This window comes from Panicum hallii, chromosome 9 (assembly GCF_002211085.1).
Source record: "Panicum hallii strain FIL2 chromosome 9, PHallii_v3.1, whole genome shotgun sequence".
Classification (NCBI taxonomy): Eukaryota; Viridiplantae; Streptophyta; class Magnoliopsida; order Poales; family Poaceae; genus Panicum; species Panicum hallii.
In genome coordinates, this window is record NC_038050.1 from 49,399,657 (window position 1) to 49,471,251 (window position 71,595).

At 47.2% G+C, this 71,595-nt stretch overlaps 2 protein-coding genes and 1 long non-coding RNA gene across 26 annotated transcripts; 1 reads left to right on the forward strand and 2 right to left on the reverse strand.

Annotated features, from left to right (window-relative positions):
- Window positions 1-24,012: 24,012 nt before the first annotated feature.
- Window positions 24,013-25,809, reverse strand: LOC112874879. The gene is made up of 2 exons (XR_003225058.1): window positions 25,428-25,809; window positions 24,013-24,383 (listed from the first exon to the last, which is right to left on the reverse strand). It is a non-coding gene; the product is annotated as an uncharacterized LOC112874879 (long non-coding RNA).
- Window positions 25,810-27,901: 2,092 nt separating this feature from the next.
- Window positions 27,902-39,816, reverse strand: LOC112874419. Of its 18 annotated transcripts, none has more exons than XR_003224962.1 (7): window positions 39,610-39,816; window positions 39,140-39,195; window positions 37,810-39,021; window positions 31,821-32,756; window positions 30,533-31,729; window positions 29,912-30,013; window positions 27,902-28,177 (listed from the first exon to the last, which is right to left on the reverse strand). XR_003224962.1 is itself a non-coding variant. In XM_025937732.1 (4 exons), the coding sequence occupies exons 1-3, from the start codon at window positions 31,219-31,221 to the stop codon at window positions 29,955-29,957; spliced, it is 612 nt and encodes a 203-aa protein (XP_025793517.1). In that variant the 5' UTR covers window positions 31,222-31,603; the 3' UTR covers window positions 27,902-28,177; window positions 29,912-29,954. The 18 variants fall into 18 exon arrangements, 1 of the variants encoding a protein (XP_025793517.1); XR_003224969.1 differs by having other exon boundaries at window positions 31,821-32,315; window positions 37,810-37,880; window positions 39,610-39,814; XR_003224960.1 differs by having other exon boundaries at window positions 37,810-39,195.
- A 231-nt stretch (window positions 39,817-40,047) lies between these two features.
- LOC112874939 lies at window positions 40,048-43,741 on the forward strand. Of its 7 annotated transcripts, none has more exons than XR_003225066.1 (6): window positions 40,049-40,206; window positions 40,316-40,379; window positions 40,452-40,496; window positions 41,458-41,680; window positions 41,974-43,005; window positions 43,082-43,741. XR_003225066.1 is itself a non-coding variant. In XM_025938552.1 (4 exons), the coding sequence occupies exons 1-3, from the start codon at window positions 40,693-40,695 to the stop codon at window positions 41,988-41,990; spliced, it is 735 nt and encodes a 244-aa protein (XP_025794337.1). In that variant the 5' UTR covers window positions 40,503-40,692; the 3' UTR covers window positions 41,991-43,005; window positions 43,082-43,741. The 7 variants fall into 7 exon arrangements, 2 of the variants coding, with proteins under 2 accessions (XP_025794337.1, XP_025794336.1); XR_003225068.1 differs by having other exon boundaries at window positions 40,054-40,206; window positions 40,313-40,379; XR_003225065.1 differs by lacking the exon at window positions 40,452-40,496 and having other exon boundaries at window positions 40,048-40,206.
- The last annotated feature ends 27,854 nt before the right edge of the window (window positions 43,742-71,595 follow it).

Consider the following 71,595-nt stretch of genomic DNA (forward strand, 5'->3'; position numbering starts at 1 on the left):
GGGATGACCAGTGGGGCCGCTAGGTCAGAGAGAGGAAGCGAGGGAGTGGCGCGCGGGTGGGGAGGCCGAGCTGGCTGGCTGCTGGGCCGAGCTGAGTTCGAGCGTGGGAAGGGAATGGGCCGGCGCGGCCCACGCGGGAGAAAGGAAAGAGAAGGGGTGCTGGGCCTCGGGTGGCCCATGCGGGGAAAGGGAGAGAAGGGAGGGAAAAGTGCTGGGCTGGGCCAAAGGGTTTGGGCTGCTTCCTTTCCCTATTCTTTTCCTTTTTCCTTTTCCACACTCAAACCATTCAAACCTTTTCATTTGAATTCAAATAAATTTGAATTCAAACCCAACACAAATAAAACAATGCACCAGCATGAATGCACAAGCAAGTTGACCCTATAATTGAATTTATTTTCTTGTGTTATAGATTGCTTTAAATGCCACAGAAATTTCAGAAAAACATGGAACTTTCATTTGAGCCAAAAATAAATTCATTAAAATTTAAGGAAATTACCTTAGGGTGTTACACTAATGAGGAAAAGGTCAAAATAGAAGTTGTAGAACTTTTCAAACTCTATAACTTTGCTTTAGGGCTCAAGTTCAGAAACCTAAAGTACAAAGTTTTATTTCACCATTTTGCACTCAAATTAATCTTTACATAAATCTTGTCCTAGTAGTGCAAATCTTATGAACTTTTGGGGCTTATTTGCAAGCAATTAAGGCTGGTCATGATGACATTCACCTTTTTCACTTTGACCCTTGGTAATTTTTGGAAAGTTACTTTATACTTCAACTAAGTTACATAAAAGGACTTGTACTTTCATAAATTTACACAATTACCCTTATTATCATAACTTTATTAGATTTTCACACAATTTCACACACACCAAACATTATTTCTATTAGTTTGCTCTATTTGACACCTAGGGTGTCACATCCGGGTAACTGTTACTCATCTAAAGTTTCTCTGGGACCGGAGTCTCCGGACCCCTATGCCCGGAGTATCCAGACATATATCCGGAGTATCCGGGTATCCTTCTCCCAACGGCTAGTTTCTGTGAGAGGGGGTATAAATACCCCCCATATCCCTTCATTTACCTCTCTCTTGCTCATTTCAAAACAGAACAAGCCAGCAAACAAAAGGAGAGCTCTCTCACTTTCCCTCTTCCATTCTTGAGTGATTTTCTCAGGGGAATCAAGTGAGATAGTTGCAAGAGCAAAGATTCATGCTAGCAAGCTTCCATTCCATCTCTTGAGCACAAAACCCTTAGCCGGTGGACTCAAGTACATTACTCTTGGAGCTTCAAGCTCCTAGACGGCTAGGCGTCACTTGTGAGTGTTCAAGCAAGTTGTGAGCACCACAAGAAGTTTGTAATCTTCATTCCTCGTAGAGGAATTCATAGTAAGTATCGTCGGGTTTGAGCGTTGGTCTCACCTTTGGAAGAGGAGTATAGGGGTTCTGGAGCACCGTCTCTTGAATCCATCCTCAACGGAGACATAGCTCCTTTGGGAGTGAACTTCGGGAAACAAATTCTGTCTCCTTGTGCTTTTTACTAGTTTTATTATATATTTGCTTGTGACACTAGTCTTCTAGGGTTTGAGGTCGATCTGCATTTATATTAGTCTCTAGAGCAAGACAACTATTTAGAAATACTCCTAAGATACTGTCGGTGTTTAACCGGCTGCCCACCGTGGGATATACCCAAGGTGGTAAGTTTTGGGTTAAAGGACGCCGAGATCAGGAACTTGAAGGTGCAAGGAACACAAAGCTTAGACAGGTTCGGGCCGCAAGAAGCGTAACACCCTACGTCCTGTATGGCGGTTTGTATTGCCTTTGATGTAGAATGACCTAGTGATCTTCTATTTTGAGAGGGGTCCCTGACCTCCCTTATATACCCGAGAGGCCAGAGTTACAAAGATGCTAACCAACCTCCGCTGAGGGATCATACCAAAACATATCTTCGAGTAGATCCCCTCCGTGTTGGTTAGCTCTATCTCCTATTTAAACGGGATAAACAAGAGATAAACAAAATGAATAAGAGATAAGACGGACTTAATCTCTTAGACCTCTTTAAACTACGTTATGTGCCCAGCCCGGTGGCCCCGGGTCTGACAAGCCCCCGAGCTCTTCGTAGCTGAGTACTGCAGGCTTATCGAGTACTTTCGAAGCAGTCTTTGACTTCTTCTGAAGCTTCGTCTTGAAAACCTTCTTCGAGTACATGCCTGGCTGCATCGAAGCTATGAGGTGCTCATGCCCCGAATTTTATTTCTACTATGGTGTGCGTTTGAAAAATCGCACCCCATATGGAGTAACCCCCGAGCCTTAGGTTGAATCAGGGAATCAGGCTGAGGGTCCCATTAATCTGCAATCCTGCTTATCCTTCAAAAAATTTGAAAAATAAGTAGTCGATGCCACGTATCCCGCAGCCCCCGAGCCTTGAATCCAAATCCCACAAAATTTGGAGATAAGGATCCAACAACCGTGGCATGCAGACAAAAAAAATGACAACTTGCGAAATTACCAAAATGATGGTATAGATGATGGGTATTAGATTATTAATTCGAAAAACCCCTTTTTTGGGGCTAACTAACCCTGAAAAAATGGTTAATCGAATATTTAATTCAAACAATCCACCAAATGACCCCTCGACTTCGGAATATTCTTGGAAGTGACTCCTGAACTTCGAAACAGTAACTTTTCCCCACCCCGCTGGTTATTTAACCCCGTGACAAAAGTAAGGAAAAAACCACGCTTTCAATCCGCATTCCGCCAAAAGCCACCAAAATCCCCAATCTGAGCCAAGCGCCGCCGCCATCCCCCCAAGGAAATCCTCCCGCTCCAACCTCCCCGCCACTCTCCCCGCAGCCCCCGAGCATCTCGTGGCCAGCGAACTGGAGATGGCACCCAAGAAAGCAGAGATCGAAGAGAAGAAGACGGAGGAGGCGCAGCCTTCAACCGCAGAGTGGTCACACAGTAAGTGCTCCCTCAACCACCTTAAGAACCTAGTTTCCGAGGGGTTGCTGCAAGAAAAGATCCTTGTCAATTGGCACCCCTCTTACCGCAAACCTTTTCCCATGGAAAATGTTGACGAAATCGTCACATTTCTCCATTTTGCCGAAAGGGGGTTGGCCCTCCCCTCTTGCTCCTTCTTCCGAGGCCTTCTGTATTACTACGGGCTTGAGCTTCACCATCTCAACCCAAATTCTATTTGCCACATTTCAATTTTCATCTATTACTGCGAGGCTTTTCTTGGAATCGAACCCCACTGGGATCTTTTCCGCTTCCTCTTCCGTATCAAACCACAGCCCACCTCCAAGAACCTTTCCGTTGTAGGGGGCGCCGGCATCCAACTGCGTCAGTGGGCCGGCAACAAATACCTCACATACAAATTCCCCTCCAACCTTCCTGGATGGAAAAACCGTTGGTTTTACATCGAAAACCATGCTCCCCATCTGCCAACGAAGTCGAACAGACCACCTGTAATAAGGGGAGAATGGAACCTTGAACCCTCCGGCGGGGAGATGGACCAAGTCAAGGAGCTGCTGGGCGTCATTGAGGCACAGAAGAAGGAGGGAGTGACCGGCGCCTCCGTCATGTTCGCATTTTACAAACATCGCGTCCAACACATCCAGCAGCGACATCGCCTGGGATTCGAGTACACAGGACCCGCTGATCCTTCTCGCATGTGCGCAGAGGTTTTGCCAGATGAAGTCGCGCTGCAGTGAGTTCGGCGGGTGCTGCTAGACGTGGACGCCGTGCCATACGTGCCCACATTGTTTTCTGCACGGAATCCGCCCAAACCAGTAAGTATTCGACTTCTTTTTGCTGAAGATAACCGCTTTTGCTTCGTTAACTAAAGAGCTCTCTGCAGGGACACACGGAGGTGTACCGCAGCTACCCGCCGCGACCTGACGTCCCCCGACCGGACCACCTCCTCCCCTCTGCTGCAGCTAAAGCCAAGAGGGCTCGCCTTGCTGCAGCTCAAGGCAGCAGCGAGTCCACCGAAGGCGTGAGCTCGCAGGCGGGAGAAGGAACCGACGGAGAAACGCGCCGGGACAACTCCTCCGAACAGAGCATGGAGTTGACCGGTGCTTTGCCGCCGGTGCCGCAAGGCCATCGACTGGTGCGCAAGCGCAAGGCGCAGGAACTCGAGTCCACCGGGTAAGAGCCTACTTGTTTGTTGTAATGTGTTACCTTGATGCTGAGTTGTACTTATAACATCCACCTGTAGTCCTTCCGCATCCTCCGCCCGGGCCGAGCCCGAAGGAGAAAGGGCGAGCCCGGCGACTGCCGCCGCTGTCACCATCGCCGTGGCGGGGTCCGCGCCACAAGCCGGTGAAACCCCGCCGCCGGCAACGGAGACGCCGCGTCAGGCCGTGCGGATGAAGAGAGCCATTAAGAAAAAATCTGTACTGTAAGTCTGCCTCCTGTTGCACTACAAATGATTTGATCTTTCGGCTTATGTGTTGACTAACTTCGACTTCATTAGTGCTGCAAGTGCCGCGGACCTCCAGCTGACGCCAACTTCGACTGCCCCAGCCCCCGGGTCTTCAACCCGGGAGGGATCATCAAGTGCTGGGCCAGTCGCCGCTGCGTCAGCCCCCGAGGCAACGGCCCCCGAAGGGTCGACGCCCACGGAGCCAACCCCCGGGGCCGACACCGCGCTGCCCGACCTGCCGCCTCCCGAGCTCCAACAAGTCGAGGCCGGGGCCGGTGGTGAGAAACAGGTCGACGCCCCTGGCGCCGCTCCAAAAGATGGCGCAGGTGAGTGTCTGACCACCCCGGCTAGCTACCGGGATCCGCATGCTGTATGCTGAGAACACTTGTGATTGCAGGTGCCCAGCAGCTGACTACTGAAGAAGCCGTGGGAATCTCCGGGAGACCCGATGAGCTGCTGCTGGCCGGATCGGGCAGTCAGGAAGCCGTTGCCACCGACCTGACAGACGACCTGCTACTGACGGATGACAATGTCGATATCCTCAAGAAGGTGCATGACTTTACTATGGTAAGTCCTGAGAGCATTTTCTGACAGTGGCTAAGTCGAGTTGCTAATCTGGCTTTTCCCTTTTTATGCAGAGTGTGATTGCCCGCTCCCGGAAGCAGGCAGAGGAATTGAAGACCCTTGCCCGCGACCGTAAGTAACTCGATGCCCTGAGGAAGCGCCTTGATGATGAGAAGACGGAGAATGTACATCTTGAGAAAGTCAACGCCGAGCTCCAGCGACAACTCGAGAAACAAAAGAAGGAGCTCGAGGCGCATAAAGAGCAGCTCAGGGAGCAAAAGAAGGCGCACCAAGTTAAACCATTGCTTCCCTCGGGTATTTTGCTCTGTATGACTCACCCTGGGTTCTGAAAAGCTTTCCACCACAGAGCTTAGGAGAAATTTAATCAGTAAAGAAGAGCTACTTACTGACGTGAAGAACCTGCTCTATCGCTGTACAGATGACGTCGAGAGGCTGCGGAAGGTGATCGGCGACACTGAGCAACAGTTCGTCGACAGCCTTCGGCGAATCAAGACGCTGGGCGAAGAACTCGAGAGCATCAGGGGGGCCGCCCGGGAGCTGGTGGACGTGGTGGACCCACCAGAAGAAGGCAAAGCGAACCCCTGGCCCCTGCTAGAGCGTCTCCGTGAGGCCCCGAAGAAAGTGATGAAGTTCCTTTCCGAGGCACCTGTCACGTGCGTCAACAATGCCCTCGCAATCGTGAAGTCCTTCCTGCCGGGCGCGAAGCTAGAGATATTTGCTGAAGGCATGGCGGCGGACTGCACCGAGGAGCAATTTGACAAATACCTACTAGAGGCTCAACCTATATCAGAACACATAGTTCAAAGTGTAATGCAGGATTAGGGTACTGAAAACAAGTATTCACTCCCTTGTATATATGGTTTCCTTTGATGTCTCTACTTGTGTATGTGCCTGTGCTGAATTGATATCCAGGCTTACAAGGCATAAGTAGTAGACGCTACCTTGGGTGCAACGACCCTGAAGGTAGCCGTAGCTCCATGTAGAAACTTATCTAACAAGTTGTCCACAACCCGAACTCGTGGGTCTAAAACTGTTAGAAAAGAACGCGAGCATCGTCGCACAATTGCCAGGTTTTAAGGCAAAACTACTCCGAGTGCATTGACTCTGGACGTAGTCAGGGTCGCTCCTTATATGAGCGTGCTCCGCAAGTTAAGTGGGATCCGGACGGACGGATCGGACTTGTTGGGAGCAAATGCGGGCATCGCCGCTGTTGTGCCGTGCTCTTGGCAGAACCGAAACTACTCTGGTACACAGGATGTAGTCGAGGTAGCTCTTTATATGAGCTTATCCAACAACCTGGGTATGAACCAGTCGAACGGATCGATTGTGTTGGGAAAATGCGACTGCTGTCGCGTGCGACCATCCAGGGTCGCGGTGAAAACTGACATGGAGCAGATTTGATCGGGGCGGAGGTTTCCGTCGAGAGATGAAGTCGATAAGTTATGAATGTGGCCATAACCTTCGTATCATTCATGACAAGTAGTCGATTCACACAAATGTTTTCACGTGACAACGGCCATCGTGCGCCTGTGAAGGAGAGTATAACCCGAACGTTGTGGCATACAGCCTCCAAATTGTTTCGAGGAAAAGAGATCTTCCACGCCCCCGGGGATTGGGACATCACCGGGCATTTTCTTATGGGTAGAACTTACGCAGGTTCTAAATGTTCCAGGAATTCAGGATGTCATACCCCTCGGGACATTGTAGTCGATATGACCCTGGTCGGGTGACATGCTTGACGACGAATGGTCCTTCCCATCTTGAGTTGAGCTTGTGCAGGCCGGATTCATCCTGAACGCGACGCAAAACCAAATCACCAATGCTGAACGACCGCTCCCTGACGTTGCGATCGTGATATCGACGGATCCCCTGCAGGTATTGGGCTGACTGAACGAGAGCGGTGCAGCGGACTTCTTCCACAGAATCGAGCTCTAACTGCCTCGCCTCGTCCGCCTCGCCTTCGTTATACATTTCGAACCTGGGAGACTTCCACATGATGTCGGCTGGTAAAATAGCCTCAGATCCGTATACGAGGAAGAAAGGCGTTTGCCCTGTGGCTTTGGACGGTTGGGTCCGAAGCCCCCAGACGACATGCGGCAACTCATGTACCCACTTGCCTCCCTTTTTGCTGTTTTCATCATATAATCTCTTCTTGAGGCCGTCAATTATCAAGCCGTTCGCCCTTTCGACTTGTCCATTGGCCCTTGGGTGTGCGACTGAGACATATTTAACTTCGATGGAAGCATTCTCGCAGAACTCCCAGAACTGGTTCGCCGTGATGTTTGATCCCAAGTCCGTGATGATGGTGTTGGGGAAGCCGAAACCATGCAAAATATCTGAGATGAAGTCGACGACTCGATCTGGCGTGAGCTTGGCTATCGGCTTGTACTCGATCCACTTAATAAACTTGTCGATGGCCACCAGAACATGGGTGAAACCGCCTGGCGCCATCATGAAGGGCCCGATCATGTCAAGACTCCAATAGGCAAAAGGCCAGGATGGCGGTATGGTGATGAGGCTGTGAGCTGGAATATACGTCTGTTTGCCGAAGAATTGACAATTTTGGCACCTGCGCACGAGATCCTCCGCGTCGGTCACTGCGGTGGGCCACCAGAAACCGGCCCTGTATGCTTTCCCCACCAGCGTTCTTGAAGCCGTATGGTTGCCGCAGACGCCTTCGTGGATCTCCCGCAGTATGTCGTAACCATCTTCCTTTGTGACGCACTTCATGAGAACTCCTGACCGAGCGCCACGCCGATAGAGCTTGCTATCAACCAGGACGAAGCCCTTGCTTCTTCGTAAGACGCGTGCCGCCCACGCCGATAGAGCTTGCTGTCGACCAGGACGAAGCCCTTGCTTCTTCATAAGACGCGTGCCGCCTCTGTGCTCCTGGCGTCGATTCCCGCTGGTAGCCATTGATCTTGAATGAAGTCGATAAAAGCCTCTCGCCAGTCCTCTTCGAGCACCATAACCTCCTGATCGGGTTGTTTGGGACCCACGTCGATGGTTACCTGCGGAGAAGACTTGATGGATGGCTGCTTGAGCTCCTGGACGAAGACTCCCGACGGGACCTGGGCGCGCGTGGACCCCAGTTTGGATAGGATATCCGCGCCAACATTGTGCTCCCTCAATACATGATGAACCTCCAGGCTGGAAAAATTGCTTTCCACTTTGCGCACTTCCTGTACATAAGCCTCCATTGTCTCCTTGTTACAGTCCCATTCCTTGTTGACCTGCTGAACAACAAGAAGAGAGTCACCATATACAAGTAGGCGCTTGATCCCTAGTGATATCGCCAAACAAAGACCGTGAAGCAAGGCTTCATACTCGGCTTCATTGTTGGATACCGCCCACAGGATCTGAAGGACATATTTCAATTGTTCACCTCGTGGAGAAATAAGCAGAACACCGGCGCCGCCGCCGTCGAGCTTGAGGGACCCATCAAAATACATGGTCCAGTGCTCTGGTTGTCCACCGGGGTTGGGACTTGATTCTCTCTCCATTCAGCCATGAAGTTGACTAGAGCCTGTGACTTGATTGTAGTGCCTGGCTTGAAGTCTATTGACAAAGCCCCCAGTTCCACTGCCCACTTGGATATGTGCCCCGGGGCATCTTGATTATGAAGAATATCCACCAGCGGGAAGTCTGTGATCACAGTGATCTTGTACTCGTCGAAGTAATGGCGCAGCTTTCTTGATGTGATTAAGATTGCATACAAGAGCTTTTGAACAGCTGGATACCGTACCTTGGATTCCGTGAGGACTTCACTGATGAAGTAGATAGGCCTCTGCACTCCAAATGCATGGCCTTCCTCGCCTCACTCGACTGCAATAGCACTGCTGACAACATGAGATGTTGCCGTGATGTAAAGTAGTAGATCCTCCCCTGGCAACGGTGACGTAAGGATCGGAGGTGACTGAAGATGATGTTTCAGATCCTGCAAGGCCCGCTCAGCCTCCTCCGTCCATTTGAACTTATCCTGGCGTTTCAGGAGCTTGAAGAAAGGTAGTCCTCTCTCCCCGAGTCGGGAGATGAACCTGTTCAGGGCCGCCATACAACCTGTTAACTTCTGCACATCCTTGATTGTGGCCGGAGCCTCCATATCAGTGATGGCCGTGATCTTTACAGGGTTGGCTTCAATGCCCCGGTTGCTGATGATGAACCCGAGCAATTTCCCTGAAGGCACTCCAAAGACGCACTTGGTGGGATTGAGTTTCCACCAAAATCTGCGCAGACTGCTGAATGTTTCCTCCAAATCTGCAATTAAGTCGCTGGATGCCCTGGTCTTGATGACGACGTCATCCACATAAGCCTCAACATTCCGGTGCAGCTGATCCGTGAAACACATCTGGATCGCACGCTGATAGGTTGCTCCTACATTCTTCAACCCGAAGGACATTGTTTTGTAGGCGTAAGTCCCGTACGGGGTGATGAAAGCAGTCTTGATTTGATCCTCCTCCTTGAGCGCGATCTGATGATAACCTGAGTAACAATCAAGAAAACAAAGAAGGACACAACCAGCTGTCGAATCGACAACTTGGTCAATACGCGGCAGCCCAAAATGGTCTTTTGGGCAATGCTTGTTGAGATCAGTGTAGTCGACACACATTCTCCATTCATTGTTCTTTTTCTTTACAAGAACGAGATTCGCTACCCACTCTGGATGGATTACTTCTTTAATGAATCCAGCCGCGAGAAGTTTAGCGATCTCCCATTTAATAGCCTCACGCTTGTTGTGGGCAAACCTCCGCAGGCATTGCTTTTTAGGCGTAGCCTTCGGGTGTACATTCAAAGCATGCTCGATCAACTCCCTGGGCACCCCTGGCATGTCCGCTGGTTTCCATGCGAATATGTCTCGGTTAGCCCGAAGGAAGCTGACGAGCGCGAATTCCTATTTCTCACCTAAGCCGGCGCCGATGATAGCGGTCTTAGATTAATCTCCCTCCTGAAGCTGGATCGACTTGAGGGCCACGTCATCAGTCGACTGGATGCTCGACTTGCTGGCCTTCTTGGAAGGAATCTCCAGCCTGAATTGGGAAAGCTGCTGCGCGGCCGCGAGTACTTCTCCCGAAGCATCTGGCACGCGAGTAGTCGAAGCATATTGGATCGCCTCCTGATTACAGTCATATGACTTCTTCAGGTCGCCACGGAGGGTGAGTACCCCACTGAGTCCTGGCATCTTAAGAAGCAAATATACGTAATGCGGCACTGCCATAAACTTGGCGAGTGCCGGTCGACCCAATATAGCATGGTAAGAAGATTCGAAGTTAGCCACCTCGAACTTGATGAACTCGGTACGATAGTTCTCCCGCGTGCCAAAGGTGAGTGGGAGGACCACCGTACCCAGCGGGTGTGCCGCGTTACCTGGGACGATGCCGTAAAAGGGGGACTTGCTGGAAACCAGCATGTCCTTGAAGTCCAGGCCCATTTTCTTCAGAGTGATGACGAAGATGAGATTGAGCCCACTCCCGCCATCAATGAGGACCTTGGTGAGCTCGACCTCTGCCACCACAGGATCCAGGACTAAGGGGAACTTACCGGGCTCCGAAAAGCTCATCCACTGGTCGTCGCGGGAGAATGAGATGGGGACCTCCGACCAACGGAGTGGTCGTGGTACCGCCGGCTCGATGGACAAAATCTCCAGGAGAAGCAGCTTCTGGTCCCGCCTGGAACCAAAATCCTCGTCTCCCCCGAAGATGACGTTGACAACCTTCGAAGCGTCTTGAAACTTCGGGTTGCGCCCATGATCTTCTTGATCATCATCCTCGGGTTCTTTGTCAGCAGGCTTCTTGTTCTTCTTTCCGCCACCGGAGTTGCTGAACGTCCTCCGAAGGTGGTAGCAGTCGATGGCGGCGTGGTTGGCGCCCGGATGCCACGGGCACTTCTTCTGCAGGAGCTTCTCGAACTCCTCCTGCGTCGTCGACTTCTTGCCCCGCGAAGGACGATCGATAGCCGTGATGACATCATCTGGCTTTCGTTTCCGGGGTGGACCCGAAAAATCCCGCTGGCCTTTGTCGTTGCGGTTGTCGTTTGGATGCCTCAGATTGCTATCCTGACACCGTGGGAACCGCTCCCGCATCTTCTCCTCCTGTTCGGACCAATCGTGCATCATATCACGAAGGCCCGCAACAGTCTTTGGCCTGTTCCGCCCGAAATCCCTGTAGATGCCCGGGTCGGTGATGCCGTTGTAGAAGCAATCGATGATGTCATCCTCCGAGATGTTCACGATGGTAGCGCGGACGTCGAAGAAACGACGCGTGTAGGACCGCAGAAGCTCGTTACGTTCTTGCTTGCACTGGGAAAGATCGTGTCGAGTACCTGCACGGGCAATCGCTCCCTGGAAATTGTCGATGAAGACCTTCTTAAGTCGTTCCCAGGAGTCGATGGAGTTGCTGCCGAGGCTCTCCAGCCAAGTGAGCGGCGCGGGATCCAAAGCCATTGGGAAGTAGACGACTTTGGTAATGTTTGAACCCCTGCTACCTCGATGGCCGTGGAGTAACAACGGAGCCATTGTTGAGGAGCCTGCTTACCGTCGTACTTGGTAATGCCGATGGGTTTGAAGCCCTCTGGGTACTTGTAGCTGCTGAAACGTACAGAGAAAGCAGGAAACCGATCGCTACAGTCAGTACCTTCATTTTCGACTTCTTCGCGGGTCTTGCGCCTGGAAGAGATCACAGTCCGCGCGTCGCGGCTGTCATTGATGTGCTGGCGCAGATCCTCTGGAGGAAGTCGATGATTGGCTTGTCGCAGATGACCTCCTTGCGGTGGCTGCTACCTCCCGCCAGGGGCCTGACTCCCGCGAGCGTTGTCGTTGCTGAGATGGCTTCGAGGGCGGCCACCAGCCGTTCGGCTGTGAGCCTGACTTTGACTCTCACCCACGCGCTCCTCTCTGATGGTGGACGCCGGATTGTGTTGATCCAGCTGGATCCAAGCCTTCTGCGCGTAGAGAAGTGCTTGACGCACCTCCGGATCATGGCTGTGCTCGAGAATAGCCGTCACCCTGGCGATGTTGGCCACCGGAGTCCTGAAACCCCATTCACTTACGGCGGCAAACTCAGGATCAAGCTCGTGATGCATAGATCGCCTACGCTCGTTGGTTCTCCTCCGCCGGATTGCGCGGGCCCTGTTCCTGGCCCTCCGCGCCTCATGATCAGCGTCGTTCTCATCGCCAGCATTGGCCATGATCTCATCTTCGGAGATCGCTTCAAAGTTGACGATGGGAGGATCCCCATCATCCTCGCCTTCTTCGGCCATCAGCACCTGGCGGGAGGAAAGGTCATGAGAGCTTTCATCGACTAGTTCAGTCGACCCCTCCACCTCAGCGGCCAATGGCCTGCCCTCTTGGAAGGGCAATGGCTCGAGGTGAGCCACAAGCCGACCCTCTTCCTCGAGTAGATCGGAGAGCATCATGCTCCTCCAATGCACAATGCGCCCCTTCAGCAAAGAGGTGATCACCAAATCACCGGAACCAGAACAACCCGAAGCCCCCCGACACGCAGTGGCTCCAGGCTTGCCGTCCCGGAGCAGCAAGTCCAGATCCTTCTCTAACATGGAGAGGGACCCAGATACGTTGGCCTCCTGAAGATCAGTGGCCGGTTTGCATGAGCCGAGTTGAGATCGGCCATGCGGATCCCTAGATTGGAACAAGTCCAAACCAGGGGAAGTTGTCGCAACATCAGAAGAAGTCGAGCCTGGAGAAGACTCCATCTCGATCTGTGCTGCGGAAGTATGGAGCGGCAAGTTGTCGAGCTCGTTGACGAACTTGTCGAGGCCGCTGCGAGGATCCGCAGCGAAGGTTTTTGGCCTCATGTCGACGAGGAATCGCCGAAAGTTGCCCGCACCATCTGCGATGCAAACCCACGAGCAAAAAATGAATGTCGTACCCCGAGAGGGAACTGACCTGACGAAATTGAAAGATGCCATCGAGCTCGCTGGTGGATCTTCGACGCACTCCCCTACCTGGTGCGCCAGCTGTCGGTGTTTAACCAGCTGCCCACCGTGGGATATACCCAAGGTGGTAAGTTTTGGGTTAAGGGACGCCGAGATCAGGAACTCGAAGGTGCAAGGAACACAAAGCTTAGACAGGTTCGGGCCGCAAGAAGCGTAACACCCTACGTCCTGTATGGCGGTTTGTATTGCCTTTGATGTAGAATGACCTAGTGATCTTCTGTTTTGAGAGGGGTCCCTAACCTCCCTTATATACCCGAGAGGCCAGAGTTACAAAGATGCTAACCAACCTCCGCTGAGGGATCATACCAGAACATATCTTCGAGTAGATCCCCTCCGTGTTGGTTAGCTCTATCTCCTATTTAAACGGGATAAACAAGAGATAAACAAAATGAATAAGAGATAAGACGGACTTAATCTCTTAGACCTCTTTAAACTATGTTATGTGCCCAGTCCGATGGCCCCGGGTCTGACAGATACCACTAGCTTGCCTAAATTTACTCGACCTAAATTGCAGCATCAATATCTTATTAGTGCAAACATTATTTCATACCCGAACTCTCTGGACCATATTTACGAAAACTCCGGACACAAAACCCAGAGTATCCGGACATCTGTGTTACTGACATTGTTTGAAGTGCTTTAAGTTTCAGATTTGCCTATTCAACCCCCCCCCCTCTAGGCATCTTGGGATCCTTTCACTTCGGTACTGATGTCCTTTCACCAAGAAGCGTTTGTACCCAAGGTAAACTACCTTTCTAGAACCTTCCAGGAAAGATGATATGGTGTCATCCATGCAGATAGTGCATCCTGTCCTACCTTTGACTTATCCCTAAAGGACAAATAGAGCCTGGTAATTATGGATGGTGATAAAGATAATGGCTCTTAGATTAAAGGTCTACCGTGTAAAACCTTCAATGATATCGATACCCTCTTTCCGTAGAGTTTCCATCTCTTGCATCAGAGTCTCAAGGAAAATATCTATATCGATACTAGGATGCTTGGGTCCATGTATAAGGATGGATAGCAGAAGATACTTTCTCTTCTGGCACAGCCATGTAGACAGGTTGTACATCATCAAGATCACTAGTCATGTGCTGTGAGTGCTAGTCCTTTCACAAAACGGATTCATTCCATTTGTACTCAACGCAAACCGAACATTCCTTGGATCATTTCCAAATTCCAAATAATACCGCTTATCGAACTTCTTCCACTAGCAAGCGTCAGCTGGATGTCGAAGCTTTCCGTCGCCCTTCTTGCGCTTATCTGAATCCCACCGGCGCATCAATTCAGCATCCTTTGGGTTGAAGAAATGCCTCATACGATCGGCAACTGGGAGGTACCATATAACTATAGCAGAAATTCTGCTCTGCTTCTTAGAGATGCCTAAAGTACTATCTGTTGGCTTAATAGAGGCAACACTATTCGTTGCATCCTTCCTCTTCCTTTTGTTCCCATCTCCTGTACCTTGATTGTCACCACCACAATAATCTTCATTGTTTTTGAATTGACTTGCAGAACATACATGGCATTTATCAAAATCCTTGAAAGTATCCCCACGATACAAAATACAATGATTTGGGCATGCATGAATTCTTTCCACACGCATCGTGAACAGGCTGAAAAGCTTCTTTGCTCGATTGTTGGTAGGCACTTTATTGGGATTTGCAAGAAACCAAGCCAAGATACGCATGAGATAATTGAAACTACCGTCTGACCAGCTGTGCTTAGCCTTTCGGGTCAACAACTCAAGTATGAAACGAAGAACGGTCCAGTATTTTGCATATCCTCTAGATCGGTCATACATATTTTTCTCTGCTAATTTTTTCACCGTCTCAAAGTTTGCCAACCCCTTAGCACTACCAACCAATAGCTCCTCGTTGGTGTGACGCAACAACTGGCTCAGAAAATCACTGTCATCAAGTTCATCATCACTACTATCATCACTGCCACCATCGATGGGCCCCCGTCGACACCATCACCATAGCCTCCACCCACATCTTCATCGCTGCCAGCATCATCAAAATCATCATAAGCATCAAACAATCTATAAAACTCAACGTCTTATATGATTTCATCGAGTGGATTCTCGGTGGTGGTGCTTTCTCGATATAATACGTCCAGATCATGTAGTTATCTACAAAACCACCCACCAACATATACGATCTGATTGTAGTTGCATCGCTGAATACTCTCATATTCTTGCAGATTTTCCATAGGCACAGTATCCTCTGTGTCTTCTCAGTTCATACGTGTTTTTTCTGTACATTGAATGAATTTATTAAGTTCTCCAAGGAAATAGGCCTCCGTACTTCGTGCTTTGTACATCCATGTCCTAGAAACAAATAATTTAAATAGATTAAAATAATCTCTTCAATTATTTGATAAATAAATAGTAAATAAATATATACTTTTATATATGCTTAGATATTGGAAAAAGTCAAATTAACATGTACTAACTAAAAAAATCAAAACCCAACCTATTATTGCACCACCAAATCTTGGGGAAAAAGTATCTTGCATGTATGTAAATATAAAAAATCAAATCTTCTTCTCTCTCCTCCATGGATCTAGAAATTTATTTACTTAGTAATGAAGATTGGGCCTAAATGATGATTACATAATCTTGTTCTCCTACTAATATAAAATAACATAACTTCATCCAAAATTGAGGCAAATGGAGCCCCAAATAGCAAATCCACACCATGGAGATCTAACTACAGGTAAGAGAGCTCCATTTGAACCTTAAAACTACCTAAAAAGCTTAAAAAAGATATTGGATTAGCATCAACTTACCTCCTAGAGCCCCCAACTCGAAGGAAATTAATTTTAAAACCTCCCTTCCCCTTTTTTTTTAATTTTTGGGCAGCTCCCCTGAGCAACCAACGGGCTGTCGGGAGGAGGAAGAAGGCTTGCATCCAGATTTCTATGGGCTCATTTTCAGGGCGGATGCCGTCACCTGTTCCTAAAGATGCATTTTTATGGGCGGGTCAACTGCTATAGTAACCACGCTCCTTTTGTAGGAACGGGTTACATTTTGACCCGCTCTGGAAAAAATGGAGTGTTGCTACGAGATCGCTTTTGTAGTAGTGGTTTCAAAACGTAGTTCATTTTAGTTTTTTCTAGATTTACAGTGTTTGCTGTGCATATAGATATAACAGTAGAAATCTTACCGAGCAAAGCCGCACCTTTTGGTGATTGGGCCAGTGTTTTTTTTGTTTCAAAATAGTTTTAGTTGGTGGTAGGTGAGGTTCAAAGCTGAGTTACATGAAATTTTCGTTTGCTATCATCGCTAGAGGATAGTTTTGCAGGACCGTTTTTCTTCCTTTTGCAGCAGTTGTGCTTAATTTGTGGCTCTGAGTAATTCTGGACGGGTCATTTCATCGGTATATTTTTTCCTCAATGCAGTTATGAACCTGAGGTGTGCAACAAGGTTGCTTGTTTCAGGTTTGGCTGATGTGCTTGGGTCTCTGTCTGTTCGTGTTTAGTGATCGCTCGATCCTCCATCCAAAGTCTCTGTCGCCTGCTCGCTATTCTTTCTAGATATAACTTATATCTGATATAGGTTCAGGGATAAGTTACCAAAGGTGCATCTCTTTCGTTACAACTACAAATGTGAGAACTTTTCTATGTTGAAGCTATCAGAAAATTAAGTCTGCTCTGATCGAGTGGACCTGATTGAGGAGACACACAGTTGTACAAATAAGGTAGATAGGACTGTCGTTGAGATTGTTACATCGCCCAGGGCCCCTAAGCAAAGTGATGCTGCTAGATGGATAAGGTTTGTTCTAGTAGCAGGAAGACGTTTGTACCAGTTTAGAAGAGAGTTTAACCTCCGCAGGTCTTATCCTTTTGGTACAGGAGTCTCTCTTTTTCTTTTCTTATTTTTGCGAAACTGGTACAGCAGGAGCCTCTATGAGTCTATAAACCAAAACTCCACAGCATTGCGATTCCCTGGTGCTTAAACCATAGCCACCATCAACCAATCTCGATTTGTAACCATAATTTTATTATTCCAAATAACTGCAATTGCCAACTCAGCATTACTGTTGATAGGTGTCATTACATGTTTCCCTTCATCTCACATGCACATCCAAAAGTGAGATTTCAGTCTTACTAACAATTCGTGTTGACACAGCAAAAGTTGCAGTGCTCCTACCACTTCATTTCTTATGAGCATGTACCGTAAGCATATACCGGGAGAGTTCTCATGTTCCTCTTTCCAGAACATGGAGAAATAAAACGTCATGTTTTCTCTCAATGAATTTTTCCCAATGTCAAATGTAGCTATTGATCTGAATTTGGACAGTAATCTATACCAAACATCTCAAATTTAGTTGAAATTGAATATGTATTCACCAAGGCACGAGTGTCATCTTGTATCACATAGAAAATGCAAGATTGTTTGCGAAATGTATTATAAAGCTATGTAGTTGTCATATCTGAAGCATTGTATTTAATTGAATTCAACCATATAAGATCTTTACAGGCATATTCGAAACTAGAAAGTAAAGGCTTGGGATAGTGGAGCTGCAGATTTTCTAGGTGAAGTCTATTTTTTTGAGACAAATCAGAGTATTATAACTGCATGTTAAATCATTTTTTTTCTAAGCTGACATTTCATTAGGCGGAGCCCCCAAACCAAATGTCGTATTAACTTGTAATATAATTAAGAAATGGCGAATCAGTTCTTACAAGTAGCATTACAATATATGTCTATCTAGAGTGTACATCTAAATAAGTAACCTGTGAAATAAGCAACACTCGGACAAGGGAGTTCCTCGATCAACACGGGGCGCTGGGCTCGTAGTTCTGCCCCTTCTGCCCTACCGTGGCGGAAGACACTGACCACCTGCTCTTTTCGTCCCCTCGCGTCGCCATGTTCTGGGCCTCGATCTGCCTCGGTGCGCCGCCGCATGGTGTGCCGACCTGATGAGGGCCGTCCCCGTCTCGGCAGGCCCCCTCCGGCACACCGCCATCCTTCTCCTCCTCTGGATCGTATGGAAGAGTGTTAGTACCCCATCATCTCCAGCCAGGCCGGCAACACTCCGTCAAAGCTCCACGCCCAAGAAGCCCAATGCATGTGTCACTGGACCGGAATGGGTCCACTCGCTTGCATGCGAGCAACAGGGCTGAGCCCATGTACGAGAACTATATCTATGCGAGTGAAAGGAAGAGAGAGGGGGAAAAACAAATTGTACACGTATCTTCTTTCCTAAGCTGTCCTCTGCTCTTCCTTCCTAATCCTGTTCTTCCGATTCCCGAATTCGATTACCCCTTGTTTCCTACTCCCTGCTACCTTCTCGCTGCTAACAATTGGTATCAGATTAGTCGATCCTTGGGGTTCTTCAGTTCTGATCTTATTCTCTAATCCATCGATCGATTTCGCAAGGGATTTGGTAGAGCTCTGTCAGCACGATTCCAATCCGTGAATTGTGCTGAAATCTCGTAATTCCAGTCCATGCTTACTCGATCTGTGGCGAATAGATCACACTGGATTCCCATCCGCCGCACGATCATTTCACCAGGCTGCAGCGAAGCCAAGGCGCCATGAATCCCGAACACAAGCTCCTCCTCGACGAGATGTCCAAGCGTATCTCCGATGAGTTCTCCAAGCGTTTCTCTGAGAATGACTCGAAGTGGAACCAGCACCTCTCCGACTTCGAGTCCGATCTGGATCGCAAGATCTCGGACTTCACCACCACCCAGGACGCGCGCGTCGCCATTCTCGAGAGGGCGGCATCGGCGGTGGATGCGTGGCGCCCCGAGATTGACGCGTCCGTCAACGACATCCGCCTCGAGGTGAAGAAGCTGAACATCCACTGCGAGCGGGCGGCTCTCGAGCGCCGTTACCCGGCTCCAGCAATCCTTCCATCACCACTACCACCAGCTGCCGAGCGCCCATCTTCCGGATCCACAGCTGACAGGCCCAGCGGGCACCGCCTCGACTTGTTCCACCGGGAGGATGACCATGGGGTCGTCACGACCTTGGTCCATCCCCCGGTCAAGGGTACGTGCTCACCTCCACTTCCACTTCCTACACCTGTTACATCCGGTTCTCGCTACGGACTGTCCGGCTCAGGGAAATTGCCTAAGCTTTCATTTCCTCTGTTCACTGGCTCCCAACCTAAGCTATGGATTAGTCGCGCAGTAGATTATTTTGATCTGTGTGCTGTTGAGGAACATTTCTGGGTTCGTGTAGCTGCTATGCACTGCACAGATGCGGCAGCCAGATGGCTCCAATCTGTTTCCCTGAAACTGAAAAGTTGTTCCTGGTCCGATTTTTGCACTATGATACTAGATAGGTTTGGTTGCGACCACTATGAAATGCTCATCAGGCAGCTGTTTCACATTAAACAGACTGATAGTGTTTCCTCTTACATTGAGAATTTTGCTGAACTTGTTGATCAATTAGCAGCTTATTCAGGCTCTACTGATCCCCAATTCTATACACAACGTTTCATTGATGGCCTAAAAGATGATGTAAAATCTATTGTTCTGTTACAACGTCCTACTTCTTGGGATACTGCTTGTGTTCTCGCGCGTTTGCAGGAGGAGGTGTCGGATCCTTTCAAGAGAAGAGACACTAGAAGAGTGGATTCATCTTTCCAGCCCAGGCCAGCATTTAAACAACCTCACCCTCTTCCGGTTCCACCATTGAAGCTGGATAAACCTTCACCTGTCCAATCAGAGGATAGGCGAGTCGTTGAAGCTACCAGAGCTGTTACTATAGACGATAAATGGGCTGCGGTCAAAGCATATCGCAGAGCTCAGGGTTTATGCCAGAGGTGTGCCATGAAATGGTCTCGTGATCACAAGTGTGCACCGACAGTACAGCTGCATGTGCTGCAAGAGTTGTTGGATATTTTTCAGTTGGAAGATATTTCATCTCCTGATTCTCCTCGACCTGGCAGTTTTTCTGGTGAGCAACTTTTTATGACTCTGTCTGTTGCTGCTTTGTCTGGTACTCCAACTCCCAGAAACCATGAGTATGCTAGGCTCTATTCAAGGCCATCAGATAAATATTTTGGTCGACTCCGGTAGCTCCCATACCTTCCTGAGTCAGCAGATGGCTACTAAGTTACAAGGGGCTCAGTCTGTACCAATTCCATTGCAAGTACAAGTGGCTGATGGGAATGTGCTGCAATGCTGTCAACATTTTCCAGCAGCAGTTTGGTCTATTCAGGGATGTGATTTCCAGGCTGACCTCAAGGTTTTACCTCTATCCTCTTATGATATGATCTTGGGTTTAGATTGGTTGGAGCAATTTAGCCCAATGAAGGTCCATTGGCAGCACAAGTGGCTCACCATTCCATATCAGAATTCTTCTGTTACACTATTTGGCCAGTTACCTGAATTTCCTGACGGTTCAATGGTACAAGTCTGTGCTGTGACAGTTCCTGTTGGGGAGTAAGTGCAAGTATCCATCCCTCCAGAAATCCAGCAACTGATTGAATTATATGCAGAACTCTTTGAGGTTCCTAGTGAACTACCTCCTTCACGGCATTGTGACCATGCTATACCCCTGGTTCCTGGGGCTGCTCCATTCAGCATACGACCATACAGATTTGCTCCTCATCTTAAAGATGAAATAGAAAAGCAAGTCCAGGAGATGTTAGCTGCTGGTTTCATTCAGAAGAGCTCCAGTCCATTTTCTTCATCAGTTTTGTTGGTAAAGAAGAAAGACAACAGTTGGAGATTCTGTGTTGATTACAGGCACCTTAATGCTATTACTGTCAAGGGCAAGTTTCCGGTTCCTATTATTGATGAATTTTTGGATGAGTTGTCTCAGGCTAGCTGGTTTTCCAATTTAGATTTGAGATCTGGATTTCATCAAATCAGACTCAAGCCTGGAGAAGAATTCAAAACAGCCTTTCAGACACACTTTGGGCAATTTGAATTCAGAGTGGTGCCTTTTGGCCTCACTGGAGCTCCTGGTACCTTTCAAGATGCTATGAACACTACATTAGCCCCGTATTTGAGGAAATTTGTATTGGTATTCTTTGACGACATTCTTATCTACAGCAAGTCCTGGGCAGAACACCTCACCCACATCAAGCTGGTTTTTGATCTGTTGCTGAGGGATCAATGGAAGATAAAGTTGTCCAAATGTGCTTTTGCACAAAGACAAATTAGCTATTTGGGTCATATCATCAGTGAGCAAGGTGTAGGTACTGACCCTATCAAAATTTCAGCGATAGCTAATTGGCCAACTCCCTCTTCTGTTAAAGAATTAAGAAGTTTTTTGGGTTTGGCTGGATATTACAGAAAGTTTGTGAGGAACTTTGGGATTATCAGTAAACCACTCACTAAACTTCTCAAGAAAAATGTATTGTTTGTATGGACCCATCATCATGATCAGTCCTTTGAAGCATTGAAAACTGCTTTATGCAATTCGCCTGTGTTAGCACTTCCTGATTTTTCCAAGGTATTTTCTATAGAGACTGATGCGAGTGGCACTGGTATAGGGGCAGTTCTCCTTCAAGATGGTCTTCCACTTGCATTTTTGAGCAAGGCATTGGGTCCTAAATCTCAAGGGCTTTCAACCTATGAAAAGGAATATATGGCCATATTGCTAGCTGTACAGCAGTGGAGGCAGTATTTGCAGCATGCTGAATTTATTTTTTCCGCGGATCAAAGGAGTTTGACACAACTTAATGAGCAACGATTGCACACCCACTGGCAACAAAAGGTTTTTACCAAACTGCTGGGGCTTCAATATAAAGTGGTGTACAAAAAAGGGGCTGAAAACGGTGTCGCAGATGCCCTTTCTAGGAAAACGGACCATGAAGGCCATTGTGCTGCTATATCAATATGCACTCCACAGTGGGTTTTGGAGGTTCAATCTGGTTACCAAAGGGATGAACATGCTTCTTCTATCATAGCTAAGCTGTCCATTGACCCTGCGGCTGTTCCAAATTTTGCATTCGCCAATGGGTTACTGCGTTACAAGAATAGAATTTGGGTGGGCAAGAATCCTCAGTTGCAACTTAAGTTGTTACATGCTTATCATTCCATTGCCGTTGGCGGCCATTCCGGCGCTCCTGTTACATATATGAGATTAAAGCAGGCCTTTGCATGGGCCGGCATGAAAACTGCAGTCACCAGTTTCGTGAAAGCATGTTTAACTTGCCAGCAAGCGAAACCAGATAGGACTAAACTACCGGGACTACTCCAGCCTCTGCAAGTTCCATCGGGGGCATGGCAGCTCGTATCTCTTGATTTTGTGGAAGGCTTGCCTTTGTCAGGAAGTGTCAATTGTATTCTGGTGGTTGTCGATTCCTTCACAAAATATGGTCATTTTGTTCCATTGAAGCACCCATTCACTGCTGCTGTGGTGGCCAAAGCATTCATGAACCAGATTTATCGTCTGCATGGTATGCCGTCAGCCATAATATCTGATCGTGATCGGATTTTTACAAGTTCATTTTGGAAGGAGCTGTTCAGATTGGCCGGTGTCGAGCTACACATGAGCTCCAGTTATCACCCACAGTCCGATGGTCAAACTGAGCGCCTCAACCAATCCATGGAGACGTTCTTGCGTTGTTTTGTTAATGCTTGCCCTTCTAAATGGTCCCAATGGTTGGCAGCCGCCGAGTTCTAGTACAATGCTAGCCCACACTCCGCTATTGGACGTTCTCCGTTCGAGGCATTATATGGTTACCCTCCAAAGCATTTCGGTCTATCAGCTATTGATTCTGTTAAGACCCCAGATTTATCTGAATGGCTGCAGAATAGGGAAGTCATGAATAATCTCATCCACCATCACTTGCTTCGGGCCAAGCAAAGGATGAAGAAGCAGGCGGATAAAAACCGTTCAGAGCGTCAATTCTCAGTGGGCGATAAGGTTTTCCTCAAGCTCCAACCGTACGTACAGTCTTCTTTGGCTCCCCGATCCAACATGAAGTTGGCTTTCAAATATTTCGGGCCTTATGAGGTTCTTGAACGTGTTGGTTCCGTCGCTTACAAGTTGAAGCTTCCACCTCATTCAACTATCCACCCGGTTTTCCACGTCTCACAATTGAAACCATCGACAATGCCATCATCTGAGGTACTAGTTCCTTTGCCTGCCTCCATAGAACTGCCTCACGTCCCACAAAAGATTATGCAGGAACGAACAGTACATCTCGATACTCGTCCGGTGCGTCAGTGCGTCAGGTTCTTGTGAAGTGGTCGGGTTGGCCGAATTCGATGGCTACCTGGGAGGATGTCACTGCCCTGAAGCAGCGCTTCCCCAGGGCGCCCGCTTGGGGTCAAGCGGGTTCTCAAGAAGGGGGGAATGTTAGTACCCCATCATCTCCAGCCAGGCCGGCAACACTCCGTCAAAGCTCCAGGCCCAAGAAGCCCAATGCGTGTGTCACTGGACCGGAATGGGTCCACTCGCTTGCATGCGAGCAACAGGGCTGAGCCCATGTACGAGAACTATATCTATGCGAGTGAAAGGAAGAGAGAGGGGGGAAAAACAAATTGTACACGTATCTTCTTTCCTAAGCTGTCCTCTGCTCTTCCTTCCTAATCCTGTTCTTCCGATTCCCCAATTCAATTACCCCTTGTTTCCTACTCCCTGCTACCTTCTCGCTGCTAACAAAGAGCCGGAACCGCATGGTGTTCGACGGGGTGAATCAAGGGGCGGCTGCCATGTGCTCGGTGATCAACGAGCATGCTAGCCTGTGGATCGTCCGCGTGCCCCGCCGCCTCGACACTGAACCTCTTGAAGCCTGTTGTAACTCACTTTTGGATGTAACATGATCAACGTGGTAAACTCTCCCTCCCCTTGCTGTAACTCTGACGCGCTGAGCCGGCGTTGTAAACCACTTGGGCTTTGCCCTGTTAATCGAGTTCAGGTGGGCGATCTCCGCCCCCCGTTGCCGCCTTAAAAAATAAAATTAGAGAAAAAGTACGAGTTTTATTGAAGATAGCTAGTACTACAATTAATTCAGAAGTCATGAAAATTTCTAGTGTGAGTGTATAGTAAATCCATAATATCCATTGTACGTTGAAAATTTCCATCAACGTGTGATCTGCCTCGTGCTCAGTGTCTCAGTTAACAAAGCAAATGTATAAAAGCAATCTTATGAGAGTAAACATGAATCTGAAGAAAATGTAGCAGAGAAATGTGATTGTGAATTCTTTAAGATCATCAAAATCTTCATGTTCCTATGTAGAGCAAAGTAAACTATGGAAAAGCAGCAACCTTCTAAACACGACGAATCCTAGGCTCAAACCGGATAATTTTATGGTGCCACGTCGTCCGTTAACCTGCTAACCGTTGGATCTAGCGAGCTCGCAACATAGACCGTTCGATCAGGGTCAGGGCAGATCGGTCACCCGTTAATCCGCGAACCTTAGCGCTCGCGAATCCCCACGAACCCGCTCATCCCTCCGCCTCCGGCCGCTGCCTCTTCTCTGCCCCTGCTGCGGCACCTGACACTGGTGATGTAAACGAATCAGATACAGACGGATATCAATGATACTTATTTGTTTTCACATTTTCTATCGGATTCGGATTCGAACACGGATAGCCTCGGATACAATTATAAATACGGTTTATTTCGGTTACGAATACAAATATATATGTATCGAATATGGAGCGAGCCGGGTGCGGATAATGTCGGACACGGATGTTTCTTCGGATATCAAGTAAAACCAACATTCGTATATATCACACGTGTTGTAACCATTTCAACACCCTATGAGTCCAAATTCTAACTAGATTACACTTAACGAAGCAAAGTAACGCTTAATGAAGCAAAGTAACGTTTTATTTAACAAGTTTATGTACAAATGAAGTCAATTAATTATTTAACTAGCAAATGTCAACACAACTGACGTGAAATTTTATGATTCGTGTTGAACTAAAAGAATTATATTAAATTAATAGATACATTTATATTGGTATTAACCAATTTAACAGTAATTATGAAATAATTATGAAAACAGAGGGAGAACTCTAATTAGCTTTTAATTAGAAATACTAGTTTAAATAGATATTAATCAAATTAATTCTAAATTTAATTATAAACATGAACTATGGTAAAAAACGCTGCGAGACGATAGCTTACGCTAAAACAATGCAACAAGAACAGATCGAAACGGAGCTAAAATGGTCGATCAGTGAGCTATACAGGGTTATAGGGATCTAAACGCGATAAACCGCAGATTTCAGGGGCTAGCAGACGAATTTCGCATGGCACAGGCAACAGTGCCCGTGAAAAGATTAAAGGCTAGGGCCAGATCTGCAAAAGAGAATGGGCCGAACTGCAGAAACCTAATATTACTAGGGGGTTATCTGTAAAATACATACGACACGAGGAAATGATGGGAAATTACAGAGTTGCTTGAGAGTCTTATTGCAAAACCTTGAGAACTTGCTCCCATGACCGACCGGCGGCACTGGCCGCACAGCTCGTCGGCACGGCGGCGCGCTAGGGACCGCGTTGAGGAGGGGAATAGGAAGAGGAGGAGATGGGGAACCTGATGTGGCGCTCACCAGTGGCGAATCTCCTTCGCCTTGATCGGAATTTGAAGCATGGCGGCGGCGGTGGCTCTGCTTCCGCGGCGAGCCTGGTCCAGCGGCGGGGCGTCGACGAGGAAGGGTGGGCCAGGTGTAGTTCGGTGCAGGGAACGTCGAGGAGGCCTCGGATTCGCTCAACGAGTGACGGCCGCGACGAATCGGGCGGAGGAAGCGGTGGCGGTGTTCTGCTCGGTTGTAGCGAGCAGAGGCAGCGGCGGGGTGGAGCGACGCTGCGCAGGGGGCGACCGAGGCATCGGGCGTGCGGAGCTAGGGCTCGTGGGGCACGGTAAAAAGGGCGTGCGCGCCCGAGATCGCGCCGGTCTCGGCGGGAGAAAAGAAAGGAAGGAGACAGAAAGAAAAAATAAAGAAAAGAAAAATAATTCTTTTCTTCAGCTTGGAAAAAAGAAATAAGCTCTACAAATTGTGATTAGATTTGAGGAAAAATCTAGATAATTCTCAAAAAATTTAAAAGATTAAATAAAAATATTTGAAAAGATATTCACGTCCTAAAATTCTAACATAATAAAGAATTGAGACCCCCCGGATAAATACATAGTAGTCATAGCTCTAGGCAAGGCCGCCGGACGCGGCGGCGCGCAAGGACAAGAACGGCCGCAAGTGGCCGTGCTCCCGCCGGGACGACCCGGCAGTGAACACCACCGTATTCCATTTCCAGATCGAGAACCACCTCGCGACGGTGGTGCCAGCTCGTGTTCGAGCGTAGCAGGGAGGTGGTCCTCGTGACGACCACTAGGAGGAGGGTGCTTGGCGACGTCGCCATCAAGGAGTGCCGAGTCAGGTGCTCCACCGCCGTCAGGTCCCGCTGCTGGTGGTCTGCCGGCGCGCGCGCGTCCCGCTGGGGAAGCCGCCGCCTGCGTGCGTACCCGGGGCAGCCGCCGCCAGGTCCCGCTGCTGGGGCCGTCGCCGCTGCCGCCTGCGCAGGGAGGGCGTGGGATGGGGACGCGTGTGGAAGTTCCAGGGGTATGGTGGCACTTGTAGGGGTATTTTGGTTCAAAAACTTATATTTCTCACGTGCCACCGGAAATCCTAATGGAATGGTATCAGGGTATGATCAAGAAAGGATAAAAAGATAAAAATATGGCCAAAATAAGGGAGTTTGAAGTTTTGAGGGCAAAGAAAGACTATCAGGCCATACGAGAAATTTACTCTTCTATATTCGTATCCGTAGACATCAGTTCAACATCAGCAATTTGCAGGCAATAGTAAGGTACGTTAGAGCAGATAGTTGAAATTAGCAGATTTTCTTGCAGGTTCACTTCATAGTTTACAAATTATAGAAAAGGGAGAACATGTGCTCAGCCTTTTAATAAGTTTCTTATTTTTTTATTCCTTCTCACAACAAATTAAAGTCCAGTCAGTCTTGTACGGCAGAGCTCTGCCTCTTCCTTAATTTGCTATTTATATGATAAAATAAAGTGATTTAAACTGTGCTTACAAAATAAGAACAAAATGAAACAGCCAAATACTCACAATTTTCTCACTTCCAGATTCAAGGATTATGGAGCTAGTGATGACCAACTCCAAATAACCTTGAAGCTAGAGATGTGCGAAACAGACACTTCGATTCATTTAGAACAATTTCCCTTTTCAATGGTTCGATAGGAATGCAAAAAAAATTTCAAATGAACCTTCGTGTTCTTCAATTGTAACTGAAGGCATCATTTGTGTTTTCATTTTGACACAGGGTAAAGTGTACTAATTTAATATTCTTCTGGAAATTAGCAGGACTCTTTGTGTTAAATCGATCAGAGGAAAATGGAAATCATGTTTAGAAAAGGGTAAGAGAGGAAACTGAAACAAGACATCCTTTTGAGCCATAGACAGTAGACAACACACCTAGCACCCTAATGATCAAATCATAATGTGTTAATGAAAACAACATATTATCATCTAGGGAAAACCCCAGGATAAGTGGGGATAGCTGCCAAGAAAATTTTGGGGATTCTTCAATCCAGTGGCTGCAAAAATATGAAAATTTCTCGCCATATATATAATATGTAATCAGAGAGTTAGTTGTCCAAGCAAAGCACCTAGCTTGGAAAATCAAATGAATAAATATAGTGCTCCAACCATAATAGATATTCTCCTGGCAACGAATTTGGTGACAATTAAAAGTGGCAATGGCACAGTTAATGGTGACCATCTAGATTGTCAGTATTGCTTCATACATCTCAATGGCCGAGTCTACTCCAGATACAGTAATTAGTACCTTCAAATAGTTACTAATCTGGCAATGTCCTTTTTTCATTCCATCAAAAGGCTGTGAACAAATAGACACTCATCCTTTTGCCCCCTTCCATTCCATCAAAAGGCTGTGAGCAAATTTCTTGCCACAATAGAACCAATTAACGCACACCACGTTATAAAGAGCTGGGGTTAAAAGACACAACGGAAACTCCTTATAGCAGGTATGTAATGGTGATAAAAATGTTTCCATTTCTTCATTTTGAATTTGCATACAGATGCACCTGAGAACCAACACGATACATAGCCAAACAAACCAAAATGGATGTATAGACCGACCTCACATAATTTTACAGTAGATGTATCACAAATTGGGGAACTAACACCTGGATGTACACTCCACAGTTTTCCAGTACACGCACAGTATATTGGGTAAATTCCCACATGGGCAACAGCTTCAACACCAACAAGCCTTTTCTGTATCTGGGCAACCAAAACGAACTCACTGCGGCAAAAACCAAAAAGTTATTATCTTACAGAATTGCATGTGTAGTTCAACCAATGTTTTCATATCGTCTGATCGGCTGATCGTCCTGGCTGAGCGATCAGCCGACTAATCGCGATTAGGGCGACGATCAGGACGATTAGTCGCCCCTGATCGACCCTAATCGTCCACCTAGTCGTCCTGCATATTTCCAGGACATATATATAATATATACACACTTATATAGCACAATATAGTATATATTGATATATATATTGCTCACCAGCAGCTATTGACAACTATAGTGTTTTCATATATAATATATTGATATAGTGTTTTCATATATATTGAGAACTATATGACATCATCATCCAGCTTGAACTGATATTGATCATCAGCAGCTCCACATTCTTCTTCATCATCAATTGATGTTTCTGCAGCATCTTTCTCATTCGGAGTTGGCTCTTGAACTTGATGATAATCTTCGTTGTCACTGCCATCTCCTTGGTGCAAGTCCTTAGCTGCTGCAACTTTTTGGTGCTTCCGACTCCTAACATAAGTCTCAGAGTAGGTCCTCTCACCACTTGTAGCTGCTGCCCTAGGCAAGTTTCTGCCCCGGGTACTTTGAGTTGCCCCTAAAACATCATCCACGGCACTCCAAAGCTCATCACCTGCGTCTGTTGGTTGGCTTTCTATATTCCCTGCGTCTGTTGGTTGGCTTTCTATATTCCCTGCGCCTGTTGGCTTTCTATATTCCCTGCACCTGTTGGCTTTCTATATTTCCTGCACCTGTTGGACTTCCTGATCGGCTGATCGCCCTACTGGACGATTAATCGCCCCTGATCGCGACTAGTCGGACGATATGGACGATCAGTTGGCCTGATCGAATCGGTGGACCTTATCGAGCATCCAAAACCGACCAGGACAACTAATCGCGACTAATCGCGATTAGTCGGACGATATGAAAACAGAGAGTTCAACAATTCATAATGTGGAACTACTTTCTATGGTTGAATCATCCTGGATTATCAAACAAAAGCAAGATTACAGACAGAAAACAACATAGAAGCTAAGAGCAGTTCAGCTGCACCGGGTAAATATGATTTCAGTGTTAAGTAATAAAGTTAAGCTATTCAATGCCCAAATCAGGATAACTATTGAGCAGCTTCGATTTAAGCGGCAAGTACCAAAATCGGCATATTAGGAACATGCATGACCTTTTTTTTCACATGAGGGACACTAGGACAGAAAGCTGAAACCTCTGACTTTAATTATCATCAAACATTTTTGCAAATGGAAGAACAACCACTCAATTTTTAAACAAGCATAATAATGATTCTTCCACACACTAATTAGAAGCATGAATGAAGTATTTTGCAGGACCTTAGAATCTTATGCCAACCATTTCACTCAACGATGCTACATCATCTATATATAGTTTGATGCATACTTCAGTCCAACATAGATGTCATTTTCTGACTTCACATAGAAACAAACAAAACACTTCCCCTTCTCATTTTACATCAGAACAACACTTCCCCTGCTCAAATATCTATTACTGTTAATAATGAAGAAAATGGACTCCAGATAAATCTTGGCAACGTCTAATTCTGGCAGGGCAAGCTATATATGTAGAAAATACTAATACAAATAGTGGGTTTTTAATAAGAAGCACAGCAAGCACAGAACTTATTTTTTGAAAACAATATTGCTCAGATACCATAGATCACATTTTGAGGATAGATTTTGCATTACCTTTCAACCAATAAAGCACAGTAGAATGTTCTAGACAACCACTTTATGCTCGATCAAATATTTGAGCTTCAGCATCACGTCCAGCATTATTCACATGGGTACCTATGAGCATAAAAAGCTCAGCCAAATGAAGACATGATAAAGAGCAAAATAAACATGATAGAGCTACAGTAAGATATTAGATGAACTAAAACATGTAATTGAGGGGCAAAATGCATTTTTGGGATACAACATTAGGAACAAATATACAAAACCACATCTATTATATATCGGTGCAAAAGAGTATTCCATCCATCTATCTCTAAAGGACACAATACCACAAGTCGATCCAAATTATAGCAAAATGAATTAACGAACTTCAGAAACAAAAATTACTGTAGCTATCAAAATATGAATAAAGTTGACTACAAAAGATCAGGATATCACAATTTTTTATCTGGCACAAATGTATTTGCAAGGGTAAATATGCAGGACTCTTCATTAAGTACCAAAATTGTTTTGAATTTAAATTATAAAAATAACAGTCGTCACTAGAATATTGGATACTAATTAGCGCTCTGTCCACTTACATACGATAATTAAAGGAAAGCCAACCCATCAATAACTTCATTGTATGTGTACCTGGATTATAGAAACTTGAGAATGGAGCGCAAAAGATGTAGGGCATCTTTTGAGGAAGTTTCTTGAACTTCATTGACTCAAGATGAACCATGAGGACAGTATCACTATCTGTTAATTTAAACAAGACATTGTCATCTTCATCCAACCCTAGTATAAATAGGTGCTCCTGACCCACCGCTCGCTGAGCGTACGGGGGAAGAGTTGTACAGTTGAATTGTATTCCCAGGAATCCATGTAGCATTACCATCACCATGAGACGTCCTGTTCCATACATGGACACTGAGGCCTGCTAGAACAATGAAGCTGAGACCTCCACTGTCTCCACGTGTAATCAGGACCTGGTGCCAGCCACAGAAAATGGCACGGAAGTCATGTGCATCCAATGGTACATCTATTGTACCTAGGTTTTGCCTAGCCCAATCGAACTCAAGGACGACAGGCTTTCTCCCAATAAGCAACAAGCAGATGGAATTCCTGAACATGGAACCGGGGCAGGTAGGAGAAGGAATCAGACCACCCGGCGGCTCCCGAAGTAGTGACATGAGATTGCCCCATCCCCTGGTCTCCAATGTGTAAACACAGCCATAAAATCGTGCACTGTCTCCAAGTACCACGACCACCTGGAAGGGATCCGAGTGGCAGGCACCGGACGTGGCCTTGGTCGGTGGAAGTGCAAACGACCCCACCATCAAGTACGACGACCTTGCCTCCGTCCAACGCTGGGGGCAGGGCAAGGTGGCGCAGGTCGCCGGTGACGGGATCCCACACCAACAAGTGCTGCTCTTCCGGGCTGTAGATAAGGACACGGCCGTGGTGGCAGTGCAGGACCTTGCTGCCCCTGGCGACCTGCAAGGAGAAGTGCGAGGCAGGGATCTGATCCGGTGGATCCAGCACCGGAGTGAACTCCACGCTCCCCGATAAATCGCGGTCGCGGGAGAAGAAGCCCAGGAGAGGGGGCTTCCGGTGGTGGGCGCGGAATTCGCGGAGGAAAATGGGGTCCGAGACCACGCGGCACCAGCGCTTGCACACGAGAGGCTCGGAGGAGGGAGGACGGCAGCGCCGGCAGGCGGCGAAAGCTATCCTCCAGGAGGTCGTCGTTCTCCAGCTTGAGCTCCGGCGCCTCCGAGCTGTTGGTCTTGCCCCCCTCGTCTTGGCTCATGACCCTGCGTCCTGGGGGGAACTCTAGCTAGCTGGTTACTGAACGAGCACCCACATCTAGGGTTTAGGCATTGACGAGTACTGGAAATCATGAAACAATAGAAGAGGCGGAGTGGAGAGCAAATCGAACCTGTGCGTCCGGTGAAGGCCGGCTCTCCCCTTCCCCGAGGCTACGGCGGCGTCAGTCTGCTGGGAGTGACGGCAGAAGAGGAGGGGGTCGGCTCCGCAGATCGCGAGATGATGACGATGGTGCGACCGTACGAGGGTCGGACGGCCGGGTAGAAGCAAGACTCGAATGGTCGACCAGGGGCATCTTGGTCAAATCAGCGCTTGAAGGACTAGAGTTACTATATTTTATTAATTAACCAAATTTCTAACTTGCTGCATTAGTATTGTAAATAAGTGTCATGTGAAACTGTATTAAATAAGGACAGATCCTAGACTCAGTTGATCAGAATCAAATATGAGCCACCATGTTTTGGGTCATGGAATACAAAGGATTTTTTATATCCATGAAATTACACAGCAGCTCATACAGTATATGATTTTTCTGAAGAGAGCTCCCAGTTGAATTGATAGGTATGGTGCTCACTTGTTTCAGCACCAAGGCGTCCATTTAAATCTCCTGTAACATCATACCAGCATCGTCAGGCACCAACTGAGGAAATCATGGAAAGACAACCTTCTGCTATATCTCCAGCTGCCAAATCTTTTTCTACTACTGACAATTGTTTTAAGTTCAGAACAGAAATAGACAATTATTTTTCAGCAACCATTTTTGTCTTAGCTAGATTATGTCCAGAAAATAATTTGTTGTTGAGAGAGGAGCTCTAGAAACAGCTGAACATTAGAAGGAACAGCTAATCCTTCAGGTACCAGGAATGAAAAAAGGTTTCACAGCATAGAGGGATGGGCAGAGTAGAGATACTGGACTGCTTCCAGATTATGAGGCGCCTGGGCAGATAAATTTACCCACTGTGCTAGATTTGAACTCCACCGGGTTCACCACCAGTGTCCATGCCTCAATCATATATGAAGTCAAAATGTCAAACAAAGAAAAAGAATTCTATCAAAAAATATCAAATCTGTTCGGCGAGCAAAGCGTTGTAGGTCATCATTTTGGATATATTCACCAAGAATGAATGGAAAGCAATAATAGACTCTGCTTTTGATTTTTCCCTAATTTATGCGTACCTGTTTTCCTTCTATTTATTTGTGTTTAGCCTACGAGCTGAGGATGATGTAAAAATTGGCTGTATGCGGTTGCAGAGGTCGGAAATTATTTTCATTTTCTAAAAAGTTCAAAAAATATTTAAATTTCACAGATCAACAATGAACTCATCTATCTTCTTTTTAATCACTAAACTGATCTATCTTTTAGTGCGGAACAATATGAGAACCTTGCGACTATCTTCCAGATAAAAAAATGATATTACTAAAAAACTGTAACACCCTAAGGTAAAATTTCGAGATTTATAATGAATTTAATTGGGCTCCAGTAATTTTCTAAGGATCTATTTTGCCTAGCTTGCATTTATTTATAATTTAATTCACAAAGAATTAAAATTTATTTTAGGTTCAATATGTTTGTGCATTCATACTGGTGCATAAGTTTTATTTGGTTGAGTGCATAGGAGTTGAATTCAAATTTGAGTTGAATTCAAATAGATTTGAGTTGGTTTGAAAAAGAAAAGGAAGGAAACGGGAAAGTAGGTCAGTCATTTTCTTCTTTTCTCAGTCAGTCCCGTTCTTTTCTCAGTCATTTCCGTTCTTTCTCAGTCATTCCCTCAGCCCGGCCCCACCTGTCGGCCCCTTCTTCCTCCTTCCTCTACCGGCCGCGCAACGACCGCCGAAATCTCCGGCGAGCCCTCGTGCCGGGCCCGCACGCCGAGGTTGCCCCATCGCCCCCCAAATAAGATCCCTCAACCCCCTGCGCCCTTACCCCTACCCCGCTGCAGCCACCCCGAACCCTAACGCCGCCGCCGCTTGCTCTGCCTCGCAAAGCTTCCTGCTTCACCGTGGACCGGCCGCCCTGCTGCGCCCCAGCCCCAGCCAACCCCCACCTGAGCTTCGCCTCACCGCCAGGAAGCTTCCTAAGCTCTTCCCTCGCGACCCCGGCCCGTGCACTGGCCGGAATTTGATCGGGACCCGCCGCCGGTGAGAAGCTCCGCCATCTCAATTCCTCGCTGCCGTTAGCCCTACGACCCTCTTAACCCCCGTGGCACCTCCGCAGGAACACCCCGAGCCGACCCGTGGTGATCAGAAGCCGGAGGACCCCCTACAGCAGCCTTCCCCACGAGCGCCGCCCGTTTCCGCCGCTCGGACCTCGTCACCGACCATCTTGCGCTGCCTCTCCGGCCCGTTCAGGCCCTCGGTGAGCACCACATCGTCCCCCTGGTCGTCTTGCGCTAGATGTCGTAGACCAAAGCTCGCTCTTGTGGCCGGAACGCGCGCGCCGGCGATGCGCCGCCGTGCCGACCCACCCCCGTCGTCGTGCGCGCAGCCTGAGCCCTTCCCACGCCCCGCCTTAGCCCTAGGTGGTTTCCCCAGGTCGCGCTGAACCTTCTAGACCCAAGCTCGAGTTGTTTTGACCCCCGGAGCACCGAGATCGCCCAGCTCCGGTGGCGCGCCGCCGCGGAAACCGATCTCCGGCGACCCCCCCGCCGCCGGCCGCGTTCTGTCAGATCGGACCGGTCCGATCCAGATCGGACTGTCCGGACCCTCGCCGTGCAGATCGGACCATCCGAACTGGAACATGTCCGAGTCGTCAGATCTAGATCCAACCATCTAGATTAGAAGATACCCCTTCGGCCTGGCTATTTTGTTAAAGAGCCCTGGGTTTTCCCGAAATCAACCCGCAGTCCACCTACGTTCAAAGATAATTCCAGTTAAGCCCTGTTTTTGCACCGAAGCCCTTGAACTTTCCAGAAATAGGGTCCGCTGTCCCTGGACGCGTGGTTTTGCAGTCTAAACCCGAAGTTTATGGGTTAATTTCGTTTTAGTCCTTAGTTTTTGCGCAGAACCCCTTGGGAACTTCTGTTTTCTTACAGAAAAGCCCCTGGACCTTGTTTTAACCCTAGTTTTCGCGTCTTAGCTCCGTTTTAGTTGGTTTTCGCGCTCACGCGATCGTTGTAACGTGTAAAATAGTTTTAGCTTAGTCTTGTGTGCTGTTTTTATGTAATGTTGTACTGTTTCTTATCTTTTGTCTTTGTTTGCATGTATGTGTATGTGCTGGACCATGTTGTGGCGTTGCGATCGTGAGTAGACGCTGAGCCTTTGGACGAGTACCAGGAGCCCCTTTCTTCAGAGCCCTTTGAGCAGCAGCAGGAGAACTTTGAGGAAGGCAAGTATAACATGAATATCCTATCACTTTTAAATACAATTTCATACTGCATTTTAATTCTGTATGCCTATAAGGACTTCCTAGCCACCTTTTATCCTTTATAAAAAATATCTTAGGTTGCATTTTGGTTAGTTGTGCTAGGTGCTGCGCTCTCACACACCTCGGTCCTTTTTAATTAATTTGATTAATGGTTATATGCAACTTAATTCTGAGAGTGGCCCTCTGTGCTGTGTGCTTGAGCGGCTCACGTCTCCTTAAAATATGTTTTTGTTAGAAACATGGTTTAGGGGGCCAGCACGGTGCTTTAGTGCTTGGTTGGCCACTCTCTATAAGGACCGGTTCATAGAGCGACAACCTGAGACAAGCGCGTAACCACAAGACTGGAATAGGACGGTCTTGACTTACTAATTAGGTCATTTTGGTTTGGGAGTAACTTACCTGCAGGGCAAGAGGGGTGGTAAGCTTCAATGGTCCCTGCTCCTCCGGTTTGGTCTGTGCTGTGTGCTTGTACCCCCGTGAGGTGGGCCCCATCGTTGCTGATCCAGAAACCTTAGCGGTTACACCTTACTAACGTGATCCTTTGTAACGGTCTCGTAGTGTGCTTGCTAGTCATCTCACCTAAGGAAGTGTGATGAACAACTAGTGTAGCTCACGACTTGTGGGTAAAGTTGTGCAACCTCTCGAGAGTGTAAAACTGGTATACTAGCCGTGCTCACGGTCATGAGCGGCCCAGATCCTCCGTCTGATTAGTGGGTTGTACCTTGGTGGTTTGGCTTGGTTTTCAGTAGTCTTATGTTTAATCTTGATTAATTATGATGTAACTTGGGTTATGGTAATTCATCCACTTGTTGTAAATAGCTTTAATAAAATTCTGCCAAGGTTAAAATCTAATGCAGTGAGTCAGCTAATCTTAGAGCCTCATAACTCGTGTTATACTTGTTGAGTACAAGTTGTGTACTCACACTTGCCTTCTCTACTCTTCTGTTCTCTCTGGGATATCTTCGACTGCGGCTCAGTATCAGGCGATATGGAGGACTACATCAACGGACTCGACGATTTCTAGACGTTGTCTCCCAGCCGACGTCCCTGTGGCGCCCTATTCTTCATGTATTTATTTTACGCTTCCGTATTTCTTGAACTGATTCTTGATTAGTTGTAATAAAGATATTCATTTATAATTTATACGCTTTTATTTCGAGATACGTGTTGTGATATCTTGATGATTCTGTTGTATATATGCGTGACTTGATCCTGGCGCATATATGATTGCTCGAATTATGTTCTTATAAATCGGACGTGACAAAAACACTTTCTCTACATATCCATTCTGTGATCTCAGATTTCTAAAACTTTCCTACAAATATATAGAATAATCCAAACGTATCTAACCCCATTCTTTTATCTAGTACATATGAATTTTCCACTTGCAGCAGGACTCTGGCCAAGTTACAGAAGTGATTTTTTGATAAAATTTTACACACACAAATAATATGGATTTAATATTAATCCCAAGATCATAGGGATTAAAGCATAGGGTGAAAAGCTTTGTGTGCCTAATGAGCTACTTCTTTTTACATTCTGCTGGTTAAAATTTAGATTTTCATGAACTCGAAACTGAATTTGAAATTGCCTATGCATCTTATTATATGCTTAAAGAAAGTAAATCACATTTATAAGCATTTGAGTACTTTTCTAGGATATAGAAACTTGTGAATGGATGGCAGAACAAGTAATCCATATTTTCTGCACGAACTTTTTAAACTGCACTAGTTGAATGCCCGTGCGTTGCTACAAGTGATAAAAAGATCAATTCATTAATACAAGAAGTGTACATTTAAAATAAAATAAAAATAACTCATTAGATATCATAGTCATTTTGCAAGTAAAGAAAGAACAATGTGCAACTTTATATGCATTTTTTATTTTTTTAAAACAATGCTATATATTTATTCCAGATGAGTTGAAAAGTGAAGTTATAAATATATAAAGAGGGCACACTTCATTACCACGCAGTTTTGAGATGATTGCAAAGGTATACAGAGGCTGCTTTCCCAGCTACCCACAAATTGGAACAAATAATATTACTGTCCATTGAGGTAATAGTAGGAAACTTTCTCACAATCAGAAATGGTGTTACGTGATGGATCAAAGTATTTGCAACAAGTATTTGAGGTAGCAGATTAATTGAGCAGCATTCAGTTAATCATATCGGAGGCATCCTGTTTTTGATCCTTGTCCATGCCGGTATTGAGCCAAAAAAAACCTCACATGCATGGTATTGATCTCAATCAGATCAGTGGAGGCATTTGAAATCTCATGAACCAAGAAATACAGAACGTGAAATTTATTTAGCTTTAAGATATTTAAAAGGTGAATATCTTTATCCTTGAGAATAAGAGATTGGAGAGTGTCCCCTGATATTGTCATCCAAGTAAGACACACATAAAAATTTTCAGGGCAATTTACATGACTAAAAGATAAAACTAACTCTGGAAAGTTGAAATGGACAACACTTGCCTCAATGTCATAGCACATACATTCCTAAGTTGAGCTACTGCACTAACCATTGTCACTACGTCAATCTAGCTCAACACTCATCATAGCAGAACCTATTTTATCCACCCGATTGTACAAATTTGTATTGCAGACCAAAGAAACATGAGAACTCACTAACCAGATCTTAACACATAATATTAGTAATGACTAAAATGTGCACGCAAATTCTACATAATTTAATGTTCAAGCCTTACATAATTTGCAACTTGTTCAAGCTTACATTTTTGGAAAAGTAGATCAACCGAGTGGTCGAGTGGATCAACTCATGTCTGCCTGCTTGGACTTGCTCTACTGGTTGTTAATCAATGCAAGAATATTTTGAATCTGTAAGAATTCAGACTGAAAGAATAATTCCAAGCAAATAATCAATGCTCTGAATCTGCGAGAAATAAGACTGAAAGAATAGCCTCGATCATACACATGCTCCTGGACTATATATAAAATAATGCCAATTGATCAAGATCATGTTGAATCATAGCAAACTGAATGGAGGTTGCTTTAGGACAACAACCAAGATCACCAACAGATGCACAACTAACAAGCATGATGATGCAAAAAGGTATAACTTCAAGTGCCTCCTGTAGGTCTGACTTTTATTCTCAGAGTTTATTTACAATTTAAGTCAGCTCTGTTCATCTAAGAACTTTCTGTAAGAGTAGATCAGCTTTTAACTTAAATTTGGACCACATTCTAACTTATGATAGTTTGTTCTAATTCTTTCTCATTTCAAGTTGAAGACAGAAGTCCTATGTTGAGTCTAATATTTGCCTACACTGGCTTCCTATGTTGAGTCTAATATTTGTTCATTGATGATAAGCTCTGTTCAAGAGACACCCTATGTTCTGCCAAGTTTGCAAGATTAATGCTGCTATATTGATCAGCTGCACACACAGGGTCAGGGTGCACATGCGAGACTCACCTTCACCTCATTTAACTCTTGGGGCTGACTACTTCATGTCATAGCAAGTTGCATTGCATCGATATTTCATCATATGGTTTAAACAGAAGGGAGACTTCTATATTGAACAAGTGATATGCATGTGTAGAATATTGTCAACGGAATTGAGTGTTGTATCGTGTACATAAGATGCTAATGGTTGATCAGAAACACACAAACCAAAGTGTGCATGCATTCAATTCAGACCCTATGTCCAAACTGCCAATTCTGAATTATGTATTAGATATTTCAGTAAAGCCCCACGCAATGATCTTTCAGTCACTATGGTTTATTCATATCAAAAGACAGCCCCTAGTACCAGGGCTGAGATATACTCCTTACAAGAGAAGAACTAACCTTCACATTTCACAACAATATCTGACTTTGCTTCAGCTAGTAAATCCCTCGGGCTCTGAGCTTAGGCAAGCCCTGCATCCAAATAACAGTAAAAATCCACAGTGCCTCACAGTACTCACACCCCATCGGACAATCAATCTGAACAAAACCCGTTACTATTTACCCCACACACGAACAGATCACGTGACACTGCACAACAGAAATCAATTGGACAATCGGACCAATAGACCACAAAGGAGAGGTAGGCGAAATTCACCTTTGTGAGGGGATGTGAAGAACTGCTTGGACTTGGAGAGCTCCTGGCACTACAGGCTGTTAACACATACAGACACTCAGCAATGTTAGTTAATTTCAACTTGGACTTCAACCAGAGGAAACCAGTATCTGTGCGGAGTCGTCTCCGCGCGTGGACGGCGGCAGCGACGAGGCCGGGGGCGGTTCAGGATGCGGCTCGCGAGCGAGCGTGGGGGAGGCGCGCGGTTGGGGCGGGCACGCGGACGTCAGCGTTGAGAGCGGGCCCGCGGCCGTCGGCGTTGAGGGCGGAATCGCTGCCGGTGTCGTTGAGGGCGGGCCCGCGGCCGTCGGCGTTGAGGGCGGAATCGCTGCCGGTGTCGTTGAGGGCGGGCCCGCGGCCGTCGCCGTTGAGGGCGCAACCGTTGCGGGCGTCGTTGAAGGCGTACACTCAAGATTAACAGAGTATTGCCCAGAGAGTGGAACGAAACATACCCTGTGATCTGGTGTTCAATGGAAGCCACCAGGATGCAAGCTCACTGAATGAATCCCAAGAGACTTCAGACGGGCAGAACCACCAGCATCAAACCAGAGCTGATCAAAGGAGCACTTCGGATTCCTGCAAGCCACCAAAATCGTCACCTCCTATAGCGAACATACTGAACTGCAGGAACCTAAGCTATGGAGGGGCTGATCTGTAAAAGACACATGACACAACGAAACGACGGGATATTAACTTTTTGCATTGTTATGAATGGCAACTCTTCGGATGCTAGTTTCGCAGAGGCACCTACATTTTTACCACGGAAGAGAGAATTTCACGCTTATTTTTGCCAAATTGGATGACATGGCACGCTAGCTCGGGCCGACCGCGTGGCAAGGGCACGCGAAAAGACCATGGTGCCCCTGCCTTATCCTTTACCAGCTGAGGCCGGCCAGAGCCGAGCCCGACGGCCCATTCCCCTCCTCTTCCCCTCGCCCTCTTCTTCCTCATCCGACCTGGGCGACGCCATTGGCGACTGCTGGAAGCACGCTGCCCTCACCCCTATGCCTCCCCCCGGTCGAGGATTGTGCTCCGCCAACGGCAGTAAGGTACGACGGTTCCTCTCTCCCCCGGTTGTTTGCTTTAGTTTGGCTAGGGTTAGGGTTAGTAATTGCAATCGGTGTGATAGTTGGTTATTTGATTTGTGGTTCATAGCAGGAGGTAGATGTAGATTGCAGGATCTTTGTTGGGGAACAATGAAGTCTACGAGTTGCCCGTCTTGGTAAGCCGATTTCCATGATGAACCCGATGAGTGTACTACTATGCTACGGTTGTGGAGTTATGATTATGCCAGGATAGAGGCTGGCAATGCATTCAAAGTTGTCTTTAAAGTTAAGAGGTACACTGCTAACATAGACTATGATGTGATTGAAATGTATCCTGTTGAACATGAGATATGATTTGACAGATGCTCTACATACTCTTTTGATAAATTCATGGAAGATATGTCTGGAAAAAATAAACTGGGGCAGAAGCCAGACTCTTAGTTTGGGGGATAGATATTGACAGTTGATCTGAATGGAGATTGACTAGTAATGATCTGTAAGAAGATGTTTATGTTTAGGTGGAATGAACAGGTAGCACATCTGTGTGTTGAAGTTGTTGAAAAGGATGGATTTCAGCCAGCTGGTACTGCAGGGTCAAATGCAACGGGTGGGCCTGGCTATGCCACCTCTAGTGTGACAGATGCTGGGGCAGCTGAAGGTGTTGGTGGTACTGGGGATACCTGTAGCTTACCAAATCATGCAAAAGAGCCTTTTGGACAAGTGGATTGGAGTACACTTACAATTATTGTTGATGCTCATTATGATGGTGATATGGTTACACTTGCTGATGAGAATAAATTGTTTGAGGTAATGGGTTTTAAAGAAGCAGATGAGAAAGCAGAAGAAGAAGCTGCAATAGAGTATGGAATTCCAATGATCCCAGCTGAACTACAAGAGGACTTGAGAGAAGCAGGAATCCCGGTTGATGACAAGGTTGATGAAGATCCAGTTTGGGATTGGGACAGGGACAACCTAGATATGAGGGTGAGGATAGTGTATTCTTGCATGTTTGACTCTAGATTGGTAGTAAGGCAACATGTCATTGTTGAAGAGTTTTAGCTTGGTACAGAGAAGTCTGACAGGTTTAGGGGGTTCTGCAAGGCTAATGGTTGTTCATGGATTATTAGAGCTAGAACACAACATGATGCTAGTGTCAGGGTACCTTTGGTAACCAATGTTGTTTACTTTTGATGAATGTTGGATTGGTTATTTATATAGGCTAATCTGATTTTATTTTTATCATCTTATTTGTAGGTACAAATAAACAGTGGCACTTACACTTATGCATCAACAAGCAGAGTATTATCCACTATGGCCTCTCAAGCATGGGTTGCAGAAAGGGCTATCCCATTACTGAAGAAGAAAGCTGACATGGGAGCAAAAGAAGTGCAGTTAGAGTTGGAGGACAAGTACAAGATAAGCATTCCTTATCAAACTATATGGTACGAAAGGCAAAGAGCAGCAGATAAATTATTTGGTAAGTGGGATGATTCATTTGATTGGTTGTACAGATTTAAAGCAGAGGTAGAACTGAGATCTCCTGGAAGTGTAGCAAAGATAAACACTATTAAGGTTGATGAAAAGGTCCACTTCAATAGATTTTTTGTGCATTTAAGGGAAGAATAAATGTTTTTTTGCAGGGCTGCAGGCCATACATTAGCATTGATTCAACTGCCCTAAATGGGCAGTGGAATGGCCACATGCCTGCAGCCCAAGCTTTGGATGGGCACAACTAGATGTTCTCACTTGCCTTTGGCCTTTTTTATTCAGGGACAAAGGAGAACTAGATTTGGTTCATGGAGCAGTTAAGAAATGCAATTGGGCCTGTGCCAAACCTTGTAGTTTGCACTGATGCATGCAAAGGCTTAGAAGCAGCAGTGAAGCTGGGTTTCCCATGGGCAAAACAAAGAGAATGCTTCAAACATTTGATGGAAAACATGAAGAAAAGGTATACTGGAAATGCTTATGGGAAGTACATGTGGCTTGCAGCTAGAGCTTTCAATCCTGACAAGTACAAACATTTCATGGATAAGGTTTTCTCAGCTAGTCTAGATGTAGAGAAGTGGTCGAATGAGCACCCCAAGTTGTTATGGTCTTGAAGTAAATTTTCAGAGCACGCAAAGTGTGACTACATCAACAACAATCTTGCAGAATGTTGGAACAATTGGATTAAGCAGTACAAGGATTTGCCTGTGCATTGCATGTCAGATGCTATAAGCGAGAAACTGGTTATTCTGTTTGAGAAGAGGAGAAGGATATCAAAAGCACTTGATGGGGTGATTCTACCAGCTGTTGTTGACCAGTTGAATGCTGCTTCTAGGCATTTAGGTCATCTGAAGGTCACCAAAGGACATCCAGATCAGGCTGAGGTTAGTTTCATATACAAGGATGAAGAGATAAGGAGGCATGTTGTTTACTTGGATAAGAGGACATGCACATGTAGGGGATGGCAAATGACTAGTAAGCCTTGTTCTCATGCACTGGCAGTCCTGCCTACTGGAAAGCAGCCCAATATGGAGCCATATGTGGATATGGCCTACTCCGTGCAAAGGTTTCAGCTGCATATGCAGGTGTTATTCCAAACATCACAGACAGGAATCAGTGGCCCCAAGTTACAAAAGATTTCAAATTTCTCCCACCAATTGCCCAAAAAAAAGGTGTTGGCAGACAAAGGAAAAACAGAATTCTATCAGCATTGGAAAGAATTGGAAAGGCTACTAGACAAGTGAAATATGAAGGTTGTGGTGAGTTTGGTCGCAGAAGGGGCAGCTGGAAATGCCAGTTGACTGGCACTAAGAAGATGTACTTTCCTCCTTTGAACTTAATTACTATTCTTAGTTTTGTGCTCCTACACTAACCTGTCTACATTACTGTGCAGGAAAAGGAGCAAGAAGACCAAAGCAAAGCCAGGCAGGAAAAAGGCTAAAAAGGTGACCACCCAAAATGAAGCAGCACCATGCACACCAATGACAAGGGCTGCAGTGGCAAGAGAGGTGCCAGCAGTAGCAGCTCAAGCAGAGGCAGAAGCAAAAGCAGCACAAGCACAAGCACAAGCAGCAGCTCAATGTCTACCACCACCAACCACAAGGAGGCTAGCACTGGAGCAGCAACAACAGGAAGAAGGCAGCTCAACAATTCAGCCAGCAGAAGAAGGTAGCTTAGCACTTCAGCCAGTCAAAAAATTGACACCTAGGAAGAAGTAGTTAGCCACCAAGGTCAAGAAATCACCTGCCAAGAAGACAGCACCCGCCAAGAAGTGAAGTCCATGCAAAAAAGAGCATTTTGCTTTGCCAAACCATTGTCCTTTTGCTATGCTTTTGGTCAAGAACTTGGGATGTGGCCATTCCTATGTCATGTGCTTTTACTATGTTATGTGGCTAAGAACTTCTATGGTTTGTTCTGAATGTTATGTAGGCATGTTATTTATGGGATGGCCAAAAACTTTATTTGAATGGTATGGCCACGAACTTGATATGTATGGTAAAGAACCTGTATGGTCTATGCTGGATGAAGAATTTCATGACATACCATGTGACAAGTACCACAATCTGCAGTTTAACAAGCATATCATTCAACAGTTAATAGTCTTACATTGGCATTTAGTGGCCACACACAAACAGTACACGATGGCCAATCATGACTTCATTGTCTTACATCTATCAAAATAACAGTACACTGCTCAATGCATGCTCCATTGCAAAATAACGGTACTGAATGGCCAGAACACTACTTAGTGGCCATTCTTCTACTTCAGCATTGTTGTCGGTCAAAACCCACCGGCGAGCAGCGACAGGCAACACGAGGAGCCGAGAGGCTCCAGGGATTGCTGGTGGGCCCCGGTCCCTCGGTCAACGGCCCAGGATCTGGCACACGACCTTACGTCGGGGTTGCTAGGCGTGCCACCTGACCTTATACCTGATCAGGAAGGTATAAGGTGTAGAAGTGATTTTAGTTAGTTTCCTGGATGCACAGACACGTTCAAACATTAGTACGAGCTGTGATTGGCTCATCGAGTGATCCCCGATATCGGCTGTAAAGAGCCGATTGTCTTCCAGTATCAGATCGGATCTAAATATTTAAACAAAGCGCATAAATCTGGTACTAATATAAACTTGCTCTGTAATCAATAAGCCAATTCAATCTACGACGGTTAAAGATTTCACCACATAACCGGAACATCCTACGCGTAGTTAAGCCTAACAAATACGAGAGATAACAGAATAGCAACCTAAACAGAGGCCTAAAAAATCAACAGAAAGCCGATTCCCGGAACAATCCCTCTTTAAATTAATATAAAGCATCAAACGTACTGCCGGATCATTTAACTCGTTTGAAGGGCCTAACCATGCGTATATTAAGATAAATCTTTGATGAATAAAGACTAACCATAACAGATTAGATCTACTAATTGAAACAGAGCAAAGCGCTGCCTTTACACCCGGGATCGGGCACAAAGACAGCTAAACGCTTACGGGTGACAAGCAACGTGTGAATACAGTATGAAAAGCCGATGCATCCCGATAAGCGTTAAGATAACTAGTGTTACTTGCCATCAACAATGCTTCAGTACGAGAAACACAAAGATAATAGGTAGGGACGATGCTGCCCCGATCAAGCGTGATCGGGGCTTCATAGCACTTACCTGAGAGAAACCCTGAAACAGGGGTGGCAATGCGCTGAGAGTTGTTTACGAATGGTTGTTATTTCTTTTTCTTTCATTCGTAGTCTAGGGTACATATTTATAGTCTGGAGACTTGTCTCTCCTAACCAATCCTAACTGACTACGACACGAATCTTGACTATCTCTATCTGAGCTAACTTAAACGCACACACCTATCTAGATACATGGCCAATCCTGGCCTTAAACTGCCAGCGCAGGAGCCGATTCGCAAGCCCATTACAATTACTCTTTAAGCTCATCTTGCTCGCGGCCCACCTTGTGGCCCTGCCAAATTATGGCGATAACACATGCCCCCTAGTTTCGGCAATAATAATTCCGAAACCTTTTTTTCTTTTCATCACCTCGCCTCCTCTACTTCCAAAATCCGTACACGCGCGCCACTTCCACTGCCGCAGAATGTGACTACTCTACATCTAACTCCTTGAAAACTATCACAATGCCGATTCATATTCCATTCCTGCCTTTATAAGCCTGCCCGGTAGATTTCCTTTTCACTCATCTTCTCCCTTCAGTCATTAGCAACCGCACCAGTATGCCCCTCTTTCTTCCGTAATGGCTTCCTCATCCTCTGCTTCCTCCGTCATTTCCATCGAATCTGAGTCCACTCGAGAGGCGACTCCGGAGTATGATCCCATAACCGCGTATGAGGCCTGCGCTCCTCTGCACTAGGATGCAGAGGAATGGGATTTCTAGGCTTGGTTAGAGGATGATGAATCCCTGACCAACGGTGAAGATCTCCAGATCCTCCTTGGCGACGAACTGGATGAAGATGATGACGATGACATGTCCTGGGAGGGGGACTTCTCCACCTCAGAAGAAGAAGTCGATACCCCATCAACCGAGGAAGACTTGGCGGCAGGAGGCTTCCTGCTTGGCGGGTCATCGGAGGACGATGATGATGATGATGATGAAGAGGCCGAAGATAGCAGCGGCTACAGCGATGACAGTGGTGGGGACGACGGCAGCAACGACGACGACAGCAGTGATGACGGCAGCGACATTGGTGTAGCCCCTCCGATCAAGCGCCGCAAGGTCTTAGGCACCTACTGGTGGTAGACCATAGGATTAGTATTAACTACCATGTACTAAGCCGATAGATCGGCTTTAGGAGCAATCGGCTCCTCTTTTGTAATGGTTTTCCCTATGAATGAAATCTTTCATTTTAGTCAACAACTGTTAAGAAGCCGATTTACCGGGAGCCGATGGCAACGCATCGGTCCTTTCCCTCAAAGTGCCGATCCGGATCTGAGTTGATCCCTGACCTAATTCCATCTTCTGCTTAAATCTAGAACCTACCCAAAACAAATCTACACAGATTCCCCGAATCCAAGTTGCGCTCCAAAACCCTTGCTCACAAATCCAATTGCAAAACCCCAGGTCAAAGCCACAGAGTGCTAACTCAAAACTCGGGAAGCAAACCCTAGATCCAGTTTCCGAGCCTTCGATCTTCGTTGGAGCTTTAGATGGAGGAACCATCGAGTGCCGATGCGGGTGTCCTTGGTATGAAGGTAAAACTCTGACCTTTCTCCAATTTAATGAAGTAATTATTCGAACTCTTGAAGCATTAAATGATTCTTTCCTGCTATTTGGCTCTTATCGATTCTTCAGGTTTCAGACATTCTTTTGCCGCATCCTTCTTCCTCCAATTCCTTTTGTCTTGGGCCTCGTTCTTATAAGAGTCCAGTAGATCTGATTTCTTGTGAGGCTAACAGGATCCCATTCGTAAGCCAAGACATAGATTTGGATTCCTGGGCTGACAGCCTGCGTGCCTGGCCAAATCCTCCCGAGGGCTGGGTATCCTGGTACAATAGAGTAGCAAAAACCTACCAATCCACATGGGAAACCATAGGAATAGCCGATGCTCTGTCTCTGTCATTGTCCCCCTTGAGAAGAATGAGAACCTTCTAAAGACCATCGGCTATTTTTGGTCTGATGCCCTGAACTGCTTCTTATTTGGCCATGGGCCGATGACTCACCCTCATGGATGTCATGATGATTACTGGCTTGGAGATTGCATCACCAAGCCCCTTTGCCTTCAGACTGCCTGAGGTCCCCTTTAAATTGTCCTCCAAAACAAAGTGCACAAACTGGGGTGCCTACCTAAACCAGCACATCAAAACCAAAGGCTTTGTAACTGAGAAAGAACATACGGCCTTTCTGAATCTCTGGTTGGAACACTTCATATTCTGCGGTCCTTCCCTTGCTCCAACCAAAAAGTACCTCTCCCTAGCATATGAACTGGCCAAAGGTAATACTGTTGGCCTTGGTAAATTATTCCTTGGGAAAGTCTATAGATATCTTCACCTGATGTCTTCGAGCCTGCTTACCCAAAAGAAACTCAGAACCGGTGGTCCCTGGTGGTTCATCCAGTTATGGGCTCACCTATATTTTTAGAACCACATACCAAACTTCCCTGTCTTGGCCAATAACTCTTTTCTAGCTCAGAGTGGGAGACGAATCAGGTGTACCAGCTTCGGCCAAGCTTTGTACAGTCTTCCTGGTGGCAAGTTGAACCCCACAAATGCCTCAAGCTGGTTTAGGATATTCTATCGAGGCCTGGACAACCCAATCTTCCTCCCTTATACAGATTCTGAAATCTTTGAGAACCCAATCACCTTCAAATTGGCTGACTTTGCTGATGATGATAGCACTCGGCATTTATACTCTATCATGATTCGCCCTTACTTCCTTCCAGTTGGCATGAGCACCTCCAACAGAATCATCAAGCTAGGTTATGAGTTTTACCAGCCGGTCGTAGCCGCCTGGCAATTTGGTCTTGGGCAAGTTCCTCCCCACTTCTTCCTTCATTGTCTAACAATAAGTAGAGCTGATCTGTCCGATATTCTCACCAGCCAGAGATGCTATAGCCTGTTTGCTGATCTTCACATCCCGATCCCTGTCGACTTATCATTCACTTCTTTGGCCATCGGCTTTGAGAACTGGTGGTCAATGTGGAAGACTCATGTCTTTCGGAAAGCCTTGGGGCCAATGCTGTAGCAGATTAACGTTGAGTATGAAGCCCCTGAGAAAGAGGTATTACCATCAGTTTAGTACTTCTTCATGACTCTGCTTAACCCCTTCTCTAATTCCGTTTGTTTTCTCTACAGCAGGAGGATGGTCCGGAGCCCAAGAACGATGATGGCTCCACTTTCAAGTTCTTACCGGTTGCTCCCGTAGCCCTCTTTGGCAAGAACGCATCTCCCTCGTCAAAGGTCATAATGCGGATCCAGCCTGATTCTACAAAATCGGCTTCCAAGCGAAAACGAGTCTCCGATGTTGCTGCCCCCCGAGCCCAGATGAAGGTGAAGATGATGACTGTTAGGAAGATTCGGAAGGAGGCCGGACCATCTTTTCTGGATCAGGAAGCTCCGAACGTTAACCAGGTTTGGATTGTCCCTTTATAATTGGTCCTCTGAACATGTATACTTTGACTCAATTGCTCTTTCCTTGCTTGCAGGCTGATATCGTGGATATTTCCAGTGGGGAAGAGCAAGCGCGCCAAGAAGACCCAACCCTAGAGGCTCCAGGGAATGCTGTGACAGCAGTCAACCTCCAAGATCTGATCCTGGAAACTCTAGAGAATCTTGCAACAACAGTCGATACTCTGGTCAACCTTCAGGAGCTGCAGGAGCTGATTGTCACTTCATCGGCTATCAGTCCTTCTCCAGAAAAGGTGTGTCTGTAGGAGCCGATCGTCACCTCATCGACAGAGGATTGAAGCCCGTCGCTCACAAGCCCCCTTGAAAGCCGATATTGCCGAGAGGTGTCGACTGCTCAACAAGAAGAAGGCGGCTTTGGACGCCAAGACTGACACTTCTGCACATTCTCAAAGGCTTCAACTTCTGGAGAAGGAGTTAGAAGACCTCAAGGCAAAGGTCCGGGCAACCGAGCAGTGCATCCAGGAAGAGAAGAACCTCATAGCCAACTCCAAACAAGTAGCAGAGGACCTGACTGCCCAGCTGAAGATAGAACTCATAGATCTGAGTGTTTTGAGTCAGCAGATAGTGTCAGGTGAGGATAAGGATGATGAAGCAGTGATTGCTGAAGCTGATCGCGTTCGCCTTGAGGCTATCGTAGCCATCGACGAGTTCCTTCAGTAGACTACTTTGTAATCACCTCTTGTAGCCCATTGTCATTCAAAACCTGCATGTACTCAAATTACAGTTCTAAAGTCGATGGTTATACATCAGCTATTTGACCAACTCAGTGTGTTGGGTACAAATTTTTTTACAGGCCGACTGAACGTATGGGCCCCTTTTCTTGTATGCAGCCTGATGCATAACCTCGGCTTTCATTTGTACGGGCTAACTGAACGTATCGGCTCACAGCCTGATACATAGCATCGGCTTTCACTTGTACGGGCCAACTGAACATATCGGCTTACAGCCTGATACGTAGCATCGGCTTTCACTTGTATGGGCCAACTGAACGTATGTGCTCGCAGCCTGATGCGTAGCATCAGCTATCACTTGTGCGGGCCAACTGAACGTATCGGCTCACAGCATGATGCGTAGCATCGGCTTTATTGCCCATCATCCCATATACTTGGGAAGTATTTCTTGAGATGCTGACCATTGACCGCCACCGGAAACTTGACGCCATCTAACTCCTCAAGCATATATGCGTTCCCAGGTAGGACTTGGTCAACTCTATAAGGCCCGTGCCAATTTGGAGACCATTTGCCATACACTGCATCCTTAGTCCCTAATGGCAACACCGCTTCCCAAACCAGATCTCCGACTCGGAATTCTTTTGGCTTGACTTTCTTGTTGTACGCGCGGGCTATCTTGGCCTTATTTTCTTTGATCTTCTCAAGTGACCAAAGTTTGAGCTCCGTAAGGTCCTCAATATTGTCGTTCATCAGAGCAACATATTCTTCAGCTGTTAGGTCATTTTGGAACTCTACGCGTCTCGAGCCGGCTGTAATCTCCCATGGTAATACATCCTCCCATCCATAAACCAGGTGACAAGGTGAAGTTTTTGTTGCTCCGTGGCACGAAATACGGTATGCTCACAATGGCTCTGATAAGACTTCATGACAACGCCTAGGATGCTCATCGATCTTTCTCTTGGTCAACTTGATAAGGCTCTGATTGGACGCTTCAGCTTGTCCATTCGCTTGAGCATAGTATGGAGATGACCTGATCAGCTTGATGCCCATGTCAGTAGCAAACTTTTTAAACTCCTCTGATATGAAGACCGACCCTCCATCTGTTGTGATGGTCTGAGGAATCCCGAACTTGTGAATGACATGTTCTTTAACAAAATTAATGACATCCTTAGATACTACTGACTTCATAGGGACGGCCTCCACCCACTTGGTAAAATAGTTTGTGATGGCCAAAATAAACTGGTGGCCTTTGCTGGATGGAGGATTAACTTTGCCGATCATGTCCATACCCCAGCCTCTGAACGGCCATGGTTTGACGATAGGGTTCATTACTGACGCTGGCACCATCTTTATCTTCCCAAACCTCTGACATGCCTGACATCCTTTATAATATTTGAAATAATCTTCAAGCATGGTGGGCCAGTAATACCCTGATCGCCTAATCAGCCACTTCATCTTATGTGCCGATTGGTGAGTCCCACAAGTGCCTTCGTGGACCTCATGTAAGAGCCGATTGGATTCAATGGGCCCCAAACATTTGAGCAACAATCCTTCTAAAGTCCTGTAGAACATGTCCTCCCCTATCAGGACGTACTTCATGGCCTTATAACGTATCCTCTTAGGTGCCCCCCCGAGCCGGATCCTTCATGTAATTGAAGATATCGGCTCTCCAGTGTCCTAGTTCCAGCAGGTGTACCTGAAGATCGGCTCTGTCTGCCACAGCCTTATATCCTGAAGCCATCTGTGCAAGATCATTGGCCTCTGAATTTTGTATCCTAGATATCCAATAGAAATTTATGTACCTAAATTGGGCCATCAGCTCCTGACATTGTACCCATAACGGGAAGAGCAACTCGCTCTCACACTTGTACTCCTCTGTGAGCTGAGAAATCACCAACTTTGAATCCCCGAAAATTTCCACTACTTTAGCTCTGACCTCAAGAAGCAACTCCATACCCTTATGTACCGCTTCATATTCTGCTAGATTGTTGGTGCAAGCGATAGGTAATCTGATTGAAAAAGAATATGTTACCCCCCGAGGTGACACAAGCAGGATACCTATGCCACGTCCATCTCCACAAGCCGATCTGTCGAAGTACATGGCCCATGCGCGCACGGAGAGTGTTGCTATGTTAGTATTGATCCTTTCTGCAATAAGATCCACCAGCGCTTGCCCTTTGACTGCCTTCGTGAGTTGGTATCGGATCTCGAACTCTGACAATGCAAACATCCACTTTCCGAGTCAGCCTTTCAACACAGGAGCCGATAGCATGTGCTTGATAACGTCCGATTTGCAGATGATGACCGTTTTGGCAGATAGCAAGATATGACGAAGCTTTGTACAGGTAAAGAACAAACACAGGCATAACTTTTCAATCTCAGGGTACCTGGTCTCCGCATCTAGCATCCTTCTGTTGAGGTAGAACACAACCCTCTCCTTGCCGTCATGCGCTTGGATCACCACCGAAGCGATGGAGGTGTCACCTACTGATAAATAAATGTAGACTGGTTTGTCCTGCTGGGGCGGAACCAACACGGGTGGTTTTGACAAATATTCTTTGATATCTTCGAACGCCCGTTGTTGCTCTACCCCCCAGCGAAATTCATCATTGACTTAAATCTTCACCAACTCCATAAACGGCTCGATCCGTCCGGAGAGATTGGAAATAGACCTTCTGACAAAGTTGATCTTGCTAATGAGTTGCTGGAGCTCCTTCCTTGTAGTAGGTGGCACCTTTTTTTTACCGCTTCCTGACTCTTTAGGCCGATCTCAATCCCCCTTTCATGAACCAAGAGACCTAGGAACTGACCGGTCGATACGCCGAAAGCGCACTTCTTCGGATTCATCTTAAGCCCGAACCTTCTGGTTCGTTCTAGAACTTGCCGTACGTCTTCTAAGTGTCCCTCAACTGATGCAGATTTAACCACGACATCATCAATGTATATCTCCACCAACTTGCCGATCAGATCGTGAAAGATGTAGTTCATGGCACGTTGATACGTGGCGCCGGCATTCTTCAACCTGAAGGTCATGACTACATACTCGAACAATCCTACCGCCCCAAGCACTCTGAACGCGGTCTTGTGTATATCCTCCGGAGCCATGAAAATTGGCCCCAGGTGCTCTGAACGCCATCCATGAAACTCAAAATTTTATGACCGGCAGCTGCGTTGATCAATGTCTCCGCGACAGGCATTAGGTATTCGTCCTTCGGTGTAGCTCTGTTAAGGTCTCTAAAGTCCACGCAGACTCGCCATCGGCCATCCTTCTTTTGCACAGGTACAACACTTGAAATCCACTCGGCATACCTGCACGGCCTGATGAATCTTGCTTCTGGCATTTTCTCCACTTCTTTCTTGACTTCTTCTAGAACTTCAGCCTTTATTTGTCGCGCTCACTGCTAAAACGGGTGAAATCCCTTTTTAAGAGGGAGCCGATGCTTGACGATGCTCCTGTCTAACCCAGGCATCTCCGTGTAATCCCAAGTGAATCAATCTGCGTATTCTTTCAGCAAAGCTATCATCAGCTCTCGTAGACACAGGCTTAACTTTTTGCTGATAAATGTTGGTCGTGGCTTATCCCTAGGACCAATGTCGACCTCTTCAAGCTCATCAGCCGATGTAAACCCGTATCCTAGCTTTCCGTCATCTGTCCAGTCGACGCTGCAAATGGACAAAGAATGTGATGAAAAAAGCTTCGGCCGATCATTAAGATCGGCCGCCTTATAATTTTCATTAGTTCTTGAAATTTTGCAATTGATGTATGGCTGGCTGCTAGAGCGGGCCTCCTTGTAATTGCCACAATTATGCAATGCACTTGTCATCAGGAGTTTACATTTTATTTTTTGTGGCCGATCACAGGGATCGGCCTTGCCAAGTGCGTCAGAATAGCTCGCCCTTGATGTTTCGTCTACTCTATAAGGTCAGTGGATAAGACTAGCCTCACCCTATTTTTTGTAGCTTCCACGCGATCACAGCCTTCCAAACTGATTCCTGAAATCGGCTCTTGATCTTCTGCGTCCCAAATGCTCATGGCGGCGTGTGAAATCTCAATCGAGTCATCCGCATGAACCACCTCTACTTCGTCTCCATCCCACTGAATCAGTCATTGGTGCATCATGGAAGGGATGCAGCAGTTGGCGTGAATCCAATCCCTCCCAAGTAGGACGGTGTAAGTGCTCTTGCTGTTGACAATGAAGAAAGATGTGGGGACAGTCTTGCTTCCCACGGTCAGATCCACATTAAGGACACCTTGTGCCTCTGATGTCTGGCCGTTGAAGTCGCTCAACGTGACGTTGGTCTTGATTAAGTCTCCAGTAGAACGCCCCAACCGTTGCAGCACTGAGTATGGCATTATGATGACCGTTGCACCGTTGTCGACCAACATCTTATTGATAGACTGGCCGTTAATGTAACCCTTGAGGTATAGAGCCTTCAAATGCTTATAATTCTTTGCTCGGGGCTTCTCGAATATGACTGGCCGTGGCCCCAAGTCAAGCTGGGCTATTGGTAATTCTTCACGACCTTAGGTGTGGAACTCCGCAGGAAGTATAAACACCATATGCGTGTCAGCCGATGTCTTCGCATCGGCTCTTGTTGGCTTAGGATGCCACTCTTTCTTAGGAGGGCGCGATTCCCTTTTCTGGGTACGGTGAACCTTATCTGCCAAATCCGGGCGCGCCTTTCTTAGCATCTCAAGATATTTGGCCTCGGCTTCCTCCAAACTGCGCAGCCGCTGTACCCTGCGTTTCTGGGAATGGTTAAGTCCATCAGGGCACCAGCACGGCCTGTGATATTGGTCCTTCTCCTCTTCAAAGTCCACCTTCCTGCGTGGTGGCTCAACTTGCTCATGTTGTGGCGGCACAGGTCCTAAGCGCCGAAACACCGAGATCCCTTCTACATCACGCTTCTAAGATCTGCACTCTAGGCAATCATCGACGGTAGGCAATCGGCTCATATCAGAGCCCCAGCAGTACTTGAAGAACGGGCAATGCCAAAGATCACGCTTATCTCCCCGCTTCTTCAAACTTTTCCCAGTACGGCGCTCATACTCTTCATCCTCTGATTCACGCTGGAGACGTTGCTGGTACTGGTATTCATAATTTTGAGGAGATCGGAAGAAGCCGGCCACTGATTCCTGACATGCCTTACTTGCTCTTCCGTGATATATCCCTTTTTCCCTTTTTGGGGCCGATCGCAGGGATCGGCCTCATCATTCTTTGCATAGCGACGTGGCGCAGATCCTGCCATATTGATACCAAATGCGAAATCCAATTATCGTCTCGCAGATCGGTTATAACCCTCTACCATATTCACGCTTGGGAAAGGCTGGGTGTCGACCTTCATGGCATTTTGACCTAAGATCAATCGGCCTTGTTCAATAGCTGATTGGATCTGTCGACGGAGTTCTTTGCAGTCGCTGGTGTTGTGGGTAAAAGAATGATGCCATTTGCAGTATGACCTCCCTTGCAGCTCTTGTGCTGTAGGAAACTTACAACCTTCAGGTAACTTCAACTGCTTTTCCTTCAGTAACAGATCAAATATCTGCTCAATCTTGCTCACGTCGAAGTCAAACCCCTTTGTAGGTCATTGCTGCTTCACCCACTTATAGGACACGGGATTTGCCTCCTGAGTCCATTCTGTAACTGCTACTTCTTGATCATCCTCAGAATCTTCAGCGTCTTCTGCGTTGATCAATGTTACCTAACACTTGAACCTGTCCTGGTATAATTCTAGGTGGCGTTGCTCATATGACGTCAATTTCTGTACCAAGTGCACCAAAGAATTGAACTCCAATTGAAAGACTAAATCCCTGATCGGCTTCTCTAGTCCCAAGGATGCCAACTCGACCACCTCCTTTTCTGAAATTCTGGTCGAATAGCATCGATTCTTGACTTCCCTGAAGCACTAGATATATTCTGCCATAGTTTCCCCTCGCTTCTGCCGGACTCGTGCCAGATCAGCAATCCCAACCTCCACTACTTCCGAGTGGTATTGGATGTGGAACTGCTCCTCCAGCTGCTTCCATGTGCGGATCGAGTCAGGACCCAATGAAGTGTACCATCCGAAGGCTGGACCTGTTAGAGACTGCAAGAAGAACCTAACTCGCAGAGGATCCGACACTGAGATCATCCCCCAATTGCGCCAAGTATCGGCTCACATGCTCAATAGAGCTGGACCCTTCCGACCCACTGAACTTGGTGAACTCAAGGAGCCGATACTTGGGCGGCAGAGGGATCAAGTCATATTCACTTGGATACGGCTTAGTATTGCTGATCGCTCACCTTTTTAGTAAAATACCAAATTGATCCCTCAAGATGGTACTAATCTGATCCATAGTTTGAACTCCTGGGGCTGAGTGCGTGTTGTCATGACTCAGCCCAGTGGCATATTTAGCTAGCCACGCTTGCTTATTGGCATCTATTCCAGAAACTCCTTCAGTTGCCCGCTGCGCCGAATATACTGGGTTGTTGCTATCCGGTATATATGCACACATGTACCCATGTGGAATTTCCTTAGGTGGCTCATTGAAGAATTGATGATCCACGGGGTCACCTCCCATCTTGTAGACGACGTATGCCGGTGGACCTTGCGATTCTAGAGCCGCGAATGTATAGGGCAGTGGTGGCCTGGCCTGGAACGGCAATTCTCCTTTGTGACTCTCCAGGACAGGTCCCGATGGAGAGTACTAATTCTACATGATATCTTGGACCACGCGCAGCGCGACACGCTCAAAAGCGTTCACCAAGCTCTCAGAGTGCCGATGCAGTGGATGAGCCACCATGTAGTTCACCTCCTGGCGCAGAGCTCTGGTACGATCCTCTGAAGGGGTGGATGGGTCCACGTCATCAAGAACGCCTTCAGGTGAGAACCCCTTCCACCTAACGCCATGGTAGCGGGTTCTCTCAAAATAGTCGATAAGATCGGCTTCGAAGAGAGTCTTGATCTCATCATATTTCTGCTTGTGCTCAACAGGCAGCTCCTCGTACGTGATTGGATCCTCCCTTGACATCCCGACGGCGGAAGTTGATGTAGTCGATGAAGATGGTCCCACTGGGCGTGCCAGAATGTGTTGTCGGTCACAACCCACCGGCGAGTAGCGACAGGCAACACGAGGAGCTGGGAGGCTCCTGGGACTGCTGGTGGGCCCCGGTCCCTCGGTCAAAGGCCCAGGATCTGGCACACGACCTGGTGTCTGGGTTGCTAGGCGTGCCACCTGACCTTGTACCTGATCAGGAAGGTGTAGAAGTGATTTTAGTTAGTTTCCTTCATGCACAGACATATTCAAACATTAGTCTGAGCTGTGATCGGCTCATCGGGTGATCCCCGATATTGGCTGTAAAGAGCCGATTTTCTTCCAGTATCAGATCGGATCTAAATATTTAAACAAAGCGCATAAATCTGGTACTAATATAAACTTGCTCTTTAATCAATAAGCCAATTCAATCTACGACGGTTAAAGATTTCACCACATAACCGAAACATCCTACGTGTAGTTAAGCCTAACAAATATGAGAGATAACAGAATAGCAACCTAAACAGAGGCCCAAAAACCAACAGAAAGCCGATTCCCGGAACAATCCCTCTTTAAATTAATATAAAGCATCAAACGTACTACTGGATCATTTAACTCGTTTGAAGGGTCTAACCATGCGGATATTAAGATAAATCTTTGATGAACAAAGACTAACCATAACAGATTAGATCTACTAATTGAAACAGAGCAAAGCGATGCCTTTACACCCGGGATCGGGCACAAAGACAGCTAAACGCTTTCGAGTGACAAGCAACGCGTGAATACAGTATGAAAAGCCGATGCATCCCGATAAGTGTTAAGATAACTAGTGTTACTCGCCATCAACAACGCTTCAGTACGAGAAACACAAAGATAATAGGTAGGGACGATGCTGCCCCGATCAAGCGTGATCGGGGCTTCATAGCACTTACCTGAGAGAAACCCTGAAACAGGGATGATGATGCGCTGAGAGTTGTTTGCGAATAGTTGTTGTTTTGTTTTCTTTCATTCGTAGTCCAGGGTACATATTTATAGTCTGGAGACTTGCTTCTCCTAACTTATTCTAACTGACTAGATACGAATCTTGACTATCTCTATCTAAGCTAACTTAAATGCACACATCTATCTAGATACATGGCCAATCCTGGCCTTAAACTGCCCGCGCAGGAACCGATTCGCAAACCCATTACAATTACCCTTTTAAGCCCATCTTGCTCGCGGCCCACCTTCTAGCCCAGCCAAATCATAACGATAACAAGCATGTACACTACAATCCTAACACTAATACAGACACACATCGTCAACATCTTTACTGCAGCAATCAACCTGTCCATCTTCACTTCCATTACACGTGGACACACTCTTCCAGCACCAGACGCCACAGCCATGGAGTCAACTTCTTCGTCCAGTATAACATGGCCGGTAGATAATGGCCATTGATTCCTGCAGATGGGCCACCATCTATATCAGCAAGGTGCATCTCCACATAATTGGAAGCACAAAGTTCCTGCAAGTAAAACCTCTAAAATTTGTAGTACAGGCACCTTCCAGGCATCTGTACTGGACGGGTGCATAATTAGTCACAACTATCTTATAAAAAAGAGCTGCAGCCCTAGGTCACAACATTTTTCAAAGATGCATCCAAAATCAGAATTTGACTCACATTTTCTATGTTCCTTGGACACTTGAAGAACACACGTTCATGATGAATACCTCCATTCTTCACTCGCAGCTCAATAACCCACTCCATCTTACACAAGCGGCAAGGGATCAGTGGCAAGCTGGTCTCATCACCAACACGAAACTTGCCTCAACTGGGGCCGCGTGGACCTGCACCTACTAGCCAAGGACTCTCCAATGTGAGACATGCTGGCCGAGGGAGAGGGGGAGCAGCCTGGGGATGCAGATGGCGTCGCCCAGGTCGGAGGAGGAAGAAGAGGGCAGGAGGAAGAGGAGGGGAATGGGGCGTCGGGCTCGGCTCTGGCTGGCCTCAACCTGCAAAGGATAAGGCAGGGGCACCATGATCTTTTCACGGGCCCCTACCACGTGGTCATTCTGAGCTGGTATGCTATGTCATCCAATTTGGCAAAAATAAGTATGAAATTCTCTCTCGTGACAAAAATGTAGGTGCCTCTATAAAACTGGCATTTGAAGAGGTGCCATTCGTAACAGGGCTTTAAATATTCCGGAAACGACAGGAAAATACGGAGTTGCGTGAGGGCGTTTTTGCAAAACGTTAAGGACCTAGCGTCCATGGCGGACGGGGGATCCTGGAGGCTTTCCTTGCTGGCGTTCGGATGCGCGGGAGGCCATGGCGAGCTGGGGAAAAGAGAGAGAGGGGGAGGAAGGGAACTCGTTTGAGGGCTCACCGACCACGGGAATGGCTGGAATTTCGCAGCGCCTGACGACCGGAGCTGATGTTCGTGGAGGCACTCCTCCGGTGGTGTTTCAATGACTTAAGGAGGTGGTGGAGGTGTGGCTCGACGCAGTGGTGCTCGTGGTGCCGTTGATTTTCTTCGACGGACGTCGAGGCGGTCGGATTGAGGCGGCGAACGGGTTGCGGCTGGAAGGTAGGGCGTCCGTGTGGCTTGACGACGTGCGGAGAGCAGGCCGCCGGGTGCGTGAGGGTGGGGGAGGGCTTCCGGGACGCGAGGGAGCCACCGGCCGGCTGCGAGAGGGTGGGGGAGGGCGTCGGGCGGGGAACCGTCGGAAGCACGGGGGAGAGGGGGAGGGGTAGGTGCGGGGGAGAGGGTGGGGGAGCGTGTCGGGCAAGGAACTGTCAAAGAGGCGTGGGGATGGGAGGCTGCGCGGGGAGGAATGGACGCTGGAGACTGACCGGACATCGATCTGATTGGACATCGATCGGATGACTGAGATTCAAAGTTGGCAGACACATATTGACCAGGTCAAAGGGCGCACTGAAAAATTGTCTAACTTCGTTCTTTTTATTGTGGTAGAGATTACTGGTCCAAGATGGACCATAAAGATATCAAAATATATGACTGAAAACAGAACATTATCAGCAAACCCCTCATCACTATCATCTTCAGCAAGACCAAACTTTGTGGCCTCAGCGAAAGAGTACCTTCACAGTTGGCCTTCGTTCTCCATAATCAGATAGTCGAGTATGACAGAACCAGGAAGCAAAGCCCACGTGATCCAGACTTGCATAAACACCAGAGGGGAGGGTATGTGACGAAGGGAGGACCGCGATAGCAGGAGGAGAAGGATCTCGGCGACGAGGTCGTTGTCATCAAGCTGTGTTGCTGAGCTAGGGAAGCGATGGAAGAGATCCACCCCACGACGGGCCAACGGGTTTCTTGCTGCGAGCCTAACTCTGTGTGACTGACGACTGCTGGACTCAAATAAATTCTAGCAGAATCTCAGACCTGTGTTGGGCCTTGCCACTAAAAGGAAGTAAATGGAGCGATGGTGTAGATAGCGGATTACAGCAGTGTCCAGGGTCTGTATTTTTCTGCTTTTTAGGTGGCTTTGAGTCGGACATGTTTAGGTTGACGATAACTTTTTAGGTAGCTTTCACCGTTTACCGGAGAAGGTACATGTTTTAGTTGAGCCATTGATGTTACCTTGGGTATTACTTAAGTTGAGCTACTTGTATGATTGATCCATGTTAGAATTTATCTTACTGTATTGAGAGAAAAAAATACAAGTGAGAAGATTCACGTGCTACTAATAACTAGTAGACCTGGTATTAGTTCAATTCTTTCAGCTAGTAGTTGTCAATATAGTTAGAGAAGAACTAGTTTATAAACTTTTTTCGTTAAAGAGAGAAACAAATTAAGGACTATACAGCTCATTCCCCACCATGTTCCTTGCAAACTCAAGAGAACACACTTCTACAAAAATGATTTATAGGAACGCACTGCTACAGGGGCAGGTGACACCATCACCCGCTCCTACAAAAGAAGCAGAGTTATTGTAGCAATTGACCGGCCCCTGGAAACATCTTTTTAGGGGCGGGTGATTCTATCACCCGCCCCTGAAAATGGGGATCATTTCTAGGGGCGGGTGATGGTGTCACCTTCCCCTGGAAATGAATTTTTAGAGGCAGGTGGGGGCGTTACCCGCCTCTGAAAATGATCCCTATTTTCAGGGGCGGGTGACGCCCCCTCCCCCTTCAAATAATTTTAAAATTTATGCCAAAAACTTGTTTAACTCATAAGATATACCAAAGCACATAAAAAGGTGAAACTTGTACCCTAACATAATTATGACCTATAGAACAAAAAAAAGAATATGCCAAGTATATTTCAATATATAATGATTAAGAGTGGAAATCTCAAAGATATGGCTTGAGGTGTATAAAATTGTAGCGTGGGAGAGCCATACATTTTGATTTCCACACTTTTCATCATTATATATAGTGAAAAATGTTTGTCGTATTATTTTAGTGAAAAATGTTTGTCGTATTATTTTTCTGGTTCTATAAGTGACAATAGAATTAGGGTATAAGTTTCAAATTTTTTTTGATGTGGTTTGCTATATTTTATGAGTTAAACAATTGAATTAGGGCTCTGCTGGCCCGATGCAAGGCAAGACGCGAGGAGTTGGGACTTGCGGCAGTTGATCATGCAATGGAGATGGTGCTCAAGGTGGTTCGACATGTCGTAGTTAGAAAGCAGGATTAGTTTGTACTAGATGGTATTATATGTACAGACGAACTTAATTGTAATATGTAATATGTATCTACTTAATTGAAGATTTGGCGAATGCACTATAAATATTTAGATATCTCCCTTTCTAAGTTTTTGAGCCTCCATAGTGTGATGTGCTTGTATATGTATACCAATTTATATATATATATATATATATATATATATATATATATGATCTTTTGCAAATTGATCAGTATTTAAATTCAAATTAGATTCGGAAAATTAACATTCAAATCAGTAAATTTTTGGCGGGCACAACATTCTCAGGGATGGGCCATGAGCTCACTCGTCCCCGGAAATCAGGGGCCGGTGAGCCCATGGCCCGCCCTTGAAAAATATGTTTACAGGGCGGGCGCGTTTACCCGTCCCTGCAAATAGCTATTCCTAGCTGCGAGAAACAGAGGCGGATACCGCACCTGTTCCTAAAAGTATGTTTTTATCCATTCCTACGAACCCTTTAGTGACATATTAAACTTGACATTTTGGTGGGCTCCTAATTCCCAACGTAGCACCAAATATTTTGTGGCATTTGTCGCGGACTGCACTTTCTTAGCTCCACGTGCCTACTTCCACTTGTAATATGTAGCCGACCATTTTAGCCAATCTTAAGTATGGGAGCCACAGTTTTACCAAAGTACAATATAAAACGTTAGTAGTATAATACATTTTGAGTTTACCTCATACATAAGCTAATGATAACCATAGCTACAAGTTTCACGCGGTTGATATTCAATGGTTGACACTTCAAATAGAACCATTACCTTCAATTAACACCAACCTCCAAGCTAAAGTTGTAAATGGCTGTGGAGAAGGGGAAGAAACTTTGTAGCAAATATAGGTGGACCAAATAGCATGTAAAACTAATAGTGCTATATTGTCGCAGCTAGCAGAAGATACAAAATCAATATAACAGCTCGAATTATAGCAGCATATAAAAATGCATGCATAATAGTTACCGATAACAATACATACATGATGCACCACAAGATCACTACACTAAAGCAGCTCAATTTCATCGGCCGGATTTAATTTTGTTGGCCATAATCAAGCCGACAAAAATACACAATTTATTTCGTCGGCCAGTACAGGCCGACAAAATTACATCTTGTTTTGGTCGGCCCAACCAGGCCGACGAAAACCTGATCCTATTTTCGTCGGCTTAGGCCTGGCCGACGAAACAAGCAGAGCATTTTCGTCGGCCAGCCCTAAGCCGACGAAAATAATCTGTAATTTCGTCGGCCCGATGGGCCAACTAAAATAGGGGTGCCCTAATACCGTTCGGATCTCGTTCTAGGACCCCGGCCCACACGCACAATTTCTCTCTCCCCCGCCCCCGCCGCCACCGCCCCCGCCGCGGCCCCGCTGTCACCGCCGCGGCCCCTGCCGCCGCCCTGCGCCGCCCCGCGGCCCACGCCGCCCCCGCGCCCCGCCGCCCCGCCGCCCCCCGCGCCCCGCCGCTCCGCGCCCCCCGCGCCCCTGCCCGTGCGCACCCGTGCGCCCCCGCGCGTGGCCGCCTGTTGCCCCGCCCGCGCCCGTGCGCCCCCGCGCGCCCCGCGCCCCTGCCCGCGTGCGCCTGTGCGCCCCGCGCCCTTGCCCGTTGCCACGCGCGGCCCTCTACCCCGCGGGCTCCCGCGCGGCTCTGCCCCACGGCCGCTGCCGCCACCTCGCGCCCGAGCGGTCCCGCGGCCCGCCACCGCCCCCGAGGCCCCACGCCGTGCCCCTACGGCATGCTGCCGCCCCGTAGGCAACCGCCGCCGCCCTCAGGTATGCTTGCCCATTCTCTTTCCTGCTAGTTTTGAACTGACCGAATAACTATTAAACTTAGTGATGCATTGTTGTCCACTACTCTAAGGCCATGAGACGACCGAAGTTGGATGTATGATGGTTGGACAAGTAATGGAACGCCTACGCGAGAGTGGATGGTCAACACACAAGATTTTGTTGATCATGTATTTTTCTTGTCTCCTGGCGGTGGTTTGGCAAAGTGTCCATGTAACAAGTGTCAGAATTGTTCTCGTCAAGTCAAGATTGATATGGAGCGTCACCTATGCAAGTGGGGTTTCATGCTGAATTATGAGAGGTGGCATGAGCATGGGGAGTCACAGGAGCAGGAGCCATACAACCTAGTTGATAGATTTGAGGAAAACGAAGATAGGATGGATGCAATGATGGATGATTTTGTCCAACAGGTTGAGAATGTTGCTGAGTTACCAGAATATTTTGGTCTGCTTGCGTGTAACGCCCGCGTTTTTATCTTATTTAAATTACATTACCAATCACTCGCTTAAAAATCTTTTAAACCTTTTCCACCGCTTGAGCTCCTGAAGCCCACCTCCCAATTTTCCGCCGTTCCGACATCGCGCAGTCTCTTCCTCTTTTTCCGCGGAGCCGCTCACCCCTTTTCCTTTTCCACCAACCTTGCCGTCCTGTTACATCATCTTCGTATCACGGTCGGCCGCGTGCGCCTGCCCGTCCGCGACCGTCAGCGCCGCGCGTGTGTTCTATCTTTTCTTTTCTCATATTTTGTTTAAATCCATTTTATTTCTCTCTTCTAATTTTTTTCCCAGACTCTTTTTTTCTGCGCTGGCTTCCTCTTTCTTTTCTCCCCTGTGCTGCCTGCTGCCTGCTCGAACTGTAGCTCGCTCCTTGCGCGCACGCGCGGGCCAGCGCTCGACCCGCTGCTGCCCGTGCACGCCAAGCCGGCGTGCGGCCTGCTGCTGCGCCGGCCTGTCCCGTCCCGTCCCCTCACCCTCACAGCTCGCGCTTTGTCCCCGAGCATCCCGGCCGCCATTAATGGCGAGGCTCCTGTACTGACCGTGACCCCCCCTCCATGCCGGCCATCCCCCCCTCTTCGTCTGGGCCTATAAATCAGACCCCAAGACGCCCCTCACTCCGCCCACACCGCCCCAACACCTCTCCCCCTCTACCTCACGCTGCAGCTCGCCGCCGCCGCTCACCATTGCCGCCCACCACCCATCACCGTGGACAGCCCTCCGTAGACTGTCTCCGCACGAGGTGAGGGCCGGAATCGGACCCCCTCGGCCTCCTCTCTACTTTTTCCCCCTCCCCGGGTGTTGCCATGCTCCAGGGGGCCGGCACCCATGGCCTGGCCGCCCCCCCTCCTACTATTCCCCTCCCCCTCCTGTTCTGTCTCGAGGAAGAAGGAAGGTAGACTTGTGCATAACCCCCTCCACTTTTCCTCCTTATGCAGTCCGCAGCCCCCATTTCATGCGATATTATGTTCTGAATCGATTCCAAACTCCACCACGCATCAAATATTCTCTCTCCAAGTCCCAAGATCCACATCCAACAAATATAATAGCCTCCTCTATTTTTAATAGAAGCTCTCTATTTCTCTTTTTAGCTCGTCGGTGAACTTTGTTTTATTGTGTGATTGTTTGTGTGTTGTAGCCGACGGTGTGACCGAGGAGGAGCAGGACCGCGAGCCGGAGCCCGAAGACCCATACCTCGAGGAGGAGCTTCCGGAAGGCTTTGAGGACGGCAAGTCCAATCCCATCCTTTGATGCATATTTATCCCAGTTTTATAAACGCAACCTATTGGCCTGTTTTATAAAATGCATTGTTTTATTGCAAGACATGGTTGGATAGCCACCCCTTGATTGCTATGACTATTCCTTGATGACCTAGGTTAATGTCTATATAGGATTTGCCCTGTTGGACGTTAACTACTGCTAGAGATGCTTATTACCTTTTATTCCCTTTATTATATTTTAATCATGACCACAAAGTGCTTTACCGAAAATAAGGGTGTGAGTGTTTTAAGAGATAAATTGGGATTTTGAGAAAATCAAAGAAAGATATAACCCGATAAGATGGACGGTGTTTTCTGTGTGAAATGCCACTGGTGTGCTTGTACCTTTGTGGTTGAGCATGGTTGGGAGATGTCCGTCTTGTCAATATAAGGATGAACTGAGGTGTCATCTTGCCTAACCCACTTATCGTACAACCACTCGACCGTTGTGTGGGCAACGGCTTAGCATAAACCCCACTAGTTGTCCTGCTAGCCAAAAGGAAAGCGGGTGAGCAACGGGAGATCATGGAGAAGGGATACGATCTGTCTGAGTTATGTCCCGGATATGACTTTGTTGATAGGTCATTAACCCCATGGTTGCTTCCGTGTTGGCTAGTTAGATTCAGCTAAGGTGGGTAATGGCTTTGTTAGGATCCGCCGCGATATTAAGGTGTTCGTGGTGCGGTACCCTACTTGTGGGTAAAGTGTACAACCTCTGCAGAGTGTAAAATCTATTCGAATAGCCGTGTCCACGGTATTGGACGAGTTACGGCATGGTCACTTCAATAGATATTTTGGGATGATTGGTTTTGTGGCGTGAGTTGTTTTGAAAGTGCCCGGCAGTTGTGCAGTGATCTACTGTGGATGAGGAGTCCGGTAGTATTAAAACTTGGATTCTTTGTGTAGGATCAACCCCACTTATTATTCGATTACTATAGAAATATCTTGAGAAAACTCTTTTATGAAATGAACCCTTGCATGTGTAAAACCTCGCTTTATCGCAAATGAACCCTAGCCTCCTCCTTGATATATCCATGCATGATCTTTATTATTCCCCTGCACGGGTGTGGTTGGACTTGTTGAGTACGTGTGTACTCACTCTTGCCTAGTTTTTACAGAGGAGGATCCGAACTTCGTCCCTAAAGATGTCGAGTAGGTCGTCGTCCTGCACCCAACCTTGCCTGTGGTTCAGGGTCTCCATAGGAAGCTTACCATGGAGCAAGACTCTGATGTTATCTTAAATTTCGTTGGCACTTTGGTTTGGTTGGTAGTCCTTATGTTGTCCCTCTTGATAGTGGCGCTTCAGTGCCCACTACCTCGACGGTTTGTACGGTAATGAACCATCTGATGTAATAAATATGTTATCAGCCTCCTGGGACTGATATTTGTATCATATTTAGTCATCTCCGTTGAGGTGACGCTTCAGGTGGTATCAGAGCTGTAGGTTGGCCGTAGGACGCGACCCTTGAAACCGAGGACATTTTCTAAGCCATTTCCCACTAGATCTTTCCCCACTTAACTCACCTTTCCACACGGCACTTACCTTTGGCCCTTGTCTGATTCCAGATGGCTGACAATGGATGGAGTGACAGAATCTGCCCCGCAGAGCCTGGCCTCCCGAAGTTATTGCTACTCAGCCTAGAACGCGTCGGAGTTGTGGACCCACCGGAGTACACCTACCGGGAGTACAACTTCAGAGGGACCCTTCGGTGTGACCTGATGATCTTCGTGGGAAAAAGCACACTTTACCCCGACGTGGATCCCTGGTTCATCTCCACCACTGGCTTTGGGGTCCCAGACACCTACTGAAAGGCTGCCCGAAAAGCCCTGCGACGCCTACGCGTGGTCTATAGGCATCATCTTCAGCGAACTCCTATGGGATTTTTCCCACCTGCTGGAGGGAGAGGACGCTCATGGATTGCCCGAATGAGAGGATTGGGAAGGGAAGAAGAAGAACTAGAAGATACGGTTTCCCACCTGTCCATTTACCTCACCGGCCTAGACCGACTTTACAGCGAACAGACAAAATAACTGAAGCACCAAATCCGCAGGGCAGAAAAGGCAGAACAAGAGTTGGAAATACAATGTAGGAGAGCAATAGAAGCTGAGGCTCAAGCTGAGAGTTCCCTAGCCTCTCTCCAAGACAAATGGCGAAGCAACACTCAAGAAAGGGAACGTATCAAGGCATGCAGAAGAGAAGCTGGATTACTGGAAGGAGAACCCGAGGAAACCCATTGGGATAAGGGCACTCAGACCGAAGATGAGGTATTGGAGCAATGTCTTCCGCCAAAGAAGCGACCTAACCGGATCGGGGAAGAATCCCCTTGGGAAGAGTAGAGTACCTAAGCTAGAGCTATCACCCTAGTAATAATGTATCCTTGGGAGATGTACCCGACCCTAATGAAAAATAAAGACCATCTATCCTTCTTGTACCCTACCATGTGTGCAAGGCTTGTTCACTCTACCTTTGTTTTCAGATGGTCGAGAATGGTTGGACCCAGGGCGTTTGCCAAGAAGAGCCTGGTTTCCCCCGCCTTTTGATCAACTCCCTGGAGTGCCTCGGTGTTACTCAGCGCCCAAGGTACTACAGCAGAGAGTACGAACACCTCGGCACTCTTCGCTGTAGGGTGGTTCTTTCCATCGCCAGAAGCACCCGCCACCCCGACATCGAGCCGTGGCGAGTGACTGCCACAGGATTTCGACATCGGGATGCCTATCCCTTGGCCATCAGAAAGGCTCTCCACTACCTGTGCCGGATCTTTGAGGAACACCTCATTCCCACACCGATGAGGCTTTTTCCTCCGGCCATCAGGACGCAAGTCTGGCAGGCCCGCATGAGGAACTTGGAACAGCGCCGCCATCAAGAAGACCTTTTGTACCATGTGGTCGCCTACCTCATCTCCTTGGATAAGCTCTTCGACGAGCAAGCCCGATTCCTAAGGGAGCAAACCCATCGGGCCGAGCAAGCTGAGCTTGCAGTGAGGATGCACCAAATCCGGGTGGCTCAAGCCGAAGCATGGACCGTGGCCGCTATAAGTAGCGAAGCCGTCGCTCATGAAAACCTCAGGCAGATCCAGGATCGGCCCATGCAAGAATGGACCAGCAGTGGAACGCCCGTCCCGGCAATCGGGGAGACCCAAGTCCTAATTGGAACACCCATCATAGGATGGGGAGGACTTTTTGGGACCCCGCAAGCTCCACCTGAAGGTGCCGAAAGGTCAGCTGCAGCCGCAGAAGAAGGAGCTGTCGAACAGCCCCGAGAAAATGGGATCCTCGAGGATGACGAGGAAGAGCTACTCATTCCACTGGAAGTGCACTCCGCCCCGGAAGACAACTCGCCCCGTGAGTAGCATGCCTTAGAGATGCCCCCAGGGATGAAGCCGTCCCGGCCCCAAGCTTAGAGTTGTGCCCTTTGTACCCGACCGTGTAGTGCATGTTTTGGCTGTACCCTCCCAAGTGTTGTACCCCTAGCTTAATAAATAAAACTATTTGTGCTTGATGCTTGTTAGTCTGTGTGATTGTCAGCAGTAGGTGGAGTCTGCCTTTTCAAAAATATGAAAATAAAACATCACTTAATTCCAAATCTAAGTCTCATAAAGGTTTTACCCAATCCACAGATGGCCCCCAGGCGTAACACCAGGACCTTCCAAAGTCAGGCACATACCACTCCAAGTGCGGAGAGGCAACAGGGTGTGCAAGGACAAGCCCCTGGCCATGAAGATCAGGAAGATCAGGAAGTAAGCCAGCAGGGAGGAGAAAGCCAAGTAGGAGCACGTCAGGCCCCACCCCACCGGCCATTGACCTGATGCAAGTGTTGAACAACCAGAACCTCCTACTGGAAGCTTTGACCAATGTCATTACCAACCCAAGGCCCCGTGAGCAGAGTACAAATGATAAATTGACAGCTTTTCTGAGGACCAAGCCACCCACCTTTGCAGGATCCTACAACCCCTTGGATGCAGATGACTGGCTGCGTATTATCAAGAGAAAACTCGAACCATTTGAGCATGGAGACCGTGACAAGGTCCGTTTGGCTGCTCACCAGCTCACTGGAACTGCTTTGGCTTGGTGGGAGAACTACTGTGCAGCTGCTCAGGATGCCTCCACTATCACTTGGAAGGAATTTGTGGATGAGTTCCGTCGCTATCACATCCCAGCAGCCACCATGAAGCGCAAGGAAGATGAGTTCCGTGAACTGCAACAAGGCAACAAGTCCGTTGAGGAGTACACATACCAGTTCATAGAACTAGCTCGCTATGCACCGGAGGAAGTAGACAACGATGAAAAGAAGCAGGATATGTTCAGAAAGGGTTTAAATGCAGAACTTAAGAAGCTGCTTTCCCCATGCATCTACCCAGACTTCAACACACTGATGAACATGGCTATCATCACCGAGAGAGCCATGGCAGAGGAAAAGAGAGACAATAAGCGTAAGTTCCTGGAAACCAAGGCTCGCCAGCAGGACCGTTTCCAGAAGCCGAGGCACTTTGGCCCTCCAGTGACTAGGTCCCAAGCCCCTATGCAGTATAGGACCCAGTCACAAGCTACTGGCTCTCAAGCTCCCAGCACCCAGTTTAGACAATTCAAGAGCCAGAACACCATGAAGGCCCCACAGAGCAATGCAAGCCAAGTTACTGCCAGCAACAATGCCAAAGCATGCTTCAACTGCCGTGAGATAGGGCACTTCATTGCCAATTGCCCATATGCCAATAACAAGCCGGCAGCATCAGCCATCTCCAACTCGGTGAATGGACCAAGGCCAGCTCTATCAGGAGCCAATCGTGTACCCATCCGCAGTAACAATATCGGCAACAACAACCAGCAGATGGGGCCGCCCCAGCAGTCCTTCGGACGAGCCCGCATCAACCACATCAACGCGCAAGAGGCTCAGGACGCTCAGGGCGTAGTGCTCGGTGAGTTTCTAGTCAGCTCAGTTTTGGCAACAATATTATTTGATTCTGGAGCATCATATTCATTCGTATCCTCAAGTTTTATGGAAAAGCACAATATACCTACAGTACTACTAAAAACACCCCTATTAACCCGAACGCCTGGAGGTGACATTAAGTGCCGACTGGGTTGTTCTTGGGTAAGGATCATTTTAAGTGGGGTAGAGTTCCTAGCAGACCTAGTAGTACTTAAGTCTAAAGGTATAGATGTGATCCTTGGAATGGATTGGCTAAGCCTGCACAATGGCCTTATAAGTTGTGTTGACAAGGTGGTACACCTAACCAACCCAGAAGGAGTACAAGTAACCTGCCATACTCAGGGAAGTGGACCGGACCCAATGGTTTTTAGTATGGAAGCTAAATTCTTGGAAGAAATTCCAGTAGTAAATGAATACCTAGATGTTTTCCCGGAAGAACTCCTGGGAATGCCGCCAGATAGGGATATAGAGTTTGTCATTGACCTTGTCCCTGGAACCTCCCTTATAGCTAAGAAACCTTATAGGATGGCAGCCTCTGAATTGGCAGAACTAAAGAGACAACTGGAAGAGTTACAACAAAGTGGTTTCATTAGACCAAGCTCATCACCATAGGGAGCTCCGGTCTTGTTCGTCAAGAAGAAGGACGGAAGCATGAGGATGTGCGTGGATTACCGTGCACTAAATGAAGTCACCATCAAGAACAAATACCCCCTTCCCAGAATTGATGACCTCTTTGATCAGCTGAAGGGAGCCAAGTATTTCTCCAAGATAGACTTAAGGTCAGGATATCATCAGCTCAAGATTAAGGAAATTGATATTCCGAAGACGGCCTTCGTCACCTGCTATGGGCAATATGAGTTTACGGTGATGTCCTTTGGACTCACCAATGCACCTGCTTATTTCATCAACCTCATGAATAAGGTGTTTATGGAAGAGTTAGATAGGTTTGTCGTAGTTTTCATTGACGACATACTTATTTACTCTAAGAGTGTCGAAGAACATGAGTTTTGGAAGAGTGGTTTTGGAAAAGTTGAGAGCGCACAAGCTCTACGCCAAGTTCAGCAAGTGTGAATTTTGGCTTGAGAAAGTAGCATTTCTTGGTCATATCTTGACCGTGGAAGGAGTAGCAGTGGACCCCGAAAAAGTCGAAGCAGTCTTCAATTGGCAGCAACCAACCAATGTTAGTGAAATCAGAAGCTTTCTCGGTTTAGTCGGATATTACCGGAGATTTATTGAAGGATTCTCCAAGATAGCCCGACCCATGACAGAGCTACTCAAGAAAGAGAAGAAGTTCACCTGGACCGAGTCATGTGAGAGAAGCTTCCAGGAGTTAAAGAGAAGACTGACAACCGCCCCGGTACTAACCTTGCCAGATATTCAACGGGACTTTGTCATTTATTGTGATGCATCCCATCAAGGATTAGGATGTGTCCTTATGCAAGATGGGAAACTAGTGGCATATGCTTCCCGACAACTCAAGCCTCATGAACAGAATTACCCAACCCATGATTTGGAGTTTGCAGCCGTAGTACATGCCCTCAAGATTTGGAGACACTATCTGATTGGGAATAGGTGTGAGATCTACACAGACCATAAGAGCTTGAAGTACATCTTCACCCAGCCAGATTTGAACTTAAGGCAAAGAAGGTGGTTAGAACTAGTTAAGGATTATAATGTGGTAATTCATTACCATCCTGGTAAGGCAAACATGGTAGCAGATGCCTTAAGCCGGAAACCTTATGGACCTAAGGATGCCCACCTACAAGAATAAATGGCACGATTAAATGTGCACATCGCCCCCCATGGTTCCAATCGCAAGTTGAGTGTTCAACCCACTTTGGAGGATAAGATCAGAAAGGCCCAAGATTCAGATAAGGACTTGATGAAATCCGTACGCATACTGGAGAAAACAAGGCACCGGATTTTAGAGTGGATGACAAAGGAACCTTATGGTACAAAGATAGAATTTGCATACCTAAGGAAGGAGACTTCCGACAGACTATTATGGATGAGGCCCACAATCGGCATATTCCATCCACCCAGGATCCACCAAGATGTATGTGGATATAAGACAAAGTATTGGTGGAGTGGAATGAAGGCGGACATTGCAAGGTTCGTCGCCCATTGTGATACTTGTCAAAGAATCAAGGCCGAACATCAGAAGCTAGCAGGATTGCTGCAACCCTTACCCATCCCGGTTTGGAAATGGGATGAGATAGGAATGGATTTTGTAGTGGGTTTACCCAAGACACAGAAAGGACATGACTCCATATGGGTGATAGTGGACTGGCTCACAAAAGTCGCTCACTTCCTACCTGTACGGACCAATTATGGTGGAGAAAAGCTAGCCCGACTCTATGTGGACAACATAGTGAAGCTGCATGGTGTGCCTAGCAGAATTGTTTCGGATAGAGGAACCCAATTCACCTCTAGGTTTTGGAAAGTTTGCA

Bases quoted from the DNA above. Each gene is read 5' to 3' on its own strand.
- LOC112874419 (XM_025937732.1), bottom strand. From the start codon at position 31,221: ATGGTGGGGTCGTTTGCACTTCCACCGACCAAGGCCACGTCCGGTGCC. The intron at 30,641-30,776 runs GTAATGCTACAT...TTAAATTAACAG, and splicing joins CAGGACGTCTCATGGTGATG to ATAGTGATACTGTCCTCATG. The intron at 30,014-30,532 runs GTACACATACAA...TTATGCTCATAG, and splicing joins CTCAAGTTTCTATAATCCAG to GTACCCATGTGAATAATGCT.
- LOC112874939 (XM_025938551.1), top strand. From the start codon at position 40,693: ATGATCTGTAAGAAGATGTTTATGTTTAGGTGGAATGAACAGGTAGCA. The intron at 41,188-41,457 runs GTGAGGATAGTG...TCTTATTTGTAG, and splicing joins GGGACAACCTAGATATGAGG to GTACAAATAAACAGTGGCAC. The intron at 41,681-43,081 runs GTAAGTGGGATG...ATTACTGTGCAG, and splicing joins AGCAGCAGATAAATTATTTG to GAAAAGGAGCAAGAAGACCA.